This window comes from Pogoniulus pusillus, chromosome 33 (assembly GCF_015220805.1).
Source record: "Pogoniulus pusillus isolate bPogPus1 chromosome 33, bPogPus1.pri, whole genome shotgun sequence".
Classification (NCBI taxonomy): domain Eukaryota; kingdom Metazoa; phylum Chordata; class Aves; order Piciformes; family Lybiidae; genus Pogoniulus; species Pogoniulus pusillus.
Genome location: NC_087296.1, coordinates 3730495 through 3789605, shown reverse-complemented (window position 1 = coordinate 3789605; position 59111 = coordinate 3730495). Strand labels below are relative to the sequence as shown.

The 59111-nt window shown below is 50.4% G+C and overlaps 1 protein-coding gene across 3 annotated transcripts; it reads left to right on the top strand.

Annotated features, from left to right (window-relative positions):
• Window positions 1–277: 277 nt before the first annotated feature.
• Window positions 278–57640, top strand: SCML4 (Scm polycomb group protein like 4). 3 transcript variants are annotated; one of them, XM_064170170.1, is made up of 8 exons: window positions 278–362; window positions 970–1122; window positions 23195–23324; window positions 26994–27194; window positions 28717–28908; window positions 39414–39683; window positions 51095–51240; window positions 56829–57640. In XM_064170170.1, the coding sequence occupies exons 2-8, from the start codon at window positions 1015–1017 to the stop codon at window positions 56952–56954; spliced, it is 1173 nt and encodes a 390-aa protein (XP_064026240.1). In that variant the 5' UTR covers window positions 278–362; window positions 970–1014; the 3' UTR covers window positions 56955–57640. The 3 variants fall into 3 exon arrangements, with proteins under 3 accessions (XP_064026240.1, XP_064026237.1, XP_064026239.1); XM_064170167.1 differs by lacking the exon at window positions 278–362 and adding an exon at window positions 19113–19327 and having other exon boundaries at window positions 1037–1122; XM_064170169.1 differs by lacking the exon at window positions 278–362 and adding an exon at window positions 19116–19327 and having other exon boundaries at window positions 1064–1122.
• The last annotated feature ends 1471 nt before the right edge of the window (window positions 57641–59111 follow it).

The window sequence follows — 59111 nt, the reverse complement described above, 5'->3', positions numbered from 1 at the left end:
CTGTGAAGAGCAGGGGAACCCAACGGGCAGGCCTGGCTTGCTGCATGTGAAGTGTGTGTGTGCTTTAAAAGGCAGTGGTTGGCTGCTGCTCCGGACATGATGTGGTTGAAGCTGTCATCGTAATGGAAATTCATTGCTGTAGCTATGGTAAATCGAGTTTTCTGCCTGTGCTGAATGCATTAGTCTAATGAGATGTTTGCAGCTGGAGAGCTGAGCTGCTGGAGACTTGCACTGTGCTGAGAGACAGGGAGAAGATGGCTTTGGCTGGAGTCTGTGTGGCTGCGCTGAAAGTCCTCTGCCCTTCGGGTCCCAGTGCCCGGGTCCTCTAAAGACACTGCTCAGTGCCTTAAGCTAAGCAATAGGTAAGGGCAAAGCATGCTGCTTCTTCTCTGCCTGCTGTTTGTTGTTGAGCCTCGGTGGAGCAGTTCTCCTTCTGCTGTTCTGTACGGTAACTTCTCACTTGGAGCCTCTCTTCGCCAAAGCTCACCTTGAGCTGTCCCCGGGAGCAGCGTGTGTGGGGAGAGCTGGTGCTGCTGGAGCGTCTGTCCGTCTGTCTGTGCACCTAGCAGTGTGTCTGCACTAGTTGCTGAAGACTTCTGCCTACGGAGCACTTTGCATGCAGAGCAGCTTTGGGCTTTTCCAGAGCCGAACCTGAGCAGGGTGTGTTTTGCTGCCAGGTAGATAAACGCCTCTTCCATTTTAAAAGCAGCTTCTTTAGCACTGTACCTAGCAGGCAGTATTTACAGCACACATTTTGGGGTTTAGTGTACTTCACAGAGCAACGATCTTCATTAAACCCTCCTGGTATCTCCAAGCCAGGTGCTGAGTTGGATTTTCATCCTTAAGTGGCAGCCGGAGGGAGCGGTGCTGCTCGTGTGCTGCGTTGTGCCTTTGAGACTCACAGGCGCCCAGCGCTGGGCGATGCTCAGGAGCAGCCTTCAGCAGAGTTGCTTCTGTTTGTCTTTTCAGGTGATTCCAAGGTAACTTTGACAGAGGACAGAGCAGGGGGATGGAATGTGCGCTCGTACCCTGCTAGCCCTGCCAGTCCCTCCTGAGCTCTCCGAGCGGCCCCAGCCTGCCGCCCACCGCCTGCTGCCCGAGGGTGAAGCCCGGCGTGGTCGAGTGAGTAAAAGCCTTTGAGGTCTGGGCACTGCTTCTCCTTCTTTTTCCATGGCTGGAAATGGCTGTGGGCTGCTTTCTGGGCAGAGAGCAGCTGCTCTCGGGTTTGGTGCTTGCCAGGCTTGTGGCAGGTGTGTAAAGTTCATCAGGTGAGCTGCAGAAGGAAAGTTGTTGGAATTCCCAGCTTGGGGGTGGTGATGGTGGTGAATTTCTCTTTAACCCTGGGTCTGCTTTAAGGAAAGTTGTTGCAATTCTCATCTTGGAGGGGATTTCTCTTTAACCCTGGGTCTGCTTTAAGGAAAGTTGTTGCAATTCTCATCTTGGAGGGGATTTCTCTTTAACCCTGGGTCTGCTTTAAGGAAAGCTGTTGGAATTCGCAGCTTGGGGGAGGGGATTTCTGTTTAACCCTGGATCTGCTTTAAAGGGCTTCTGCAGATGCTTTGCTCAGGGGCAGACCAAAGGCTTTTCAAGCTGAGTAAAGGCATGGTGGGCAATGTACAGCAGGTAAAGGGGGGGTTAAGTGACACATACATGGAAAGTGTGGAGATGTTGTTAGTTGTGTGAGCAGGGCTGGAGTCTCAAAAGTGTCTTTGTGCTACAGGAATACTTACAGCATCCTCCACCACACTGTGCTGCCAGTCCTAGTTCCAGCTAAGCTCTATCAGCTTGTGGTGTAAATCAGCACAGCTTGCTTGACTCCAGCCAGGACATGGCTTGGAGATTTGCATGCTGAGGTTTTGTGATCTTATTTAGGTGAAGTTGTCTCCCAGGCCTCTCCAGCTGCAGATGATGCTTTGTTTTAATTCAGGTATCACTGTGAGGAGAGGCTGAGGAAGCTGGGGGTGTGCAGCCTGCAGAACAGGAGGCTCAGGGCAGAGCTCATTGCTCTCTACAACTACTTGAAGGGAGGCTGTAGCCAGGTGGGGTTGGGCTCTGCTGCCAGGCAAGCAGCAACAGAAGAAGGGGACACAGCCTCAAGTTGTGCCAGGGGAGGTCTAGGCTGGATGTTAGGAGGAAGTTGTTGTCAGAGAGAGTGATTGGCATTGGAATGGGCTGCCCAGGGAGGTGGTGGAGTCTCTGTGCCTGGAGGTGTTGAAGCCAAGCCTGGCTGGGGCACTTAGTGCCATGGTCTGGTTGACTGGACAGGGCTGGGTGCTAGGTTGGACTGGATGATCTTGGAGGCCTCTTCCAACCTGCTTGATTCTATGATTCTCTCTGTCCCATCATGAAAGTGATCTGGCTGATACACATCTTCTTCAGGTTGGAAAGGCTGGCAGGGCACAGACTTTTTAATGATAGAGCATGGAAGAAGCACAGGGAGGGGAAAAAAGGAGAAAGAAATCAATCAACAGAAAAAAAGTACCTGTGCTGAATTAGCTCAGCAATCTGCACACACCTTGGTACAAATACTTGGCTGATGTAGCTCAGTACCTCTGATATTTATGTTGGGGTTTGGCTTTGTGTTTTGTGTTTGGTTTTTGGGTTTTGGTGGTTTTTTTTTCTTTAATTGGAGATGTTTAATGAGTAATTTCCTGTGTTTTGTCAAAAAGAGTGGGTAGAGAGAGGCAATTTTCTTTCCTGCCCAATCAAAGCTTTGCCCTAGAGGTTTCTCACCTGCTGGGAACACAAGGCTGTACAGGTGCCTGATGGTGTCTGTGGTATCTAGAAAGAGGAAATGGCAGTAGGATGCTGTTTCCCCTCAGCTATTCCCTTAGCTCTGTGCTTGACACAAAATGTTGTGGTTGGTTGCTTTGGGTTTTGTTTTGTTTTGTTTCTGAGGCATATTAAAAGCAAAAAAAAGAGGAGTTTAGAAGAAAACACTGCAGTGCAACCCATCCTGGTGTGTGAGTGACACCTTGAGCTTCAGGAGGCTGAGATGTGACCTTATGCAGATGTCCCCCCAGCACCTGCTCTCTCTTGACTTGAAGGCAACATTAACAAAGAAAAAGGAAATGAAAACAACCAAAAAAGGAGGGAGGAGATAAGCTGTAGGATGAAGAAGAGGGATGTGGGACAGTTGACTGTTCACCACTGGAGAACAGGAGACAGACAAGCCCTGCCTGCAGGGCTCCTGCCTGCTGGGCTCCTGCCTGCTCTCTCATCCAGTCCCTTTGGATGAGGCAGGTAAGCAAGGGATCAGTGGGAAGAGGTGATGCCTGCACCTGCCTCACTGGTGCACTTGGGGTGGTGTAGGTCTGGTGGCATGCCTCATGCTGCTCCTCAGAGCCCAGCATTGCTGTTTCCACAATCACAGGGCAGAACTTACTGGCCCCCAGGTGCCAGGCAGCAGGGCAGGTCTGTCTCCCACACTGCATGCAACAACACCCCCCCGAACTAGAGGCACACTCCACTGGCAGTAGGCAGGGTCTGCTGGTGAGTGTATCAGGGAAGAGCAGCTGCTGGCAAAGGCACCAGGATCTTCATGACCCCAGAGAGGAGAGCTGCATGTCCTGTGCCTTTACTCACTATTTACCAAGCAGCTGTTGGGATGTCTTTAAATTACTGTGCCAGCCAATTCCCTGTGCCAGGGTGGGCACTGGAAATGTAAATGCCAACCTGTCCAGCCCTAACCCTTGTCCTGTGGGCACTTGTCCAGTGACTCACCTTGACTACCCATGTGTTACTATTAACCAGGCCAGATCACACCTCCTTAGCCTTGTGTCATGGCAGCCTCCCAGCTGCTGGGACATGGGCTGCCCTGGGTGAGGATGTGGCCATCCTCCTTCTCTCAGGCCATGCCAGGACTTGGCAGCACCCTCACAGGCTCCCCCAGCACCCAGCTCTAGTGGGAGCTGACCCAAGCCCTGCAGCAGAAGTGGGGATGCTTTAGTTGACTGGCCAACATAGCCACTTCTCACTGGGCTCTCAGAGGTATCCAGGGGCTCCTTCACTACTGCAGACTGAACTCACACCATTAATCCTAACCAATATTCTTATCATTAGTTTGGGAACACCTGGTGTGCTTTAAACTACAGACCCAAACACAGGCTCCATCTGCAAGCAGCAGAGAACCCACAGGAGCCTGGCAGGTAAACCCAAGCCACAAAAGCAGAGTTTGGGTAAGAAAGACTTGCAGGAAACAGTTGGTGAGCAATGACTTCTGTTAAAACCTGAACAGAGCAAAGTGCTGAGATTTGATAATGCTGCAGTCAGCAAAGCTCTCTTCTCTCCAGGGGATTTTAGTTCACTTGCATGAAATATTCTCAATGGCATCATGGTGGTTTTGAAAAGGAAATCATAACAATGATTTAAAAATTACCCCAAGCCCATAAAATTCTGCCTTACTTCTCTGCCTGCAGCTTTAGAGGGGTGCAAAGAAGGAGTCAGCTTTATTTACACCTGCTTATTTGTATTGCATTGGTGACACTTTTCTCTCTGCCATTTCTGCTTGCTTTCCACCATCACCTTCATAGAATTGTATACAAAATCCTTCTTCAACTTATCCTGTCCCAAATGCATCCCAGAGGGATTCCTTGTGGCAAGAGGGCACACAGGATCCAGAAAAATGAGAAGTGGGAGGACAGGTGGGCAGGAGAGCCAATAGCATCCTGGGCTGGCTCAGGAGCAGTGTGGCCAGCAGCACAAGGGAGGTTATTCTGCTCCTGTGCTCAGCACTGCTCAGGCCACACCTTGAGTGCTGTGTCCAGTTCTGGGCTCCTCCATTCAAGAGAGATGTTGCAGTACTGAAGGTGTCCACAGGAGGGCGACAAAGCTGTGAGGGGCTGGAGCACAGCCCTGTGAGGAGAGGCTGAGGGAGCTGGGGGTGTGCAGCCTGCAGAACAGGAGGCTCAGGGCAGAGCTCATTGCTGTCTGCAGCTACCTGCAGGGAGGCTGTAGCCAGGTGGGGTTGGGCTCTGCTGCCAGGCAAGCAGCAACAGAACAAGGGGACACAGTCTCAAGCTGTGCCAGAGGAGGTCTAGGCTGGATGTTAGGAGGAAGTTGTTGTCAGAGAGAGTGATTGGCATTGGAATGGGCTGCCCAGGGAGGTGGTGGAGTCACTGTCCCTGGAGGTGTTGCATCCAAGCCTGGCTGGGGCACTTAGTGCCATGGTCTGGTTGATTGTTTACGGCTGGGTGCTAGGTTGGACTGGCTGAGCTTGGAGGTCTCTTCCAACCTGCTTGATTCTATGATTCTATGAATGCTCCCAGCTGTCCGTGAAGAGCACTGAGCAGCTGGGAGTCTCCACTGGTGACCAGTGACCAATAATGGGTGTAGTTCTGTAAAGAAAAATATTCCAGGCTTACCTCAAAGGGAAAATAAAAATGATGTGCCTGAACTCTGCTCTAACAAGTTGCATTGTTCTCCTGTGCAAAGGAAGCAAAATTTTCTCTTTAGTTTGCTGGGCATTTAAAAATATTTAAAGGATCTCATTCAAAAGTCACTCAAAATCCTGTGCCAGGGGATTAAAAGCTCCTCTGCCAGATAGAACCATGAGCCATGGGTGCAGGAAAGCTGCTGGCTGAATTTACTGTGGGCTAATAAAACTGGAAATACCTTCTAAGCTGAGCAAACTTCTTTGTACCAAAATTTTCTGCAGCTGAGGATGAAGGAATTGATGAAAGAGAGGCTGATGTGCACTGGAGGTGAGGGGCTCAAACTGACTAATGAAACAGCTAAACTTCTCATGTGCTTTATTATTATTACTAATAATGAAGCCTTATGAAGAAGGTGAGACTGGAAGTAGTTCATTTAGATGGACTCCCTTTAGGAGCTAGTGTAAAGAATATGAAGCATATAAGGAATTGCCCAGAGGAGTCTGGATGTGTAATTATGCTCTGCTGAAGGATGATTAATTCCTCTTGAACTCAACAGTTTGCCAGTGCCCTGTCGTTGGTCCTGATCCCATCTTCAAAGGTGGTTCCCATTGTGCAGCAGAAACGGTGCTATAAATGCCAACCTTTTGCTCCCTGCCTGTTTGAGGTCAGTTTGAGTGTGGGATGCCAAGGATGGGATTTCCTTTCCATTCCTAGTCCTGGTCAGCAGCAGGGCCAGGAGTGTGGCTGTGGATTCCTCCTCCTCTTACCTGGCACAGTGTCAGACTAACCAAAGCTTTCTCAGGGGGCAGCTGTTGCTCTGTCACGTTGGGTGCTCCTGGGCATTGCTGTGATGTGCGACAAGTGTGGCTGAAACAGAGCGCTCCAGGTGCTTCGGCTCCTGCCTGCACCACAGCACACAGACCCGCGGTGCCTACACAGCTCTGCTGGGGACAGGAGGGCAAGAGGCTGCACTTGGCACAGCGCAGGGGAAAGCCCAAGGTCTCACTCTTCCATGAACCCTGCTCTGGTATGTGTGTAGTTGTGTAGTGGCCACCTTTCTACCAGCCCCCTGCAAGCCCAAGTCCCATCCTGGGAGATGGGCAGCTGGCTGAGGCCACCTGCAGCCCGACCCCAAGTGCATGCCAGTAAAGACAGGCTTCCTTCTGCATCTGGACTGGCACTGCAGCCCTCCCCCGAGTGCATGCCAGTAAAGACAGGCTTCCCTCTGCATCTGGAACTGGCACTGCAGCCCTCCCCCAAGTGCATGCCAGTAAAGACAGGCTTCCTTCTGCATCTGGAACTGGCACTGCAGCCCTCCCCCAAGTGCATGCCAGTAAAGACAGGCTTCCTTCTGCATCTGGACTGGCACTGCAGCCCTCCCCCAAGTGCATGCCAGTAAAGACAGGCTTCCTTCTGCATCTGGACTGGCACTGCAGCCCTCCCCCAAGTGCATGCCAGTAAAGACAGGCTTCCCTCTGCATCTGGACTGGTACTGCAGCCCTTCCCCAAGTGCATGCCAGTAAAGACAGGCTTCCTTCTGCATCTGGACTGGCACTGCAGCCCTTCCCCAAGTGCATGCCAGTAAAGACAGGCTTCCTTCTGCATCTGGACTGGCACTGCAGCCCTCCCCCAAGTGCATGCCAGTAAAGACAGGCTTCCTTCTGCATCTGGACTGGCACTGCAGCCCTTCCCCAAGTGCATGCCAGTAAAGACAGGCTTCCTTCTGCATCTGGACTGGCACTGCAGCCCTCCCCCAAGTGCATGCCAGTAAAGACAGGCTTCCTTCTGCATCTGGACTGGCACTGCAGCCCTTCCCCAAGTGCATGCCAGTAAAGACAGGCTTCCTTCTGCATCTGGACTGGCACTGCAGCCCTCCCCCAAGTGCATGCCAGTAAAGACAGGCTTCCTTCTGCATCTGGACTGGTACTGCAGCCCTCCCCCGAGTGCATGCCAGTAAAGACAGGCTTCCTTCTGCATCTGGACTGGTACTGCAGCCCTCCCCCGAGTGCATGCCAGTAAAGACAGGCTTCCTTCTGCATCTGGAATTGGCTCTGCACCCAGACTGATGCCCGCCTCAGCACAGGGGGCACAGGGCTTTCCCCTGTTGCCTGGAGGAAACATTGATAACATTTATCTCCTGATTTCATCTGGCAGCCTCCACCTCTTTCCCTGTGCAGGCTGAGTGAGAGATGTGCCGAGTAACTGCCTCTTATGGCTCAGTAAATACTTGCATTGGTTTGCATATTAAGGCAGCCACGTTTACATTGTGCTGCCTAAATGCAGCAGCACGGAATAGTGCTCCGAGGGGGCTGGAGGGCCATTAGTGTGCTGAGGATTTATGTGAACGACTGCCTTTAACATTAATGGAAGTTATCTACACAAATCTCCTTGCAAAGGGGGGGACCAGACCGTAATGTATGCAGAGACACCTCGCTCCCTGCCCTGCAGCGGCTCAGAAGGCTGCGGAGCCACCCAGAGCCCGGCTCTGCCGCTGCCGCTCCGGCAGTTGCGCTCCGCACGGGGGCAGGAGGCTGCTGCCCGCGGAGGGTGCGGGACCCATCCCTGCGCGCTCAGAGGCGGCTGCAGTCCCTGGGCCGGAGAAAAGTTGTGCAGAGCTGACTCCTTGATGAAGCACTTGGGGGAAGGGGCAGCTGTGCTGGGTGGGATGCAAAGGCTGGGAGCAGACAGGTTCCTCTGTCCCTTGGAAGCTGCTGTGCAGCTGGAGGAAACCAGCTCCCTCTTTCCCACCCCAAGGCCTGCTGCAAGCCCCTGTGCTGCCAGGAAGGGCTTTCAGGAGAGCTTGCAGTGACCTTTCTGGCTTCATCAGGCTTGGCTCTCCTGCCACTTACCCTCTCAAGTGGGCAGGTCAGTGATAAGCATGGCATGGGTTCTACCCATGCATCAAATCGTGTGTCCCTTCCCCCCACATGGCCATCTCCACTGCAGCACTGGGAGCTTCACTGCTGGCTGCCTGCAGCCCTCAGGGGCTGCTTGCCTGGCCGTGCCAGTCCTCTGGGATAGGCTGGCTTTGAGCTGTGTGGTACTGGAGGAGACTCCTGGCAAAAAGCTTCAACTTCAGAAACATTTTTAATATTAGAATTGGTAAAATCCCTGCAGTCTGAGGTGTTTCACCACTTGCACTGAAATCACCTGCCAGCTGCTGATTCCTAATGAAAAGAGGTTATTAAACTGGGAGGCAATGCTGCAAAACATAGCTGACCCTTCATCCTTACCCATTCCCCCACAGTTAGCAGTGTCAGTCTCTGTGGACAGCAGGGATGGACACTGAGCTGGCAGAGGAACTCAGTTACTTGTCATTGCTGGAAAGAAAGATCTGCTCAGGTGAGCTCCCATCAACCTCGTGGCAGGGCTTAGAGTGTGAGCAGCAAGAATGTCTGTCCAGGGAAGGGCTGATGCAGGTGTTTGTCTACCTGGGCAGGCAAGAGACTGTGGTCGTGATGAGGAGGATGATAGTGAGGTTGTGGAGCATGTTCAGAGAAGGACAATGAAGCTGGTGAAAGGTCTGGTGGAAGCTGCAGCACAGGAGGTTCCAGCTCAACACAAGGGGGAACTTCTTGACTGGAAGGGTCCCAGAGCACTGGCACAGGCTCCTCAGAGAAGTTGTGGAGTCTCCTTCTCTAGAGGCTTCCAAGGCCTGTCTGGCTGTGTTCCTGTGTGACCTGAGCTAGCTTGTATGGCCCTGCTGTGGCAGGGGGGTTGGACTGGGTGATCTCCTTGGGTCCCTTCTAACCCCTGACATCCTGTGAGCCTGGGATATATAACAAGCCTGAAACCTTTGTGTTAGTTGCCCTCCAAGCTGGTTTGAAAGCCTGCCTCCTCCTGAGAGGCACAAAGGGACTGAGAGTGCATTCAATGGGACCTTTCACCTGGGGTGTGTGTGTTTTTTTTTAGGGAGCAGCAAAAGCTGACATTCAGTCAGGATCATTTTGCAGAGCCTCTAGCCCGAGGTGTGCAGGTGGTGACACACAAACCAGCTGCTGCGGTTTGGTTCTGCATACTGAGTTTTCAGGTGGTGAAAATAGGGTTGTTGCCAAAGACAGTGTTAAAATCATCTAGGAAACAGGAAATTAGGAGGTGTCAGAGAGGGAAATGGATCAAAACAGCTCTGAAGAAGTGGAAGTTGTATGTTTAGTTAGAAAATTAATTGCAGATGCAATCCAACAGGGGCAAACTTTGCTCCTGGGGGCTGTGTGCTTCTGAAACCAGCTCTGGCTAGCAGAGCTCTGCTCCACGGTCACAATGAGTCTCACCTCACTAACTCACCATGTGATGCTCCTACTGCTCAGTCTTAGCTCTGGGATATAGAAACAGAATCAACCAGGTTGGAAGAGACCTCCAAGATCATCCAGTCCAACCTAGCACCCAGCCCCAGACAATCAACCAGACCATGGCACTAAGTGCCCCAGCCAGGCTTGGCTTCAACACCTCCAGGGACAGCAACTCCACCACCTCTCTGGGCAGCCCATTCCAATGCCAATCACTCTCTCTGACAACAACTTCCTTCTAACATCCAGCCTAGACCTCCCCTGGCACAACTTGAGACTGTGTCCCCTTGTTCTGTTCCTGGCTACCTGGGAGAAGAGCCCAACCCCACCTGGCTACAGCCTCCCTGCAGGTAGTGTAATCTAAAAGTGCAGCAGCTCGCTGAGGATCAAGGATAAGTTGATGTGAGCACTGTATGAAATTCCTGCCCTCTAAGAAAAGTTATTTCCCTGCTGACTTCTGCAATATTGCTTCTTTGGATTTAAGGGGTTAATTTATGTCCTGAGACAAAAAAAAAAAAGGGAAAAATAATCTGTAGATGGAGTCTCTGCTGGTATGCACTGTCCAGTTAAGTGTGGTGGTGGAGGGAAATGATCCCAGAGGCAATGGCTGGCTGTTACTGGTGAGAGAAAGGGAGGCAGAGAGTGGGGGGATGGGGGAGCAAAGGGAGCTTGCCCCTCGAGGGTCCCCAGCATGCCATGCCATTTGTCTGGGGGAGGAGGAATAGTGGAGTGCTGCTTTGGTGCTCAGACTACCTGGAGAGGACATTTTAATGAAAAAGGGATGTGTCCCAAATGGGCACATCAGGCCTGAGGGTTTCATAGCATCCTCCTTGGACTCCTCCCCCTGTGGAGGTCTCAACCACCTCCCTGGGCAACCCATTCCAGGCTCTCACCACTCTCATGCTGAACAACTTCCTCCTCATGTCCAGTTTGAATGTTGCCAGGGATGGAGCGTCCTTTAAAGTGAGTTAGCAGCTCTGTGAGGCTGATCCCATTTATGGCATACACTGAATGAACATGTCCCATAAACATAAAAGCTATAAAAAACTGGGATGAAGGGAGGGGAAAAAGCAAGCCATTATAAAATAAGAGGCCAGATTATTGTCAGACAAGTGAGAGGGGGAAAAAATGAGTATTAGCCAATTAGAGACTCAGCTGGAGAAGTGAAATGGCTACAACATAAACGCTGCTCATTGCACATTCATTTGTTCCAAATCTTTGCCCCTGACAATTTAACAGGGAGCAGAAAGGATTCGTGGCTTGTGGCTGATGAAAGCCTCTGGCTTCTGTGCCAGCAGAAGAAAGTAGCTGCATTCAAAAGAGGAGTCAGTGCTGTCTTTGCTGGCCTGAAGGCTGTCGATAAATAGGGTACTGCTTTGTGTGCCCAGAGTTCAAGGAGGGTGAGCTTGTTAACTGTGCAAGTTCTCTGCTAACAAAGTTAATGGCAGGAGGGGAGTCCTGGAAAGCAACCTGCAAATTCCATTGGCCAAGTGTGTGATCAGGAGCCAGGGTGTTAGCAGCCAGCACCTCCTCGGCTGCCTGCATGAACCAGAACCTGCTAGCATAGAAAGCCCAGTTTAAACTGAACTGCTGCTTCAGAAGCACAGCCTCATTTGACAGGCTGCAGCCCTGTCAGGGCCACAGGCATTCCTGTACTGGCAGAAATATTTGCTTTAGTGCCTTCTAATTATTTAACAGCAGGCACCCTGGGGATCCTCACACCCCCAGAGTTTGGGGGTTGAGGAGTTGGAGGATCTTGGTGTTGGAAGTCGTGTCTGGTAATTCAGAGGGAAAGGAGTGGGTGTGCTTTGCATTGCACTTCTCCCACTCACTGGAAAAGTCATTTGGTCCCAAGACTGCAGATGGCCAGAGGCAGAGCAGCTGGAGGGCCTGTGGGATGTGGCTGCAGCCAAGTGCAGCTGGGAAGCTGGCAGCCCTCTGTCGCTCCTCCCTGCATCCAGGGGGCTGCTGCTGCAGCATGCAGCATCTCACCAGCCTCCTGAGCAGGAGGTAACAGGCTGCAGGGGCAATGGGGGGAGGGCTGGCACCCTCTGGAAAATCTGCAGCCTGGCAGTGCTGAGGGGAGGACTCTCAGGTGAGGTGAGGTGAGGTGATGAGGCTGGAGGCAGGCTGATAGGGAGGCTCGGCGAGCAGGGATTGCAAGGCTGTAGGCATAACTACTTGTACAGTGAATACCAAACTTAGCATGCTCAGCTCTACATCTTGCTTTCCCAAGCTTGCAGAAGGTTTGCACTGGTCAGGTCCTGGACTGCTCCACCAGCAGTTCACTACATTTTCCCACTTTTGGGCTCCCCGGTTTAAAAGGGAAGAAGATCAATGGGATCCTGGGGTGCATTAGGAGGAGAGTGGCCAGCAGATCAAGGGGAGTTCTCCTTCCCCTCTACTCTGCCCTGCTGAGACCTCATCTTGACTACTGCCTTCAGTTTTGGGCTCCCCAGTTGAAGAGGGACAGAGATCTGCTGCAGAAGGTCCACTGGAGAGCTATGAGGATGATGAGGGGACTGAAGCACTGCCTGATGAGGAGAGGCTGAGGGACCTGGGGCTGCTTAGTCTGGAGAAGAGAAGAGGAGAGAGGATTTAATCAATGTTTATAAACATCTGAGGGCTGGGGGTCAGGAGAGGGGGAGGGGACAGGCTCTGCTCACTGCTCCTTGGGGTAGGACAAGCAGCAATGGATGGAAGCTGCAGCACAGGAGGTTCCAGCTCAACACAAGGAGGAACTTCTTTACGGTAAGGATTCCAGAGCCCTGGCACAGGCTGCCCAGAGAGGCTGTGGAGTCTCTTTATCTGGAGCCTTTCAAGGCCTGTGTGGATGTGTTCCTGTGTGACCTGAGCTAGCTCATGTCATCCTGCTGTGGCAGGGGGATTGGACTGGATGATCTCCTGGGGTCTCTTCCCCTAATATCCTGTGAGAAGAAAAGAAACCCCCCAGCAGTGCTCTCTGTCATCCATTCTTCTGCTGAGAAACACAAGTGCTCAGAACACAGACCAGGCACTCTCACGCACTGCTCAGCTCTCGCTTCTGTCCCTCTCTCTGGCGCTCTGCTCTCTGCCGTTGCCTCTGCCTTAACTCTTTAATCCAACCCAACCTTTTCCCCCTCTAACCTCCTCGTTGTCTTTTTGGCTTCTCACCTCAGATCTCTCCAGGTTTACCACGTGAGACATACGTGGGTTGGTCTGGTTACCTCTGAAGGGAGGGAAAGAGGGAGGTGGCGGTGGGGGGTGGTTGGGTCGGGAGCCCTCCTGGCAAGCTGATTGTTTTGGGAGGGATTTTATGTTTCTGTGTTCCCTTTAACTTGTATCTAACTGTATATGTTTGAGTACCTGCTTGTAAATCGTGCTAAGCTGTAAATAGAGCTTCACCCTTAACTCCCAGCTGGCTAAGGCTAGTCTGGGTGATTTCAGAAGTGTGGGGAGGGCAGGGAATGCCCAAACCATCACACCCAGTCTGAGGCAAAGACCTGCAGGAGGAACTCCATCCTCTCCTGCAGCTCGTTGAGGCTGGAGCCTGACTACAGCCACTTTTTACCCTTCTTTCTCTGCAATGCAGTGATGCACATAACAGAGGGAAGAAGCAGGAATTGCCTTTGCTTTCTCCCTTTTTGTGCACACTTGGCTTGCCCACCCCAGCAGAGTGACCCCTGCCACTGCCGTGGCCTCCTTGCATCCATCTCTCACATCTCTCCCTTTGGTGCTCTGCCTGTGCCTGCTCCCCGTGGAGTTTCATTGCCTCGATCCCCCGCCACAGGCTGCTCATCCACCACAAAAACATCAGGCCAAATGAAGAAAGGTAAGACCAGGGGGCAAGGCTGGCCTCAGCTGCTCCTGGGGGCCCCATTCTCGCCAGGGTTTTCGAGTTCTTCTGGCTCATTAAGCAAACCTGAGTGCGAGAAGGCAGGCAGCTACTGCTCTACCTGCTGTCACCAGGGTGCTATCCTTCAAAGCAACACCTCCTCAAGGACAGCACTGCCACTGCTGCTGAATTTAACTTAAAGCAAGGGGGGAAAAAAATCAGGCTGCTAGAGGGAACTATTTTTGCTTTCTTTTGCTCATAGTAATGAGGGGAAGAACAGACACCACCGATATTTTTTTGCTCTGGATTTTGGAGCTCCCTGCCCCTTCATTAAGGCATCCAGGTGGTGAGAGGGAGAAGAGGGCAGGCTAGAGCAGTGGACACTGCTTGTGTAAGGGCCAGTCCTTTCCCACTACAATGCAGTGACTGAAAATGTCAGCCCCAGCTCTGCAGGGCTTGCCCTCAGAAGCTGAAGCCCCCTTCTGAAGAAGATCATAGATCATAGAATCAATCAGGTTGGAAGAGACCTCCAGGCTCATCCTGTCCAACCTAGCACCCAGCCCTGTCCAATCAACCAGACCATGGCACTAAGTGCCTCAGGCAGGCTTTTATTGAACATCTCCAGGGGTGGTGACTCCACCACCTCCCTGGGCAGCCCATTCCAGTGGATCTGCCACTTGTGAGCCTGGAGGGGCCAGCAGAACACTCCTGGCAGAACTCATTGTTGCTTTCCTGCTCACTGGAACATGGTTTTCTCAGTGCTTTCCAGGGCTCATGAAGAAGCCTTCAACTGTCCTCTACCCTTTTTTTTTTCCCCCTCCACAGATATTGCCTTGTGGTGGTGATTGGGATACATTTCATGTAGAAATTCTCTTCCTGAGGTAAAAAATGGTGGTCAGCAAATGGGTTTTATGTAGAAATTCTCTTCCTGGGGTCAAAAGTGGTGGCTGAGATATGAGGGTTTGGTAGACATTTTCTTCCTGGGGTCAAATGTTCTGGTTGGGTCAAGTGTTTTATGTAGAAATTCTCTTTCTGGGGTCAAAAGTGCTGGTTGGGATATGGAGTTTTGGTAGAAATTTTCTTCCTGGAGTCAAAAGTGGTGGTTGGGATAGAGGTATTTGGGTAGAAGTTCTCTTCCTGGGGTAAAAAGTGGTGGTTGGGATGGGTTTTTTTTTGGTAGAAATCCTCTTGCTGGGGTCAAAATGGGCAAGAAAATCCCTCCAACATTTAAATCCCCAATGAAATAAGCAAGAAAAGAGAAAAATCATTGCAATTCTCTGTGGAAGAACTTCACAGCAGGGCCAAAAGTTGTCCTGACCTTTCTTTGAGCAATGGTGAAATGAGTGCTCTCTGTGCAACACCATCAGGCAGTCACATCCAGGCATGCAGAGGATACTGAGTTATTGCTTTTATAAGCAGGAATTCCCACTGCCTGCTCCACCAAACACTCACCTTTCATCTACTGTGTGGTGCTTCCTTGGTACCTGTGATGGTGTGTAATGCCTGAGTATCACCCGAGAGGAGCAGGCAGGTGTAAAGCTTTGCTTCCAGATCAAGCAGTGCTGCTCATTTTGATCACCTACTCCACATGCCATCATCTGCAAGTGGTCACAGTCGAAATGCTGCCCTGCTGTGCACAGAGAAGGAAAAACAGTCCTGTTACTGGCTGAAAAATATCCTCTCCCTCCCATCTAATAACCTGCTAATCCCCTACAGAGTGCCCTTTGCTGAGCAACAGCTGAAGGAAAGACAGAGAATCATAGAATCAGTCAGGGTTGGAAGGGTCCACAAGGATTATCTACTTCCAACCCCCCTGCAATGGGCAGGGACACCTCATGCTAGATCAGGCTGGCCACAACCTCATCCAATCCTGCCCTTAAACACCTCCAGGGATGAGGCTTCTACCACCTCCCTGGCCAATCCCTTCCAGGCTCTCACCACCCTCATGCTGAACAACTTCTTCTAACATCCAGTCTGAATCTACCCATTTCTGGCTTTTTTCTATTCCTCCCAGTCCTATCACTCCCTGACTGCCTAAAAAGTCCCTCCCAGCTTTCTTGTAGCTTCCTTCAGATACTGCAAGGCCACAATAAGGTCACCTGGGAGCCTTCTCTCCTGGCTGAACAGCCTCAACACCCTCAGTCTCTCCTCACAGGAGAGGCTTCCATCTTTCCCACCCCTGGCTGTTGGGTTTGTAGATCTGAGACACATGAAGCTCTGCAGCAGCAAGCGTTGGAGGCAAGGCTGTAAGTGCTGGCAGGGGTGCCTGGTTCAGAGTCCTTCTGCAGCTGGGCTGGGAGCATTCCCCTTCAGGTGCTGTGAGATAGGCACATTGCTCAGCTGGAGGAGAGGAAATGGCCTCAAGCCAGGGGAGATTTAGGCTGGATGTTAGGAAGAACTTCTTCAGTGAAAGAGCAGTCAGGCATTGGAGCAGGCTGCCCAGGGAGGCGCTGGAGTCACCATCCCTGGAGGTGTAGATGTAGCATTTCAGGACATGGTTTAGTGGGCATGGTGGTGTTGGGTTGGTCACAGAATCACAGAAATATTCAGGTTGGAAAAGTCCCTCAGGATCACCAGGTCCAACCAAAATCCCTACTCTACAAGGTTCACCCTAAACCATATCCCCAAGCACCGCATCCGAACGGCTTTTGAACACATCCAGAGTTGGTGACTCCAGCACCTCCCTGGGCAGCTCACTCCAGTCCCTGACCACTCTTGCTGGGAAAAACTGTTTCCTAATATCCAGTCTAAACCTACCCAGTGGCAGCTTGAGGCCATTCCTTCTTGTTCTATCACTAATTACCTGTGAGAAGAGATCAGCACCAACCTCTCCATGGCATCCTTGGCTGGACTTGATGACCTTAGAGGCCTCCCTCAGCCTTAATGATTCCATGATTGCATTTTTGCAGCTCCCTTTGGCTTAAGGCACAAAGAGCTTGTTCCTTCCCTAAGCATCATGCCTGTGCCAGTCCAGCCATGGCTTTGCATGAGCTCTGGTGTAAACCAAGCTGAAATGATTATCCTCTGCAATTGCTGGTATAAAACTTGATGTGACATTTTTACCTCCAGCCCTTGCAGTTGCTGGAGCACAGGTTAAAAGCTGCATTTATTGCAGGTGTTTATTTTTTGATTAAGAACAGGTCTTTGCAGTCCATCAAAAATACTCAGTTTGGGAGGACATGCACTGCAGCTCTGCTGGCAGCTGTAGCTGGCAGCACCTTGGGCTGTGCTGCTAATCGTACACCAACACATGATGCAGGGCAAGCACAGGCTGTTAGAAACATCCTACAGGTCACCAGTGTTGGTCTTGGACATATTCTTCCATCTACCCCTTTCTGCCCTTCCATGGGAGCAGGCTACTGTGCACAGGGTGGGCCTGAGCATCCTCTGGGGTGATGGCAGAACCTCTGCTGCCTGCAGGGAACAAGGCTTCACCTTTCCTGCAGCACTTGCCCAAGCATCAGGGTGGGCAGAGGCATTTCTCTGCTGCCTCCTCTCTCAGATCTGGTGGGGCAGGCCTGGAAATCAAGTTTCCAGCTGCTAATCTCTGAGGGACAAGTAAGGAAAGGTTACCCAGGGTCTAGCCCTGCATTAAGTGATGAGAAGCCATAAACCTAAAGCAGTTTCCTGCTGTTATTTTTAAACTAAGGACAGGAAAGTGATAGACCCAGGTCAGACTGAAGCCATCCAAAACTAGTGCCTTAGGAGAAGCACAAGGACAGGGAAAATGTGCACTGACTTCCCTCCCAAAATACTCTCCCAAGCTGTTTGTCCTCCAGTGATCTCCTGAACTGAGGCAGTGCCTTTGGTGCTAGACTGTAATTTCCTTCCTTGAACTTGCCTTTAAATTGCATCGAGTTCTCTTACCCTGCCCTGGGGCCAGCAAGCTTCCCAGCTGCTGAGCTCTGGGTCAAGCCCAGGCTGTGGCAGCAGCTGAAGCTGCCCCAGGAAAGTCTTCTGAGGGAACTCTGCCTTTGTCAGGCAGCAGTCAAACGAGCCCTTGTGTCCTGCTCTCTCCAGCCACATCACGACTGGGCTGTGTGTGTTTTCCCAGCCTGCCCAGGAGCTTCCCCTGGGCTGTCAAAGGAGGTCATGCTCCCACCTTGCACTGCCAGAGGCAATTGTTGCCTGCCTGCTGTCTGCCTCCACTGTTGAGGACCACGCTTGCCTTCCAGGTTCTGCAGCAGCATCACACAGTAAGTGCCACCAAAGGCACTCTCCAATTCCTTTAGCAGGTAAGAAAGGAGAATCAAGTTGTGTGTAATTAAGTGCAGTACCAGTAGCTTATCCACTGCAGTTGACTTCTTCTTTTTGCTGTATCAATTCACTGAGATCATTCTGGGCACAGTTCAGTAGGGTACTGTGTCTCCTTTGAGGAGAGACTTGAGGGAGTTGAGGCTGTTCAGTTTGGAGAGGAGAAGGCTCTGAGGTGACCTTATTGTGACCTCCTAGTATCTTAAGGGGACCTATAAGAAAGCTGGGGAGGGACTTGTTAGGCTTTCAGGGGGGACTGGAACAAAGCTAGAAATGGGGAGATTCAGACTGGATGTTAGGAAGAAGTTGTTCAGCATGAGGGTGGTGAGAGCCTGGAAGGGGTTGGCCAGGGAGATGGTAGAAGCCTCATCCCTGGAGGTGTTTAAGGGCAGGACTGGATGAGGCTGCGGCCAGCCTGATCTAGCATGAGGTGTCCCTGCCCAGGGCCACGACCACACATTTTCTGAGCACCTCCAGCAGCCTGTTCCAGTGCTATGGAAGCAGAGAATCTCCCCCCACCCCAAGCTACAGATCCCTGTCAAAAGAGGCCTCTGTGAGGTGGTGCCCTTCTCACTCTGGCAGTGAGCAACCCCAATGTCATTCCCAGCAATGCCAGCTCTGCTCAGTCCAACCACATTGGCTTCTGAAGCTGAGGTTTTAAGAGTAGTGAGAAATGAGTAGATGTAATAGTTTGCAGATCTGGGATAGATTTGTCATTGTTTGTAGTAACAAAACTTTGTAGCTGTTTGCAGTAACAAAGCTTTATGTGCTATATATATGTATATAGGTCTGTTGAGCTTAGAGGATGCTCTTGGAGCACATCTTTAGGCTTCCTCTGGAGCTGAGAGGGCTATGAGTGTGCTCTGTGCGGAAGGAGAGCAGAGTCTTCTGTTATCACTGGCCTGAGGGAACATGAAATTGATATAATCAGCCACTGCAAAGCTTATCATCTAGGCATGAGAATTGCTGAGACCCTGATGGCTAACACTGTGTGCAGGCAGGACTGGGGCTGGTTCTCTGCCCAGGTGCAGGAAAGCAGATGCCTGCACAGACCAAAGTCTGCAAATGTATTTCTGCAGTCTGAGGGATTTTACTGACCTTTGCTAGAACCTGAGCCTTGCCAGAAGCTGTGAAGGGTCCTGTATATTCCCTTGGTGTTCTGTCTGGGGTTGTGTAATTGTGGCTGCTCCCTCCCTGGAGGTGTTCAAGGCCAGGTTGGATGGGGTCTTGGTTGACCTGTTCTAGCGGCAGGGGGTTGGAACTGGAAGAGCTTTGAGTTGCCTCCCAACCTAAACCATTCTATGATTCATTCTCTGATTCTGTGATGAATAAATAAACCCCTCTCTTTTCTTTTTCTTTCCCCTCTCCCTTCTGGTTGATCAGCAGCCCCAGGGCAGATGAGTCACCTGCCGTGCCTGTCCCCCAGCCTGGAGCCTGGGGAGATGCCATCCCCCAGAACGGTGGGGAGGAAGCGCGGGCGGCCCCCGCTGCAGCCGGCGCCCATCAAGGTGGCCGTTCACAACCTCTACTCAGCTCCAGCAGGTGCTCTGCCAGTCGTGAAGATCCCAAAAAAGAGAGGGAGGAAACCCGGGCACAAGGTAGATGTGTGATTTCCATCCTCCTTCTCCACCTCCTGCTGAGTTCAATGCATTTCCTCCTAGACAGGACTGGAATGGAGGCAAAGCTGGGCAGGTGTGGGGCAGAGCGACGGAGCAGTGCTCCAGGTGAGGTCTCCAGAGCAGGCAGAGAGGCAGAACCACTTCTCTGCTTCTGCTGGCCACCCTTTTCCCTTGGAGCTGAGATGATGTTCTTTCTTGTTGAGTGATGACAAGGAGCAAGACATCCTTGTACAACTTGAGCTTCTGGAGCTGACACTTGTCAGCTGTAGCATCCGTGGCATCTGGCCTGGCACTGCAGATCTGCCCCATGGGGTTTGTACACAAAGTGACATTTGCTGTGAGGCACTACTACACGCTGAGGTGACCCCTTCTCCATCAAAACCACTCCCCCAGAGCGAGTCAAAGGTTTCATTTGGGGAGCTCTAGCTTGCTTTTAATTAGCTGGTTAATTGTACAGCTTCCAGACAGCGTGGGACCTAAAGGCAGCTTCAGAAACGACTCCCTGCCCAAATGGCAGGCAACCAGATTCTTTACAGCAAGCAGATAGCTGAATTATTACAGAACAGATGGAAAAATACTTCTGCATTTTTAGCAAACAAGGAATTTACAGCTCAGATTGAAGTTTATTTTGACCAAGATGTGAACAACAGACATCCCTGATCACACGCTCTTGGTAGCCAGATGACCTATTGCCTGTTTCCATCAATATTAAAGAGGATATCCAGGCCATTCTGAAATGGCATTTCAGCAGGCTTCACCACCAAGCAAGGACCTTTTTTCTCTCCTGTTTAGGTTTTTTTTTTGCAGCTTTGATTAAAAAATGTCATCAACTGTTTTCCCCAAACCTGTTTTGCACTCGATGCAGAGCTGCTTGCCATAAGATGATCCATTTTCCCTCAGTGCAATATTCCTTCTGACTCTCTAAATCTCTAGGAAGAAGTCTATTCTGGCAGCCAGGAGGGAGGTTAGGAGATGGATTGGTTGTATTTCTCAGGCTGTAAGTGAGGGGCAGCCCTGAAGAGCTGTCTGGGAAGTTAAAGAGAAGGCTTCATGAGCATCCTGGGACACACACACACACTCTGTGTCAGAGGACATTGGAGTGACATGCACAGGGCAGTGCTGCACCAAAGGGCACCACATCCTGCCAAGAGGGCAATGAAGTGATGGCCTCATATGAACAGCCCAAGGGCAGTTTGTGCCCCATGCTACTGCACCAGGTTCTGCCTCTGGAGGTGGCACCAGCCCAGGGTAAGTGGTCAGCCAGGACCTTGCAAGCTGCTGTCAGACAGGGTGGGTAAGTGAGAGCTGCCCTGTGCAGGACAACACATGGAGTGACAATTTCCATTACAGGGCACAGGTTCCCCTGCAGCCTTAGAAGTCTGGGGAGGTGGTTACATCCCTATCCCTGATGGTATTTAGAAGACACAGAGATGTGACACTGAGGTTTGGCACCAGGCTTGGCAGAGTCAGATTGGGATTGGACTCAGTAACCTTAAATGTCTTTTCCAACTGAAATGGTTCTGTGGTTCTAAGTCACTCTTAACAATGACAAATAAGCAGGATTTGAACACACTGGGATGAAGTTTGCACAGACAGCCTGGCAGTGCCCTGGTTACTCACCCATCCTGTGACCCAGCCTTGGATTTCAAGGTTGCATTCATTCTGATAAGGTTACCTGCCTCATTTGCTGCAAGGAGGAGGCTTCCTGCAGACTCCCCTGTGTCATTTGCTGTGTGAAAGGAAGGTATTGCATGACACAGGAAAAGGTGACAAAGATCTTGGGCTTCATTTTGCCTTTGCCAGCACAGTGCTGAACACCTCTCTGCTGTGGTGACTGATCTGAGCCTTGGCTTGCCTCATTCTGAACCAAATGCAGAGAGAGCACAGGGCATAGCCAAGAGCCCCAAAATACGTACTTGGGAGCTGTGTGCTTCCTTAGTATGGAATTAATGGCAACTTCTGTCCAGTCATCAGGAGTCCACACTGCAGGATTACACTCACCTGGGCACTCATCTTGGTGCACATCTGCAGGAGCTGAAGGTGTTTTACCCTCAACAGCAAAAGCTCCCATGGCCAAGAGGTGCCTCTGTGCTCCTGGCTGGAATGGCACAAGCCTCACTGGAGGGGATGAACTGTAGCCTTTACTGCTATGTGTTTTGTTAGGAGGAGGAACAACCAGTACAGGAGAACTAGGAGGAGCCTTGAAGATGAGGACCAAGTGGTTTAAGAAAAGGACAGGGAGATTTTGCATCATGGTTCATCTTCTTCCCTGTGTATTATGTTGCACAAGCTGGCAGAGAACTTGTTCAGAAGGGGGGAAAAAAAAGCTGTCTGTGAAATGTTCTTCCTTGTCTTTCATGTGCTTTGGTGTGGGATGACAGAAATACCAGCTAGATGAATCTAGATACTCTGAAGGGCTGTATGGATTGTAAAGAGGGGCTCTAGGACTCAACAGGGTCCTTCTTGTCCTTGGCATAATCAGACTGGCATCAATGGCACCAAAGTTCTTGCTCCCTCTGCATCTAATGCACTGAGACTCTGGTGAAGTAGGCACATTTGTCCCTGATTAGCCTTCTCTGATCTCTTTTCCATGGTAGAAGGCCTGCAAGAGTGGGAGGGTTAGTTGTGCATCTTGTTTTTATGCAGCCATTGCCTCTTATACCTCGTGCTGTGCATATTAAAACTTATGGCATCCAATCTCAAGAGCTGATCTGAGCTCCTTACCACAAGGATTCCCCAAAGTCTTCTGACAGATTTTGTCTGTCTCCTTTTCTCTTTTCTCTTCACTGCTTCTTTTCACTTCCATGTGTAAGTGGTCTCTACTGCCAAGCTTTCAGCCAGTCAGCTGGTTGCTTGGGTAGGCTTTTGAACAAAGAGTCTTTGAATGAAATACTTTGAGATTTGCACTTAGAGATACCCAGACTTTACTCAGGATTTCAGTGGCCAGGATGTGCTCAAGCCGTGTTTGTTGGTGTGTTGTCTTTGTAACCAGGCATGCTTTTATTTTAATCCAATGAAGGCAACAATTCTGTGATTCTGTGACTCTAAATATATCACCCAGGCAGCTGTGTGCTTGCCTCTGCTTCCCTCACCACTTCCTTTCATAGTGGAGCGAAAAGCACGAGTGATACCTTCAGGTCACATCCATCACATCGGCCCTTTATAATATGAAGACCTGATGATCTGACTGGTGGGACACTCCCAGGTACCAGCAACATAAAGACATGGTGATATTGCATCCTAAATTCCCATTGTGTTTCACTTCTCCAAGCTGGGCTGCAGATCCCAACGACTGCTGAGTGCAACAGTGCAGCAGTTTGTATTTACTACCCAATAACAGCACATTGCAGACCACGGGCTGAGCTTATTTACATGGGTGTCAGCCCAAAGTAGGCTCTTGGTGCTGCTGGCTTTACACAAGATCTACATGCCTGTAAGCAGGAGCAGAATTTGGCCCTAAATTATGATGTAGTTAAAGGCCTCATGTTTTCTGAGTTGCAGAGAATTGTTTACACCCACATGAAATGGGTCGTAAAATGCCATTGCGCTGATTTGAGTAGAGTGTTAGAACCAATTTGCTCAGGTGTAAATAACTACCCGGTGGGTGGCATAATATTTGCATCCTGGAGCTTAAAGCATTGCTGTCTGCTGCAAATCAGTCAGGCTTCAGGCTCCAGTATTCTCCCGGGAGCAGAAGGGATGCTCCCGGCCAAGCAGAAAGTGATGCAATAGCAGATTGCTAATGAAGAGGAGTTCATGGGGTGTGACATACATGGAACAAAGCTGGCCTCTCCTGTGTATATTTTCATTGCCCAACTGGTTCTTTTGATTTCATATTTTTTGCAGCTGAAGTCTCGTGTCCTGATGCCTCCCTTGGCAATCTCTCCACCCAGAAGCACACCAGAGCCAGATGTTAGCTCAATCCCTCAGGATGCGGCTACGGTACCCACCTCGACCACCCCACAGGCTCTCACAGGTACCCATCTTCAAGTGCTCCTTGGCCAAGGTGGGATGAGGAACCATGTGCTTTCCAGAACAGGCAGAGCTGATGGGAGGAGGTGTGTGTGTGCAGATTAGACTGGCAAGTAGTGAGAAAGAACAGTCATGGGTCAGATTTAGGGGCCATGGCAGATCCATTGCTCTGGAAATGCAGACATCAACGTCCAGTGCTCACCCCATCGGTTGTGTTACAGTGACCAAGCTGAACCCCAGGGTGGACATGAAGCATCTGTTACAGCTGTGGGCAGAAGAAGGCTGGAGACACCAGAGGCTGACTGTGGACAGGGTTACCAACACATGGACCCCAGTGCCCTGTCACAGCAGCAGAGCTGTCTGTTTCTGACTGTAGTCGGGGAAAATGCAGCCTCCTCCTCCTTTATTTTCTCCTTTGCTTATATTACCAGGAGTAACACAGGTCGATGCTTTCAAACTGATGTAAATGAGAAGAAAATCAACAAGACAGCTGATTTACCCTGAGATTTCAGCAGAGAAATGGATTAGATAACATTAGAATCTAAACACAAGACATAAAACCCATTATTCCTTAGCTGGGATGCACAGAGGAGAAGTTTTCCATCTGCTCTGGTAGCAGACTGATACTAAACGTAGTGACAATGACAGTAATAATATATTTTATTCCCATTTATGCCTTCACATGTGAAGGCTGCAAAATGTTTGGCAAACACCAGCTGAGTGGCGTTGCACAGCATTGCCCTCAGAGGTGTGCCCTGTGCTGCTTTCAAAGGGAGGCAGGGTGGCACAGTCCACAGCCTCACCAGGTCTCTAGGATGGCTGCAGAGGCTCCTTGGGTCATTTGGGGTTCTGTGGTTGCAGTGCCACTCACCTCCGTCTGCCTGTCTCTGTCCCCCCAGCACCTTTTCTTCCAGCACCTTCCCGACGGTGCATGCAGGCTGCCACCAGAAGAGGGTTTGCAGGGGGTGGGGGCCAGCTGAAGCCAACCTAGCTAGAATCATTGAATCATAGAATTAACCAGGTTGGAAGAGACCTCCAAGCTCATCCAGTCCAACCTAGCACCCAGCCCTGGCCACTCAACCAGACCATGGCACTAAGTGCCTCATCCAGTCTTTTCTTGAAGACCTCCAGGGACAGTGACTCCACCACCTCCCTGGGCAGCCCATTCCAATGCCAATCACTCTCTCTGCCAACAACTTCCTCCTAACATCCAGCCTAGACCTGCCCTGGCACAACGTGGGACTGTGTCCCCTTGCTCTGTTGCTGGTTGCCTGGGAGAAGAGGTCACCCCCCACCTGGCTACAATGTCCTTTCAGGTAGTTGTAGACAACAATAAGGTCTGCCCTGAGCCTCCTCTTCTCTAGGCTAAACAACCCCAGCTCCCTCAGCCTCTCCTAGGACCATAAGGGCCCCCACTCCCCAGTCAGAGACCTGGGACACTGCCTGCAAGGTGCAGAGTCTCACCCCAGACCAAACCGGTGCAGATTCAGTGAGGTTTGGCATGGTGGTGAGGCAGCAAAGGTTGGACCCTGCCAGCCCCCTGCAAGGCATGCATGCTGCTGCTGTCTCCCAGAGCCTTATCCCTTCCTTTGTGTGCACCTGGGAGGTGTAAAGTGCTGCGTAAGGATGAGTGTGATCGCTGTCCTCCTCCTGCTCACCCAGCAGGTTCCGCTGCAGCCCTTCCTGCTGCCGGGTGAGGGATGGAGGAGCAGAGGGCAGGGTGACAGTGGCACTAGATTTTCATTAGGGTGATGCAAACTGTAAATTATTTCCAACTTTGCACAGCTGTCATTATGTCCTCCACTTTGCTTGATGGTTTTTTTGTCACATATCTGATTTCTGTCAGAGGGCAATGTTATATTGGCTGAAAGATGACAGCTCGAGCACACTCAGCCAGCTATTATAATACGTCTCACTTTAGCCTGACTTTAGGCTGTGTCTTAGTTGCCCTTAGTTACCACGGTGCTATCTCTGCTTCCTCCAAGATGCAATTAGTCTTAGCCAAGCTTAAAATCAGTGCACACTAGCAAGAGATCACTGGGTTTTATTTGTTTATTTAGCTGTTGCTGGCAGGCCTGATGCCGTGGAGGAAAACTGCCTTTGGAGGCAATGCTTTGGCACCACGCTTGGTAGTTAAAGAATGGTTGGACTTAGGATCATAGAATCAACCAGGTGGGAAGAAATCTCCAAGCTCATCCAGTCCAACCTAGCACCCAGCCCTGGCCAAGCAACCAGACCATGGCACTAAGTGTCCCAGCCAGGCTTTGCTTCAACACCTCCAGCCACAGCTACTCCACCACCTCCCTGGGCAGCCCATTCCAATGCCAATCACTCTCTCTGACAACAACTTCCTCCTAACATCCACCCCGGCACAACTTGTGTCCCCTTCTTCTGTTGCTGCTTGCCTGGCAGCAGAGCCCAACCCCACCTGGCTACAGCCTCCCTTCAGGTAGCTGCAGAGAGCAATGAGCTCTGCCCTGAGCCTCCTCTGCTGCAGGCTGCACATGCCCAGCTCCCTCAGCCTCTCCTCACAGGGCTGTGCTCCAGGCCCCTCCCCAGCTTTTTCATCCTCCTGTGGACGCATTCCAGTGCCTCAACATCTCTCTTGAATTGATCTTAAAGGTCTTTTCCAACCAAAACTACTCTATGGTCCTGTGATTCTATATGCATTGGGGTCTCCACAGTCTCCTCCACAGCAGCATCCCTCCTGTGCAGCACAGTCAGGTGTCTGTGGTCCCACATGGGGATTTGGCACCCTGTGTACAGTTTCCCTTTGAGGTGATGCAGTTTGCAGAGTGCTGGGCTGGACACGGATGGTCAGGAAGGTCCCAAAGATCAGAGTCTTTGCCATCACACAGTGCAACATAACCCTCCAGAAATCACAGCTGCATTAAAGCTGATGGCAGCAAGGAGCCAAAAACTCCCAACTCTCAGAGCAGTACTTCTCAGAGGACATCTCAAAGAATCAATCTAAGAACAGACAGAGAAAAAAACCAAACTGAAACACACCTCAGGCTGGAATTTACTCACTGCTGTAAGGTCAGCTCAGACACTCACCATGCTGCACATTTTTTTCTGGTCACCAGCTGCATGGACAAGGCAGTTTGCAAAAGAGCAGACCCCAGGCACATGCAGGAGCTTCTTTAGTTGCTGCATCTTATCCTCACCTGTAACACTCGGCAAGGTCTAACCTCAGCTGGCCTCACTTGGACAGTTAATAATCAGGGCAGAGAAGCTTAGTTGTGCCATGGCAGAAGTTTGGTGGTGAATGGAAGAGTTTGTGAAATGAGGCTGAGGGGAGACTGAAAGGAGGTTGCAGTGTGGTGGGTTGGTCTCTTCTTTCAGTGATAGGATGAGAGGAAACGACCTCAAGTTGCACCAGGGATGGTTCAGGTTGAATATTAGGAAAAATGCCTTTACAGAAGGAGTGGTCAGGGACTGGAACAGGCTGCCCAGAGGTGGTGGAGTCACCATGCCTGCAGGTGTTAGAAAAATGTGTAGACATGGCATTTTGGGACATGGTTTAGTGGACTTGATGGTGTTGGGTTGGATGATCTCAGAGGCCTCTTCCAACCCTAATGATTCCATGATTCTCTCCTGTCTAAACCCAACATTCGCTAGGATGCTCTCAGGGACAGTTTGTGATAACCTCGTTGGCATTTTGTGTCTACAGTCTGCATTTACATCAACAAGCAAGCCAACCTGGGGCCATACCTTGACAGAAAGAAGGTGCAGCAGCTCCCAGAGCACTTTGGCCCTGAGAGACCATCAGCAGCCCTGCAGCAGGCTGTCCAAGCCTGCATCAACTGCGCGCTGCAGCAGAAGGCTGTCTTCTCGCTCATCAAGCAGGGCTATGGAGGAGAGATGGTGTCAGGTAAAGCCTTTTTGTGAGGAGCTGCTGGTCAGTTGGGAATTGCTGGAAAGCTTAACCTGATTCTTAATCCTGACTGTCTTAGCTGTCTTGTTCACATCAGCAGGCTGGCAACCAGCTTGGAATGCCCATAGCCTGCTTGCAGACCTCTGCAAACATGAGTTCACCCTTGCCAAGCCTGGATGAGCAGGATGGTGGCAATCAGCCCAGCTGAGGTTTCACCTGGCCTTTGTCTGTAATGTTCTGTCACACTCACAGGGAAAAAATTCCTCCTCGTGTTTAAATGAAACTTCCTCTGCCTCTGCTTCCCCCCAGTGCCCCTTGTGTTGTCACTGGGCATCACCCAGCAGAGCCTGGCTCCAGCCTCCTGGCACTCACCTTTACATATTGGTAACCATTGATGAGGTCACCTCTCAGCCTCCTCCCAGCAGCACAGCCGCAGCTCCCTTGGTCTCTCTACATAAGAGAGATGTTCAATTCCCTTCAGCATCTTTGTGGCTCTGTGCTGGACTCCCTCAAGCAGTTCTATGTCCCTCTTGACCTGGGGAGCCCAGAACTGGACACAGTACTCCAGATGTGGCCTCACCAGGGCAGAGTAGAGGGGTAGGAGAACCTCTCTTGACCTTCTAACTACAGCTTTTCTAATCCACCCCAGAATGGCATTGGCCCTGCTGGCCACCAGAGCACATTGCTGGCTCGTGGTTCCCCTCCCATCCACCAGGACCCGCAGATCCTTTTCCCTTTCACTGCCTTCCAACACGTCAGTCCCCAACCTATACCAGTCCCTGGGCTTGTTCTTTCCCAGGTGCCAGACTCTATGCTTGCCCTTGTTGATTTTCATTCCATTTCTCCCTGCCCAGCCCTCAGCCTGTCCCAGTCTGGCTGAATGGCAGCACAGCCTTCTGCTGTGGCAGCCACTCCACCCAGTTTGGTGTCATCAGCAAACTTGCAGACTGTCACTCTGTGCCCTCATCCAGGGCATTGATGGATAAATTGAACAGAACTGGTCCCAGTACTGACCCTTCATACTTTACTGAACTCTGGATAGAATTCCACTGGCACAGGGGTCTATAAATGCAATTAAACCAATAAACAAAGCCCCAGGATGAAACTGGTGGCCCTGCCTCTGTGTGTGCCTTTCACTCATATCACAGCCACCACTTTGATTTTTGTCCCTCTGTCATCTTGTAAAACCTTGGCTGGTGCTGGAGGCAGCATAAAGCTCACCACTGCACATCACTTTCTTTCCCCTCCCTCAGCCCAGGGTGTCAGAATTGCCTCCTTGCAGTCACCCAGTGCAGTTTTCAGGTGGATTGATGCATCACAACTCCTCACAGTGCTGGCCATGCCACCTCCAAGGAGAAGGTGATCTGGGCCACTCAGCTCCTTAACCTCCTCCATTCTGTTTTGTGCTTCAGGTGGGAAATTGTGTAAAAACAAACACTCCTGTGCAATCTTGTCCCCTGCTGCAATCTTCCTCTGCCCTGCACCCCCACGTATTGAATTTCTCCTGCTTGTTTTCCAGTGTCAGCTTCTTTTGAGGGGAAGCAGCACCTCCTGAGCCTGCTGGCAGTGAACAGCATCGGCTACGTCCTGCGCTTCCTGAAGAAGCTCTGCCGCAGCCTCCTGTGTGACAACCTCTTCAGCAACCAACCCTTCCAGCAGCACAGCACCGGGCTGCAGAGCCCACAGCTCTATGAGGACAGGATGGAGGCAGGTAGGCTGCTTGCTCAGCTTGGGCTGAAGCAATTCCTGTGGCTTTGGTGGTCCTGTATGATAGAGAACTTCAGGACTTGAGTGCTGTGTCCACTTCTGGGCTCCGCAGTTCAAGAGAGATGTTGAGGTGCTGGAAGGTGTTTGGAGAAGGGCAGCAAGGCTGGGGAGGGGCCTGGAGCACAGCCCTGTGAGGAGAGGCTGAGGGAGCTGGGGGTGTGCAGCCTGCAGCAGAGGTGGCTCAGGGCAGAGCTCATTGCTGCCTGCAGCTGCCTGAAGGGAGGCTGTAGCCAGGTGGGGTTGGGCTCTGCTGCCAGGCAAGCAGCAACAGAACAAGGGGACACAGTCTCAAGTTGTGCCAGGGGAGGTCTAGGCTGGATGTAAGGAGGAAGTTCCTGGCAGAGAGAGTGATTGGCATTGGAATGGGCTGCCCAGGGAGGTGGTGGAGTCACTGTGCCTGGAGGTGTTGCATCCAAGCCTGGCTGGGGCACTTAGTGCCATGGTCTGGTTGACTGGCCAGGGCTTGAGCCACTTGTGTCTGCTTATCATGATGCATTGCCAGCATCTCCTGTCATCTCCTGGGGAGCCAGCACTGCTCTGCAGTAAGGTCAGCACAGGAGGGATGGAACAGAGATGAGGTTTGCCTGTGGTGGCAATGTCAAGGAGGACAGTAAGAGCCCTTCCTGCAGGCAGGTCTGCAAGGGCCCTTGCTGGGGTAGAGCTGGCACAGAAGGAGCAGGGCCATGATAAAGCACCACAGGAAGCTGTGTAGAGCAGCCACATCTTTCATTGTTTCTGTTCTCCAGCTTGTAATTGAGATGTTGTTGCTTTTAAAAGCCTGTGCTTGCAGCCCCTGTGTACCAATGAATCTAACACTTGTATTGACTTTGGTGCAGTTACTCTTGATTTACGCTGGCAGAAGCAGGAGGAGAAGCCAGCATCGTGTCCACTCATATTAATCCACTTACACCATCCAGGAGTCACCCTTTGACCTTGCCCCTGAGCTCATGCCCCACAGCCATCACTCAGCCCTGCTCACAGCAAGCTGCCAGATGCTAATGGCTGTGCACAGGCCAGGTGGGATCTGTTGGTAATTGCTTACAATGATGTTCTACAGAGCCCAGAAGTACTCAGTCACTGGGCTGTACTCAGCACTAGTCCTTGCAATGGGCTTTGTTGGCTGTGTGTTACTCTGCCTGCCCCTGAGACCCCCAACCTGCTCTGCCTGCTGTGCAGTGTGCAGGCAGGGTGAGGGACCCTCTCCATCCCTCTCCCAACACCAGTGGCTACCCTGCCTTTTCTTGGCACATCTGGGAACATTCCTCATGGCTCTTTCTCAGCTGTGAGGGGAATTTCTGGCTCATGAGAAGGGGAGCAGGAGCAAGATAGTTGCTGTGCTCCCCACAGAGCATAGCTGCATGTAGCTGCAGCAAATCTCCAGGGCTGGGGGCTAGGTTGGACTGGGTGATCTTGGAGATCTCTTCCAACCTGGTTGATTCTATGATTCTGCAAGGACACATGTGGCCATCCTGCTTCCCTGTCCTCACCAGTTGGGAAGACAAGAAGGTATGTGAATAAGGTCCTCAGCCTTGCTCCTCTCTCCATGGCCAAGCCAAATTTGCGTGGGTAGATACCACAGAGTGTCCCCTACCACTGTCCACGGGAGAAGAGTAGCTCTGCTTGTGACAGTGGCTGAAGGTAGGGCCCCATATGGAGCAGAAGCACAGCAGGACGTGGAGGTACATCAGTGCCTCCCTATGCAGGCAGGTGGGCACTCATGGGTGCCAGTCTTTTCCTGTGGGTGTCTGCTCTCTTCTCTCTAATTATGGGAGATAAAATGAGAGGAAGTGGCTTCAGGTTGCACCAGGGAAGGTTTAGGTTGGATAGTAGAAAAAAATCTCACCCGAGAGGACTCTGAAAGGATTCTCAAATGCTGCAACAGGCTCCTGGGGGAGGGGTTGAATGCCCATCCCTGGAGGTGCTTCAAAGCAGCAGAGATGTGGTGCTGAGGGACAGGGGTTAGATAATGGTTGGTCTCAGTGATCTTAATGGCCTTTGTCCAGCTGAAACCACTCCTGCCTGCAAGTATTTGAGAAGCTGGTGGGAGAAGTGCTGTAGCAATGACTCTGAGAGTGTGGTGAGCAGGCAAGACACTAGGCTGGGGCTGGACTTTTGTCACAGACTTGGCTATTGATTGTGTGGGCAAGTTCCCCTATTGACTGTGTGGGCAAGTTCCTCTTCCCTGCTGTGCCTTTATTTGAGTGTCTGTCCAAGAAGGGCAATAATTTCTGACACCAGGCACAAAAAAAGCTAGGAAGGAAGAAAAAAGAATAGCATGATAGAAACCTACACATTGTTGCAATCAATATGTTCAGTTCCAGGCACTAAATAAACAGCAGCTTAGAAATTTCCAGCCCTGAGAGGGCAAGAAAAATGATGTTTTTCCCCTTTCTAGTACTGTGGCTTGTTTAATCTTGTCTTGTTGCATGCTCCTGGCTTCCCAGTGCACTCAGAATAAATGGCTTTTACAGCTATCAATAGCTGCAGCTCTCTTCAGCATTTAATTACCTGTAAAGGCCATGTATTGCCTCATATATTCCTCTATCATGAGCATTATCCTTTAAACAATAGATACAATATTAAGGTCACTCTTAAAGAGGGAGCAGAGGAACTGCACGAACCATCCAGCCACAGCAAAGTCTGATAGAAAAAGTTTGTCTGCTCTTTTGGGTATTTGAATTGATGGCAGAGCCTGTAGTAGAGCAGAGACAGGGCAGGATGGATGCAGGCTCCTTTCCCTTTCTCTCTCCCTCTTCCCTCTTCCCCCTTCCCTCTCCCCCCTCCTCTCCCCTCTCTCTTCTTCCCTCTCTCCCCTCTCCTTCCCTCCTCTCTCCCATCCTTTTCTTCCCTCACCCCTCTCCCCTCTCCTTTCCCCTTTCCCCCCCCCTTCCCCTCTCCTTTCCCCTTTTCCCCCTTTCCCTTCCCCTCTCCTTTCCCCTTTTGCCTTTCCCCTTTCCCTTCCCCTCTCCTTTCCCCTTTCCCTCCCCCTTCCCCTCTCCTTTCCCCTTTTCCCCCTTTCCCTTCCCCTCTCCTTTCCCCTTTTGCCTTTCCCCTTTCCCTTCCCCTCTCCTTTCCCCTTTCCCTCCCCCGTCCCCTCTCCTTTCCCCTTTTCCCCCTTTCCCTTCCCCTCTCCTTTCCCCTTTTGCCTTTCCCCTTTCCCTTCCCCTCTCCTTTCCCCTTTCCCTCCCCCTTCCCCTCTCCTTTCCCCTTTTCCCCCTTTCCCTTCCCCTCTCCTTTCCCCTTTTGCCTTTCCCCTTTCCCTTCCCCTCTCCTTTCCCCTTTTGCCTTTCCCCTTTCCCTTCCCCTTCCCCTTCCCCCACTCTTCCTCTTTGGTGTCATCTCCTATTCCTCACTCCTCTCATGCAGTGCTGGGCTTTGCCCTCTGACCCCTCCTGTACCTTTTTAAGTGCTGCCATATATTTTCTGTAATGGGTTGCCCAGATGTGAACTCCATATTTTCAGCAGCATGATATCATACCTTCCTCAGAGCTCTCCTCTCCCCCAGCCAGGGCCAGTCTTTTCTCATCTCCCAGTCACTTTGAGAGGAGCCAGCCACAGCATCCAAATCCTGCTGAGAGTCTCCTTGTATGGATTTATCTTTGCCTGCATTCTGTAGCTCCTGAGCTTGGCTCCAGCTCTCCACACAAGGATGTATTTACCTGGGAGGTAGTGAGGGGGAGTGGGAGGGGACAGTTTAAAGCAGGCAGGGAAGTTACAAAATCTGCTTCTCAGCCTTCATGGAAGTTCAGATAAAAAAGCCAGGGAAACATAAAAAGAAAAAGCAGGAATGAAGAAGGAAATACTTCAGGTGAGATTAAGGATCAGCTCAATTTAGTATAAGCAGCAGAGGGAAAGAACAGAAAGATCTAAGCAGTGTTGCAGAGTGTGAAAGACAAGCCTTGGTTCTGCTTTACATCAGTTCTTAGAGGATTAAACAAAGAACTCTGTGTCTGCCAAGCAGCCCCACACATTTCTGTCATGTCAGAAACAAACCATGGACCTTATCTTCCTTACAGCTTGGGCCTGCATACATCTATCTCAAGATAAGAGCTTTCTGTGATGGATGAAGACTTTCCAGCTCTGCCTGCTGTGATTTACTCTGGGATTACTGCACTGGGCCATTCCTTTCAGTTCCATCACCCATCCAGGCAGGCAGCACAATGGAAACATGATCTCACTCCTTAGCAGGTGTTCCTACACCATGCCAACACCACTCCCTGCTGCACGCAGCTGCACCCTGCATGGCTGGGCAAGGGCTGCACCTCTTCTGTGGCTGCCATGGTTTGGATGGGCAAGGAAAGCATTACAGGGAGGGACACAGAATCACAGAATGGTTTAGGTTGGAAGGGACCTCAGAGATCACCCAGCTCCAACCCCCTGCCATAGGCAAGGACACCTCCTGCTAGAACAGGTCACTCAAGGCCATGTCCAACCTGGCCTTGAACACTTCCAGGGAGGTTGTGGATGACAGAATCACATTGGGTGATTCTGGCATCCACAGCCTCCCTGGGCAACCTGTGCCAGTGTCTCACCACCCTCACTGCAAACAACTTATTCCTAACATCTACTCTGAATCTCCCCTCTGCCACTTTAAACCCATTCCTCCTCATCCTGGCATTACAAGATCTTGCCAGTAGTCCCTCCTCAGCCTTCCTGTAGCCCCCTTCAGACACTGGAAGGTCACTCCAAGGTCTCCTCAAAGCCTCCTCTTCTCCAGGTTGCAGAGCCCAAACTCTTTCAGTTTGTCCTCAGAGCAGAACTGCTGCAGCTCTCTGAGCATCTTTGTAGCATCCTCTGGAGTGGCTCCAACAGTTCCATGTCCTGCTTGTGCTGGGGGCTCCAGAACTGCACCCAGGACTGCAGGTGAGGTCTGAGGAGAGCAGAGCCAAGGGGCAGAATCCCCTCCCTTGCCCTGTGCCCACACTGCTTTTGCTGCAGCCCAGCACAGGGTTGTGTCTGGGCTGCACTCACACTGCAGGCTCACGTTGAGCTTTTCACCACCCCAGACCCCCAGGTCCTTTTCCTCAGGGACATGTGGTTTGTGGCAGTAGAGCTGAATTGCTTCCTGCTTGCCAAGGCAGAGTGGCACAGAGCTGCATCCCTGAGGATCCACAGCATCCCTGAGGCTGCTGCAGCAAAGTGAGCAGGCAGCCCAGGGCATCTGGCAGCAGCAGCTCAGCACTGTCACGCCTGTGACTGTCAGGCTGTGGGATAACACTTGCGTGGGCGATAGGAACACACAACTGCATCCCCAGGGGACAAAAAGCAGGGCACTAGGCAGGCAGAGCAGCACTTCTGAATGTAGGCATTAGGAATGCTGAAACCATGGCCACGCTGTGGAGATAAAACCTGCAGGGAATTCTCCAGGGTTTAACTCTGAGGCTTTACTGCACCACATTTCATCTGGCTCCGTCCTTAGCTGCTCACAAATGGATTGTGGCAACTGCAGTGCTGAATCCCCCTAGGAGAAGCTGCCAGTCACTTAACATCCAGAATCTAAATTTGATGTGGTTTGGTTTGGGGTTTTTTTGTTTTTTTTTTTAAGAGAATTTTCCAAAATCCAATGCAGGGACTTCAGCAGAGGCAATTTTATTTCATTCCTTAACTTGCCTGGAGAGTTTGCAGCCCAGACAACAGCCACCTCGTGTTTAACACAGTAGAAGCAGGGAATGAAAGAGGCTGGGAATGGTTTTATTGTCCAAGCTGAGTTAAAAATACAAAGGTACTGAGTCAATCCATGAGCTAGCTGCTGACAAACAGATGAGGTTCAATAATGAAAGGTGCTGCTGTGGGTAAATAACCCCTGGAGGATTTGTACATTTGGGGAACGTGCTGGGGGATGATTGAAGTCTTGTGTGGCACTGGGAGAGGTTTGAGTCCAATCTCACAGCGCAGGCAAATTGTCTGGGTACTGCCTGCTCACCAGTGGTGGCAAAAAAAGATTTCACTGGCATAGGGACACAGCCTCTGGGAAAAGTCTTCCTTTGGCCTCTTTCTCCTGATTCCAGATCCTCTCTCCTCCCCTCCCCCTCTCTTTCTCCCTCTCTTTCTCCCTCTCTTTCTCCCTCTCTTTCTCCCTCTCTTTCTCCCTCTCTTTCTCCCTCTCTGTCCCCCTCTCTGTCCCCCTCTTTCCCCCTCTTTCCCTCTCTCTTTCCCCCTCTTTCCCCCCTTCCTCCCCGACTTCTTCCCCCTCTCTTCCCCCTATCTTCTTCCCCCTCTCTTCCCCCTATCTTCTTCCCCTTTCTTCCCCCCATCTTCCTCCTTTCTTCCCCCCATCTTCCTCCTTTCTTCCCCCCATCTTCCTCCTTTCTTCCCCCCATCTTCCTCCTTTCTTCCCCCCATCTTCCTCCTTTCTTCCCCCCATCTTCCTCCTTTCTTCCCCCATTCTTCTCCCCCTTCTTCCCCCTTCTTCCCACCTTCTTCCCCCTCCTTTCCCCCCCTTTCCCCCCTCTGTCCCTCCCTCTGTCCCTCCCTCTCTCCCCTTCCGTTCCCCCCCGCCCCTCTCTCCCACTCCCTCTATGTCTCACCAACCCACCCAGCACCAAAGGCAGGTTTCTCTGGGCAGTAGTTTGGTATCTTAGCACAGCAGCAGTCCTGGCACTGACAGAGCAAGGTGGGGAGAGGCTGCAGTTGAGCTGCTGTGTCTGCAGCTTCCAGCAGTATCTAGAGGGGCTTTTCTATCCCCTCCAGTTTATAATGGCCTCTGTATGCTCACAAATCAGCATTGGTAGGAGTCACTAAGCCCTGTATAAAGCACAGAGCAGAAGAAAATGAGTGTTATTTGGGAATTCCAGGCTGTTACATACTGGGATTCTCTGCAGCTGAAATATTTAGTGCATTTCTGCTCTGCAGCCACCATGATGAATCTCCCTGCTTGGTACTGCCTTAAAATATTTAACAGCAATTTTTTTTGGGTTGGAAAAAGAAATAATGTGAGACAGCAGAAGTGAGATGTCTGGAGCAAAGTGCAGTAACTGCAAAATAAACCGTGTTTGCTCATTAATAACTAATCACCTGATCAGCCTGCTGATGAATGGGAGGAAAGGGGGAAGGGAAAAAGGAGAGTGAGAAAGAGAAGGAAGAAGGAGAGGGACAAGGGAGAAGGAAAAGGGAGAAGGAAAAGGGAGAAGGAAAAGGGAAGGGGAAAGGGAAAAGGGAAGGGGAAAGGGAAAAGGGAAAGGAGAAGGAAAAGGGAAAAGGCAAGGGAGAATGAGAAGGAGAAGAAGGGAGAATGAGAAGGGAAAGGAGAAGGAGAGGGAGAGAAAAGGGAAGGGAAAAGGGAAAGGAGAAGGAAAAGGGAAGAGGCAAAGGAGAATGAGAAGGAGAAGAAGGGAGAATGAGAAGGAGAAGAAGGGAGAATGAGAAGAGAAAGGAGAAGGAGAGGGAGAGAAAAGGGAAGAGAAAAGGGAAAGGAGAAGGAAAAGATAAAGGAGACGGAGAAGGAAAAGTGAAGGGAAAAGGGAAAGGAGAAGGAAAAGAGAAAGGAGAAGGAGAGGGAGAGAAAAGGGAAGAGAAAAGGGAAAGGAGAAGGAAAAGATAAAGGAGACGGAGAAGGAAAAGTGAAGGGAAAAGGGAAAGGAGAAGGAAAAGAGAAAGGAGAAGGAGAAGGAAAAGGGAAGGGAAAAGGGAAAGGAGAAGGAAAAGAGAAAGGAGAAGGAGAAGGAAAAGGGAAGGGAAAAGGGAAAGGAGAAGGAAAAGAGAAAGGGGAGGGAGATGGAAAAGGGAAAAGGGAAAGGAGAGGGAAAAGAGAAAGGGGAGGGAGAAGGAAAGAGAGAAGGAAAAGAGAAAGGGAAAGTGGGAAAGAGAAGGAAAAGGGAAAGGAGAAGGAATAGAGGGGAAAGGAAAGGGAGAAGGAAAAGGAGCTTGACTTGAAATTGATTTTCCTTTTCTTTCTTAATGCACAATGCAAGGCATGGAATGAGTCATGAAATGGAAATGTCTTCTCCTCCCCTTAAGTGTCACCAGGGACTGTCACCCCTCGGGGGCACGATGGATCATCCTGTGCCCTGAAAGTGCCCCAGACCTGCCTGCCTCTCCCCTCTCACACGTGGGTGTCTCCTGGAGGTGGGCAGAGTGTTTCTTGGGCTCACAGAGACGTGGTTGCTCGAGGTCCATCTCCTGCTGAAGCTCTACAAAGCAGCCTTCGCTCCTCAGGGGGCACAGAAGCTGACCAGCAGCTCTTCAAACTATATGACTTAAGCCTGTAACCACCCATTCCTGCATGCACTACCTGCTCTTTGCTAGCCTAACTGTGGCCTGCAATTCCTCACCAGCTTCTTTTGGGAGGTGGTTCTGATGAGTTGCTCTTGTAATCTATTAACTGCTCATGTCAACTCGAAGAGCAGGAGCTCCTTGAAACCTGGCTGCTTGAGATGATCCCTGCTCCCCCCTTGTCCAATAAAGACATGAATAGGACTTTTCAAATTCCCAGAGCACCTTCCACTGGGGCAGGTTTCAAGCTAAGGAATTGAGGGTCCTGCTTGGTCCATGTCAATAGGCATCATTACTCCCATTTTGAACCCAAAGCAGAGAACACATGGAATAAATTGATCTAGATGAAGAAAAGAGTCCCAGGCAGGGTCAGGAACAGAACTGATGGTATCAAGCTTCTCATCCTAGACTCATGCACTAGCCACAAGTGCCCTTCCATGAGGAGATTCCACCCACACAAGTCTTGCTTCACAGCATACCGAGAGCATCAGTCAGGAAAATCCCTGGTGCCTGCACACAAATTTTGGAGTCATTTATACCACAACAGCAGAGTGCCATTTATGAAGCAGGTCTCTCTTAATGCACTGTTTGTTGTTCTGATAGTCTGTGTCTCCTTCACATTGTAATCATGTTAAAAGAGCATGCTTTTCCTGGAATGAAGAGGTAATGATTCACAAGAGGCATAATTATTCCATGCGGTGCAGGCAGGATGCTGCAGGAGCTATCTTCTTTATGTGGAAGAGGCTTTTATTGCAAGTGTTCTACACAGTAATTAAGTTCTTTTGAATAAGGGGGCTTGATTGGATTTTCTTTGGTTTATTGGGAGGGGTCTGAAAAGCAAGGTATTTAGCTCAATTGCTGCACAGTTTTGGCATCTGTTGGAGGTTAGGGAGAAAGGTTCAGTGTCTGATTCCCATTTCTCTCCTGCAAAATAAATCTGTGTGTTGCAAACCGGGGGTTAGACCTCACTCATGTCTGTCCATTAGACCTGCAGGCAAAGAGGGCAGTCTATAGCTCCCTGAAATAGGTCTAAAAGTGCCACATCTGACTTACTGGGAGGAGTCTGAGAAGCTCCTACACAGTGTGCAGTGGGCAATGGTTTGCACTCATCCGTGATACCAGCACACACATCTGAACCTGAGCTGCCTCCAAGTGACTCACACATCTCTGCCTGTGGGAAGCCTTGGGTGTGCTCCTCAGCCATCAAGCCTCTTCTCCTTGAGGTGCTAGAAGGTGTCCAGAGAAAGGCAGCAAGGCTGGGGAGGGGCCTGGAGCACAGCCCTGTGAGGAGAGGCTGAGAGAGCTGGGGGTGTGCAGCCTGCAGAAGAGGAGGCTCAGGGCAGACCTCATTGCTGTCTACAACTACCTGAAGGGAGGATGTAGCCAGGTGAGGTTGGGCTCTTCTTGCAGGCACCCAGGGACAGAACAAGAGGACACAGCCTCAAACTGCACGAGGGCAGGTTCAGGCTGGACCTTAGGAGGAAGTTGTTGGCAGAGAGAGTGATTGGCATTGGAATGGGCTGCCCAGGGAGGTGGTGGAGTTGCCATTCCTGTTTAAAAGGAGGTTGGATGAAGCACTTAGTGCCATGGTTTAGTTAACTAGAAGGTGTTAGGTTTAGTTAACTAGAAGGTGTTAGGTGATGGGTTGGACTCGATGATCTTGAAGATCTTTTCCAACCTGACCAATTCTGACTCTGCTATTTGCTGATCCATTTTGCTAGTTGCATCCAGAATGCTTTGGTTCATTGCCTTCAGTCCCTCCTCCTGACTGTCAGGTGTTGTGCACCCAGCAGTCTGCCTGCCCTGTTCTCTGCCTTCTTCCTTTCAGCTTTCATGTTTTAAAATGAAAGCCAGAGCAAGCAATAGCTGCACAACTCTCCAGCCTGATGGTGTTTGGGGAGCACCATGAGGCGAATGGGACCTGGCAGTCAGTGGCCCAGGACTTGGCAGAGAACATTGCCCTAAGCTGACACAGATGAGTCACACCAAGCCAGAGTTTCCCTGTTGTGACTCGACTGACTTCTGAGCAGTTGTGCTTCCCTTCATCATTAATTCTCAGCAAGAATCCCTTCTGGAGCCAGCTGTCTGTACAGAGAGGTGGAAATGAAGTTAAACAATTTGCCAGGAAAAAAAAAAAAGAAAAAAGAGGAGTTTTGGCCTTTTAATTTTTTTTCCCTAGGGCTGAATTAAATTTGGTTCTGTTTTACTGATCTTTCTTCTGTGTCTTGGCTGCCTCAGCAGAAACAGTCATCCCTGAGGACTACCTGGCTGAGCCAGCACACGTGAAGCGGTTCAGCGTGGATCCTGCCGACTCTGCCTTTGGGTGCATGAGCTCCATGTATGCAATGCGCCAGAGCCCCGCAGATGGACGTCCTGCTGCAGCCTCCTCTTCCTCCTGTGGCCATCGTCCTACCCAGATGTCTTCAGTGGGCTCCTCATCTACAGGCCTGCAGCATCAGACCTCCAGCCCAAGCAGGAACGGGACCTACACCGAGGGAAACAGAAGTGGTAATCTAACCTCTTCCATTCAGCTGTGCTGGTGCCACGCTGGAGTCTTAGCTCACTCCCAAATGCCTGGGAAAAGTTGGGAGGCAGGTCTGGATTGATATCCAGATGGATGGATTGACAACCATCCAGACCTTTAGGAGGAGAAATAATAACCTATATAAACACAAACTCAACCTAGAATCATAGGATGGTTTAGGTTGGAAGGGGCTTCAAAGATCATCCAGGTGCAAGCCCCAGCCATAGGCAGGGACAGCATTAAGTGACTGTTTAGCCATGCTGTTATTAATTATAGAAACATAAACATTATGGATAGCTGTGGGGCAACCCCAGCTCTTATTATCTATTTACAGCTATAAATATCAATAGAGGCATAGGAAGTTTCATTTAAACATGAGGAGGAATTTTTTTTCCCTGGGAGGGTGAGAGAACCCTGGAACAGGCTGCCCAGGGGAGTTGTGGAGTCTCCCTCTCTGGAGATACTCAAGACCTGCCTGGATGTGTTCCTGTGTGATCTGCTCTGGGTGATCCTGCTCTGGCAAGGGGCTTAGGCTGGATGAGCTTTGGAGGTCCCTTCCAACCCCTGACATTCTATGATTCTATGCTATATATTGATATATTGGGGAGATCTTCTCTATCTGTCTGTCTATCTACCTATGTCTGCCTGTCTATGTATCTATCTACCTGTCTGTCTCTCTATCTGTCTGTCTGTCTCTCTCTCCCTGTCTCTCTCTCTCTCTCCCCAGGATTGACACTGCCTACAGCCAGGTGCCTTTATTTGTGTGTGGCACCAGCCCTATGCAAGACACAAAACAGAGCAAACCCAAATGTTTGTGCCTACTGCAGAGGTTTTGCTTCCATCCTATCCCTAAAGACATGGACCAAAAGCACTGCCCAGCTAAACGTGTTTATGGCAAACATGCAGCTCCCTGCTCAAGGCTCTTTCATCCTTCAGGAAGCAAAGTCACAAGAGGTTTATCAGCAAATTCCAGGGTGCCATGGGAACCACTGCATTCAATAACCCTTCTTCCCTCTCTTATTTTTCCCCAGTTGCCCTGCTAGGATTTTACATTTGCTGGGTCAGATGCTCTGCCCATTAGCTATGCTCCTTATTTAGCTTCCTTCACTCTCTAGAAATGACCTGGGGTCATCAAAAGGGTGAGCTAATTCCCTGAACTTCTCTTAACTTTGTCTTTGTTTGCATTCCCCAAGCTCTCCATTCACAGGTCTTTATCAGCAGTGATTCTAACAGTGTCTTCACCCCTTACTAATTATTCTAACTTCATTGATGCATTTTTCATCTTGAAGATAGATCTAACAAAGGAGCTGAGTGGCTCAGCCATTTTTAAGTAATTAATTTCTCTCCCCTCCTCATTTATTAATGGAACCTGCTGTCACTTCAGTGTGATCCTTTTGGGGTATTAAATCTTGATATCTTTGCCTTGCTGGTTCCCCTAGCCCCTTTGTCTACCATCAGCTCATTGCACTGGTTGTCTGCCCTTGCATTTCCCCTGGAAATTGCAAGTGATTCTGCAAATTCCTGCTTGGTAGCCACTGCAGAGCCTCTTCCAGTAGCCACAAACCTCTGCATAATTCCCTCAATGTCCCTCACTCCCCACCAGTGCCAGTCTGACTTCTTGTTCCTCAACTGCCACTATTTAATTACCCTTCTACAATATGTATTACCAACATTTATCACAGGCTCACAGGATGTCAGGGGTTAGAAGGGACCCAAGGAGATCATCCAGTCCAATCCCCCTGCCACAGCAGGATCACACAATCCAGCTCAGGTCACACAGGAACACATCCAGACAGGCCTTGAAAGGCTCTAGAGAAGGAGACTCCACAACTTCTCTGGGCAGCCTGTGCCAGTGCTCTGGTACCCTTACAGTCAAGAATTTCCCCCTTGTGTTGAGCTGGAACCTCCTGTGCTGCAGCTCCCATCCATTGCTCCTTGTCCTATCCCAGGGAGCAAGTGGCATTGGAATGGGCTGCCCAGGGAAGTGGTGGAGTCACTGTCCCTGGAAGTGTTCAAGCCTGGATGGGGCACTTAGTGCCATGGTCTGGTTGATTGGCTAGAGCTGGGTGCTAGGTTGGACTGGATGAGCTTGGAGGTCTCTTCCAACCTGGCTGATTCTATGAAGTGAGCAGAGCCTGTCCCCCCTTCCCCCAACCCCCAGCCCTCTGATAGTTATAAACATTTATTAAATCCCCTCCTTGCATTTCTCTGTTTGCCTTCTTAAATGTTCAGTATCTCCCCCAAACCACCCCTCTGCTGTTGTTTTTGCACCCTTCTCTCCCTGCTTTGCCCCAGCACACAGACCACAGGTGAGTGTTTTGCTCTCAGCCTTTGCTCACAGTCAACTTCACTCAAAGCAGAGCGACTAGCAGAGGGGATGTGCCAGTGCAAACGACTTGTAGAAGGTTGTCACCAAGGACCAGAGGCCTCAGTTACAACAAAGAAGGAAATTAAAAGCCCCTTCTCACAGATCTTGTTCCATGCCTCCTGGGTTGGTGTAATCAGGTGCCGGGAGGACAAGAGGCTCACTGTGCGCAGCAGTCATTTGTCTTCTCCCATTGCTTCCCTAGCAGAACTGGGACCCTTTTGTTAAGATTCCTCAGCTGGCAGCTGCAAGGAGCCAAGACTTGACACCGTTGGTGTTTGCTTTGAAAAACCCTCCTCGTCCAGCTTGGGAGCAGTCATTATCTCAGCCGTTAGGAAGGGTCACAGCAGCACTGAGCAAGTCTGTCTCGCCACACACATCCTGTCTCCAGCAGGAGACAGCAGCACACCCCCAGGAAACAGATCAGTGTGTGTGGGGGTGATGCCTCCCCACCCCCCCCCCGCTTCACCTTTAGTAATTCATGGCTCAAGGACTTCCTGACCCAGAGGTGGTGAATCCATGTTTAAGTAACCCTTCCTAGGGTCTCCTTCCCTGCATCCCTCGGTGGCTTCTGGAACACTTTGTGCATTTCCAGCAGCCATGTAATTCCCATGCTTAAAAACGTGTTGTGAGGAGAAAAGCTTTGGGATTGGAAACTATCTTCAAGGGACTGAAGCTTAAAACCAGAGCTCTTTAAGCTGCATTACTCTCTTTTCTTGGTTTTGACTCTGAATGCCACAGTTTCCCAGACTCAGCCAATGTCTTCTGACTGCCTTGCCTGGGTGAAGAGCCCAACCCCACCTGGCTACAGCCTCCCTGCAGGCAGCTGCAGACAGCAATGAGCTCTGCCCTGAGCCTCCTCTGCTGCAGGCTGCACCCCCCCAGCTCCCTCAGCCTCTCCTCACAGGGCTGTGCTCCAGCCCCTCACAGCTTTGTCGCCCTCCTGTGGACACCTTCAGTATTGCAACATCTCTCTTCAATTCAGGAGCTCAGAACTGGACACAACACTCAAGGCATGGCCTGAGCAGTGCTGAGTACAGAGGATAAGACAAACAATCCCTCTTAGCTCTGTGGGCAGAAGGGCAGGCAGAAGGGCAGGGCATACTCAGCCTATGCACCAGCCAGCAGAGCTCCTGAGAGGCGTAGCTAGCAGAGGTGGGCAGCTGCCATCTCGGAAGGTAGGCATCCCCCCCGGGAACCACACCACCATGGTGGCAGACTGGTGCCACTCCAACTCCCCCACCTATGCTCTCTGTTCAGATGTTCTCAGAATCCTGTGAGGTGTGGCCAGTGTGTTCCAGAAGGCTGAACCAAGCAGAGCTAAGCTGCTGCCTCACTTCACAGTTTGTCACACAGTGACTTTCCCTGCTGCCCATGAGCATCGCTGGCTTCGGTGGTGGTGCGACCCCCTAGCGAGGGAGCCTTCATCATTCTTTAGCTCCCTCTGCAGCTGGTTGCCTCTGTGGAGCCTTTCAAGGTCATTGCTGGCTCCACATACTCTTTACCCAACACAGCATCCCAGCCGCTGATTATGGTGATGGTACCTGGAGACTGTTTATCACTTGAGAGCTCAAAGACCCTGTAGTTCTCAGGTCTTATCTTCTGGTAACCTGGCAACTATTTGACCTGTTGTCTACTTCTGATCAGACACATCCCAACTCTTTCCTCTCACAGAGGGCTTTTCCTACCAAAGCAATTCTATGTTTCTGCATTTTCACCCTTGCTAGGGATAATTTCTGTGCTGCCAATTCATAAGTGAGCAAAGATGAGTCAGGAGGCAGTGCATGCCACTCTTTGTTCTTACCCTCCTCAGTTTGCATGCTTGCAAGGCAGAGCTCATAGAATCACAGGATCAGTCAGGGTTGGAAGGGTCCACAAGGGTTACCTAGTTCCACGCTCCCTGCCATGGGCAGGGACACCCTACCCTAGATCAGGCTGGGCAGGGCTCATTAAAAAGCAGACAGATTTCTCTCTGGCACCTGAAACCAATCCTCTTTATTTATGGAGAGCTTTGCAAAAGAGCTTGCCTTATTTATCACAGTGAGAAAAGATCATGGCGAGGGGGGGAAAGAAACCAACAACACAAAAACCCAACCCATAACCATAAACCACATCCCAGTGCATAGCAGAACACATCTCTCCAGCCGAATGGATGGGATTAAAGCTCAAAGCTCTCATTAATGTGATGGGAAGCTTGATGCCTAATTCTCCATGATTATGCAAAGAAAAATTCCAACCAAGAACAGCAAAAAAAAAAAAAATCCCATTTCAGAAAGCCAGTTGGGGCTGCTAACAGATAAACATACACTTCCCTGTCATCATTTGCCAAATTGAAGCTCTTAAATCAGGGGAAGGAATAGTCAAGGACATCATAAACCTTTCCAAGCCTGCTGACAATAACAAACAAAGCCTTTATCCCAAGTATGAGGAATTGCATGTTCAACCAGAGTGTAATAACCTTAACCTTGCCCTGTAGCTTGTTATTTTTATGTAGATTTTATTATCCAATATTAGCAGTTAATTATTATCACCCCAGGGCCTTTGCTAGGGAGGCAATGCTGCTTGCTAATGCATTTGTTTCCTGAAAGCATGGGGGGGTGCAGGGATTGATTGTTCTTTTCATTTCCCACCCTCCCTGCCAAAACAATGCTAAGGGCTGGATCTTCATCTCTGAAGAGATGGAGATGCAGAGATGTGGTGCTGAGGGTATGCTTTAGCCCCAGCATTGGTATGCTTTAGCTCCAGCCTTGGTAGAGTTAGGGAATGGATGGGCCTGATGATCTTAAAGGTCTTTTCCCACTCAAACAAGTCTATGATCATAGAATCATAGGATGTCAGGGGCTGGAAGGGGCCTCCAAAGATCAAGTGGTCCAGCCCCCCTGCCAGAGCAGGATCACCCAGAGCAGATCACACTGGAATGCATCCAGACAGTTCTTGAGTATCTCCAGAGGGGAGACTCCACAACCTCCCTGGGCAGCCTGTTCCAGTGCTGTCACCCTCACAGGGAAGAAATTCCTCTTCAGGTTCACAAGGAACCTCCTATGCCTTAGCTTCCACCCACTGCCCCTTGTCCTGTCACTGGGCATCACTGAGCAGATGCTGGCTCCAGCCTCCTGGCACTCACACATTAATAAACACTCTGTGATTCTCTGATCCAGCACCTCCTAAGGCAGTGGCAAAGGAGCTGCTGATGGCACTGGGGGCTCAGTGCTGGGTGCTTCTTCTCCAGCACTTCTTCAATCTGACTGTATTTACAGCCTGAGTGTTTTGATGCTTTCAGGGAGCTGCCTTTTCTTTTCACTTTCTTTCTCCCCTGCCAAAGAGAGGCAAAGGAAGAAAAGCCCAATTAAGTATTTCACACCAGCCCACAGCCACATGCCAGGCAGATGGATGCTGGGCTGCTTGTGCAGCGGGCAGAAGAGCAGCCAGGATGGTTCATGCCATGCTGGGAGCAGGAGCAGCCACTGCACTGCTGGGCTGGGGACTCTGCCCAGGCACGCTGCAGGGCTGAGGCCACCAGCCAGGTGGTGCAAGGCATCTCCTGCAAGCTTCTGCCAGTGGAAATCGATGTGCTAAACAATCTTCTTTCCAGGGCAATCTACTGATTGCGACTCATCAAACCCCACTGTGCCCATCAATATCCTGTAATCCTGTTCCCCCCCACACCTGCTTTCCCTATGCCTCTCTCCCTCTCCTAGTTGGTGTGCCCTAGACTTTTAGAACTAAAACTCTTCTCCAAAGCCTTCCTCATGTCCTTGTTTATAGTTGGATGTGATTTGGTTTTCAGAATAACTCCCATTTCCCTGTGCCTTTGAGGGTCTGTTCTTTCTGCTTAGTTTCAGTAGATCTGCTGCTCCTTATTATCTGCTCCACTGCAATCAGAGGGAACCTTTTAAAATTTCATTCCCACCCCCTTCCCCTGAGGTAATGAAATCATTTAGGCCTGCAGCAATATTAAAGTTCATCTGTCACTCCCTTTCCACTCTTATCTATCAATGACTGTACTCCCTCTGGGCTCTGTTTGTTTGCCAAGAACATATTTAGGGAGTCTGTTATTTATCTTTCCTTCTCTCACAGGTTTAACCCCATTTTAGCAGCAGATTTCCTTGTTCTGCCTCCACAGCCATTTGGCTGTTGGTTTTCTCCTTCTCCACCCCTCCCTCCCTGGATGCTCCCTCCCTGGAGGTGTTCAAGGCCAGGTTGGATGAATCCTTGAGCGACTTGTTCTAGTGGGAGATGTCTCTGCCTATGGCAGGGGTTGGAACTGGATGAGCTTTGAAGTCCCTTCCAACCTAAACCATTCTGTGATTCTATCCTCCCTCTTAGGAAGGTCCTGAGGGCACAGGTGTGGGAAAGAGAAAAGCCTGCATGGGGCAAGAGCTCAGATCAAGCCAAGCCATGTCTTTCCATGGGGTTTGCCAGGCTTTGGCCACTAAACTGGCATCTCCTGCCACTTCTGCATGGGCAGTGGTCTTGGTAGGGCCATGAAGATGCTCAGAGGGCTGCAGCAGCTCTGCTCTGAGGACAGGCTACAAGAGTTGGGGCTCTGCAGCCTGCAGAAGAGAAGGCTTCGAGGAGACCTTGGAGTGGCCTTCCAGTATCTGAAGGGGGCTACAGGAAGGCTGGGGAGGGACTACTGACAAGGTCTTGTAATGACAGGATGAGGAGGAATGGGTTTAAACTGGCAGAGGGGAGATTGAAACTCGATGTTAGGAATAAGTTGTTTGCAGTGAGGGTGGTGAGACACTGGCACAGGTTGCCCAGGAAGGTTGTGGAGCACAGAAGCACAGAATGGGATCAAAGATAACATTCTGAGCTCCACAACCTCCCTGGAGGTGTTCAAGGCTAGGTTGGATGAGGCCTTAGCAACCTGTTCTAGTGGGAGATGTCCCTGCCTATGGCAGGGGGTTGGAGCTGGATGGTCTTTGAGGTCCCTTCCAACCTAAACCGTTCTATGATTCTATGCTCCAAGAACTTCCTCAGCAGAGAAACCTCTTTGGTGTCCTTCCTCAGCACTGCCCCAGGCAGGAGGGGGAAGTGCTTCCCTCTGATTACCTAAATTTCCATATCCCATTCCATTAATTTGACACATCTTTTTTTTTTCTTTTGCCACCTGTCAAAACCAGGAAATTGGATTTGACCTAGATTATGATCTTTAAAAATAATTATTGGTGGTGAGCACTCCCATCTCTTTGTAATCTGAGTATTCATTATCATCTTGATTAATTCTGATGAGAGGATGGCATAGGGTACCCGGGAGACATGAGGCTTCCTCATTTATCTCATTCTTGGGTTAAGTGTGAACACCTTCAGCGAAGGAAAAAAATGTATGGTCCTTGCCCTGCTGCCATCAAACACTTCTGAGCTTAATATCAGCTTTCAGCGAGGTGATGCTGCTGAAACAGACCCCAAGCTTTGGTGTAGACACAAAATGAGCTCTTTGCTTTTGTAAGCAGAGAGATGTCACTGAAATGGATAAACTACGCTGGTAAAAAAAGCCAATGGCATCCTGGGCTGGCTCAGGAGCAGTGTGGGCAGCAGCACAAGGGAGGTTCTTCTGCCCCTCTGCTCCAAACTGGTCAAACCTTGAGTGCTGTGTCCAGTTCTGGGCTCCTCAATTCCAGAGAGATGTTGAGGTACTGAACGTGTCCAGAGGAGGGTGACATTGCTGGTGAGGGGCCTGGAGCACAGCCCTGTGAGGAGAGGCTGAGGGAGCTGGGGGTGTGCAGCCTGCAGAACAGGAGGCTCAGGGCAGAGCTCATTGCTGTCTGCAGCTGCCTGAAGGGAGGCTGTAGCCAGGTGGGGTTGGGCTCTGCTGCCAGGCAACCAGCAACAGAAGAAGGGGACACAGTCTCAAGCTGTGCCAGGGGAGGTCTAGACTGGATGTTAGGAGGAAGTTGTTGTCAGAGAGAGTGATTGGCATTGGAATGGGCTGCCCAGGGAGGTGGTAGAGTGGCTGTGCCTGGAGGTGTTGAAGCCAAGCCTGGCTGGGGCACTTAGTGCCATGGTCTGGTTGATTGTCTAGGGCTGGGTGTTAGGTTGGACTGGGTGAGCTTGGAGGTCTCTTCCAACCTGGTTGCTTCTATGATTCTATACTTATAAATATGGGAAATCAGACTCATCAGCTGCACATTGTGTGCCAGAGCTTTGTCTGCAAGCTGCTGGGATCCAAGTTTTGCTAACAGCATTTAAAAGGCAGCCCCTAAAACACAATGAAAACAACACATCTTAACTCATGGAGAAGCAGGATGGTCTGGCCTTGAGCTCTGTGGTAAAGGGTTGGACTTGATGATCTGTGAGGTCTCTTCCAACCCTGATGATACTCTGATACTGTGATTCTAGGTGGGTAGATGGACTTGGCTCTAGGTACATAAAGATGAAGCAGTGTTTGAGAAGTCAGTAGCTACAGATAATGATTGGGTTTGGGGTGTTTTTTAATCATATCATTATATTATACCTCAGGTAGGGATCTGAAAGGGTTATCTTCACTTGCCAAGGCCTGAAGAGTTCTGGCCATGTGGTCTCTTCAGAAAGGTCATTTATATATTTGTCTTTAAAAAGTCAGATTTCTGCTATTGATTGCTAGGTTGTGAAGGAGTGAACAGAAATCCCCTGTCATCTCAACCTTTTCTGCTCATCCCCCCTTCCTCTTTCATTGCAGATGTTTTCAATACCTCTGAAGGCTCCCAACTGCTCTCAGAGCTCTTTCTTCCCCTTTGCCCTTTCCTGGCATTTCTGGAAGCAGCAGGTTGTGGGCAGGAGTCACCAGGCTGGAGGCTGCACTCTGTGTGCCTGGTGTGAATCTCAGTCTAAGTCCCCTGGGATTTCCTTACATTCATACCAGTTTAGGGGGGGAAAATGTGATCCTCAGAAGGGGCAAAACATCCTCCTGGCCACATTACAGCAACAGCACAGAAAGCTCTGCAGTCCTTTGGGTAAAGAGAAGCCTTTCTCTCCTCTTCCTGTATTTTGGCTGGTTTGCAAAAGCCTAGCTTTCTGCATGACCTTTGGCTTCAGGTGCTGAGGTGCCCAATATCTCCACACATCAGCTGCCACCCAGACAACCTGCAGAGCAGGCAAAGGGGAAATACTCACCCTTCTGCCTCCAAGAGAAATCTCAGCTCTGCCACTTGCTCCTGACAAAGTTCTCAATGTTACTGATGGTCCAGGGGCTGGCCAAGATTGCCCAGCTCGTTTTGCACTCTTTGTCTGCACTGCTGCCTGCCAAGGGCTCCAGATGGTGCCTGTACCACTGTGGATTGCATTTATTCTGTGAGCAGAGCCCAGGGTCACCTGAGCCCACACAAACACCAATCCTCGCTGCCTCATTAAGAGGACCCGAGGCTATTCCTTGTCCTTTATATCCAGAGCAGTGACTTAGCAAATGACATTGTCATTATCATGATATTTACATCACATCCCATTATGAAGCCCATCGACCAGATCTGCACACTCACAGCACTGCTGCTTTCTGGGGTACATCCTTTATAACTGCAAAATTCCATTACACATTGCCTGATCCTGTAAGATGAGCCTGGTGGTGGGAAGGAAAGGACCAAGATACACACAGCTGTTAGTGGGCATAGGTGGGCAGAGCCACAGCTAACATAAATCAGCATAGCTCCACAGAAGGCAAGGCAAGGACAACACACAGAAGCCATAAAGCCAGCCCACTTCACTTGCTCGCATGCATTAGCAGTGTGGTTAGAGTCCTGCATGGGAATCCTCACACGTTTTGTCTGCCTCTGTAAGCTCAGTATTTGCCATTGGAATGGGCTGCCCAGGCAGGTGGTGGAGTCACCATCCCTGGAGGTGGTCAAGGAAAGCCTGCATGAGGCACTTAGTGCCATGGTCTGGTTGATTGCACAGGGCTGGGTGCTAGGTTGGACTGGATGAGCTTGGAGGCCTCTTCCAACCTGGTTGATTCTATGACTTCTCTAGAAAGCTCAGCTCTTGCCTCCTCAGCACCTCTGATTGTGTTCTTGGCTACTTGGGGCTTCTCCAGACTCCAGTTCATCTATCTGTGGTCTCCCTCCTCTTTGCACTCTTCTGTTTCCCTTTTTGTCTTCCACAGCATCTGCTCTCTTACCATTTGTGCCTCTCATTAAAACCAAGCCTTAACAGGAAGAGATGAACAGGTCCAGGCAGGCAACATCTTACACATCTCTGTCCTGCTGCCTGCTAATGCAAAGTTTGCTTGGTGTGGATGCAAACAAATTTAAACCTCCTCCCTGTAACCCAGCTTAACAGAGCTCTTCTGTGAGGGGGGGTGCAGGTTATGCTCACTTGGAGGCTGAGATTTATGATTCTGCAGAGACCAGGAATAAAAACATAAATGCACTTCCATTCCAATGTGCCTTTATTCACATGATTTAAAGCTACAGCAAGCCAAAGTGACCTTAAATCAGCAGGGCTTATACCATTAAAAAGTCACAGGTGCAGTGTTCATCTTTGCATGTGTTAGTAGCTTTCCAAATAGGCTTCACCGGGAACCATCAGCTTTGTGAGAGGCTAAGATTAGTAGGATATGGACTTAGAGACCTTCTTTTAGGCTCTAAGATAAGTCTGAATATCCAAATGAGAAGAAGAAAACCTACTTGCTACCCCTTGGTTTTATCCCCTAGCCTTTGCAGTCAGTGGCAACCTCCTCTGTGCAGTGCTGGAGCACTTTCTCCCCAGGTGGGAGGGTGGTGTCTTCTTCAGCCAAGCTCCCTGCTGCTCACAGATCAGCCAGCAAAGGCAGCTCACTTTAAGAGCCTGGCAGCTGGCATATTTTTTTCCTTCCCCAGCAGGAACCTGAGGGTTTCATGTTTTTTAACACATTCACCAGCTGGGATTGTGCCTCCTGATAAGCAGTCAGATTGGAAACAGCTCCAAACCGCTCCCCATCATCTCAGGCCGATATTTGCCCGCACAGACCCAATGCCCAAGGTTGCAGGGAGGCTGCCATGCCCCTGCCACCCCTCACCAAGCAAGGAAACCACTGCATGCCATTGTAATGTGCTCTTGTGGGCTTTTTTGTACCAACAGCCTCAAGTCCTTCACCAGAACGACAAGAGCCAGCTCGGCCATCAAGCAAGAACCCTTTGACCTGGACGGTGGACGATGTGGTTTGGTTTGTGAAGGATGCAGACCCTCACACGTTAGGTCCTCACGTGGAGCTCTTCAGAAAACACGTATGTAGAAGGCTGCCTATGCTGCTCCTGGGCAATTTAAACCAAGTGCAAGGGTAGCTCCAAGAGACAGCCAGCACACCCCAGCCCTGCCCCCCTAAATTCACCTTTGACCACTATTATACAGTGTTTGTGCTCAGCTAGGTTGAACACAGGGTCCTGCCAGGAGCTCAGCACCTCTGGGAGGCTTGGACTGAAGGGTTGCTCACTTTTCACTCAAGAAGTGATCTAGTGTGAGCTGTCCCTGCCCACAGCAGGGGGGTTGGAGCTAGATGATCCTTCAGGTCCATTCCAGCCCTCGCAATTCTATGATTCTATGATTCTAATTTGGCCAAACACTGGATCAGGCTTCCTTAGAGAGGCATTTGGACAATGCCTTTAACAACATGCTCTAACCTTTGCTCAGCCTTGAAGGGGGCAGGCAACTGGCTTAGAAAACCATTGCAGAACCCTTCCAGATGAAAATTTTCATTCCATTCCATTCTGTTCTGTTCCCTTCCACTCCACTCCACACCACCCTACCCTACACCCTATTCTATCCTATTGTATTCTACTCTGTTCTGTTCCATTCTCACTCCACTCTACCCCAAGTTACCCTACCCTACTCTATTCTATTCTACTCTGTTCTGTTCCCTTCTATTCCACTCCACCCCACCCTACCCTACTCCTATTCTATTCCATCCCATTCCATCTCATCTCATTCCATTCCATTCCAATTCTACCCTACCCTGTTTTAGAAGGTGTTAGGTGATAAGTTGGACTTGATGATCTCAAAGCTCTTTTTCAACCTGGTTAATTCTGTGATCCTGTGTGTTTCTGTCCTGTCCCTTTCCATTCTACTTATCCTTCAATGGGGAGACCCTATCCATGCCTTTAGAAAAGGTCCACTACTTGTTTCCAGCTACAGCAGTGCAAATTGTTTCTATGCCAAGCCTAAGAGAAAGAAGTGACAATCTGGAGCTCATTTTTCAGTGTCAGATGAGTGTAAACCAGCCTCGTTTCAATGCCTTTTTCCCCCCCTCAGGATACCTATGATTCTTCTCTGAAGAGCATGTTTTATGTGTCTCTAGATACATAGCAGGAGAAGCTCCAAAGTGCCAAGCTTTTCATCTTCCCCCCCCCCCCCAGTACTGTGTAACTATCTAACCAAAGCTTCCAGACCTGCTGACTCACTGGAGACTTTGATAGCTGCTTTTGCTAGGCAGTCTCTGGTGGTGGAAATGATATTACCCTTAATTAGCAAAGGGGAAGACTGTAAACACACATCAGACCCAGTGCTTCTTGTTCTGCTGCTGCATGTGGAGCTGGCATCAATGCATCTGACAGCATCTTCAGCCTCCTCTGTCTATGAGTTCAGTTTGGCTAGGGAAATGGATTTTACCCTAAAAGTGACTAATTTGTGTTCAGCTGGAGGTCATAGCTTGGGATGCAAGTACCCAGACCTAGGTCTAAATGAGAAGAGATCCACAGCCCTCACTCCTGAGCAGCAACTCAGGTTGTAAAGCAAGCAGAAGGTCTTCCTCCTTGTCCATGTGGCAGGAAGGACAAGTGGGAATGTGTGGCTGCAGACAAGAGCTGAGGGAAACAACTGAAGGGCTTGCAGCTACACCCTTCCAGACGCCCAGGAGAGGAGGTGTCTGAGGAGCAGATGAAAAAGAAGGCCTTGGTGTCTGCTCACCCTAGGTAAATAATGAGGCCATCTGCCATTCTGCAGGCAGGCTGGTGAGATGAGCACAACAGAGCAGGTACAGTGGTGCCAGGACCAAATCTGCAATTACAGGTCAGGTGCCAGCCTACTCTCCCTGCCTCCTGCAGAGGAGTCAGATCTGCCTTAAATGCTGACAATGAAAACAGCCTATGTGTGCCATGGGGGCAACCAGGCAGATAAGTCACCTTCAGGTTTAAAGGAACTTGCTTTAGCATGAGTTTTTGAGGCTACCAGAAGGGACTGTGCATGAAAAGAAAGCTCTCCCTGCAAGGGAAAAAGAACTGCCATGGTCTAAGGCATGCAGGAGTATCCCAAATAAAAGATTTAAGATGAACAGTTGAAGTTTACAGAAGCCCTGTGAGGAGAGGCTGAGGGAGCTGGGGGTGTGCAGCCTGCAGCAGAGGAGGCTCAGGGCAGAGCTCATTGCTGTCTATAGCTACCTGAAGGGAGGCTGTAGCCAGGTGGGGTTGGTCTCTGCTGCCAGGCAAGCAGCAAACAGAAGAAAAAGACACAGACTCAAGTTGTGGCAGGGGAGGTCTAGGCTGGATGTTAGGAGGAAGTTGTTGGCAGAGAGAGTGATTGGCATTGGAATGGGCTGCCCAAGGAGGTGGTGGAGTCGCCATCCCTGGAGGTGTTGAAGCAAAGCCTGGCTGGGGCACTTAGTGCCATGGTCTGGTTGATTGGCTAGGGCTGGGTGCTAGGTTGGACTGGGTGAGCTTGGAGGTCTCTTCCAACCTGGTTGATTCTATGGTTCTATGATTCTCAGTTCATCTTGTAGAGTGGGCAGTGCAAAAGCACCATTTTCCCCCAGTTTCCACTTGTAGCAAGGGAAAGCACAACAGCTTTTTTTTCTAGCATCAAGGCACTGACAGGCTCCAGGCAGTCATGGGCCAGCTGCACTGGGGCATTCCACAATCCTAGAGCTGTTCTGTGACCGAGGAGATGAAGCTAAATTGCCCCTAAATTCTGTCCCTGTCATCCTTTGTTGAACACCCAGCACCCATGGGCTCTCCTTGTCACTGATTTCCTTGGAAAATATGCCATGGGTGTGAGAACCTAGGTAAGATTGCCACACAACTCAATTCAATTACTCCTTTGAGTTATATATGTCCCTGCAATTTTTCAGCCTTCAGATCTCATCTGGATTAGCAGAGAGACCCCAAGGGTGAGAGACAAGTGATTAGTCCATTAACCTTAGCCATATCTGCCTGTATGCTCAATCTCTCTATGAAGCAGGTGCATAATTCACGTGGCAGCACTTAACTGTCATGCACAGAGCCCCAGCTACCACCCGAAATCACTGCACTGGCAGGCAGCTCAGCCCAGCTCTGATGCTGAGAGTGAGAGGGTGCTGGGACCAGCAGCAAGGAAAGGCTGGGAGGAGGTATCCTGCAGTTGCTCTCCCACTGCTGTCTTCATAGAGTGACAGAATGGTTTGGGTTGGAAAGGACTTTAAAGATCATCTCCTTTCAAAGCCCCTGCCGTGGCAGAAACACCTTCCACCAGACCAGCTTGCTCATATTAAGCCACCCTGGTCCCAGCAGCCACTCCCCCAGCATGCAGTAAGGGGGTGCAGCCCACATCCTTCGCAGGCATCTCAGGATGACCTGGCTTTGACTCGCTTCTTCCCACCAGGAGCAGCAGCTTTTCTTCTCACCAAGACACCTAAGGAGCTGTGGCACAGGCGGCTCCTGAGAGCGTCCACCAAAGCCTGTGCAACAGCCTGCTCCCCACCTCTGCTGCTCCCTGCTGCCTTGGCAGGGCTGTGTGCCAAGGACAGCCCAGCCTGTAGCTGATAGATCTTTAGGTCCCATCCAGAGGAGCTGCTGGCCTGACAGGCATCTCGCAGTGGCACTGCATGGAGCCCTGAGCAGTGCTGTCTCAGCAAGACAGCCTCGATAGACTGGGGGAAGGGAGATGGAGGAGGGGAAAGACTTGCATGGGGAAACAGCAGGTAGAAACCTGAACTTGGCAGGGATAGAAACGATGTTATGGTCTGGCAGTTTAATTACAGCCAGTGACTTGCAAATGCATGTGTGAAGGAGACAAAAACCTGTGAGTTTAGCAGGGTTATTGTGACTGTTTGGGTGTTACCTCCCCTCCACTCTTATGAAATCACCCAGACTAGACTCAGTCGACTGGAAATTAAGGAATGAAGCTCTATTTACAGCTTAGCACAATATACAGGAACACACACACATATATACAGTTATATACAAATTAAAAGGAACATACAAACACAATACCCCTCCCAGAAATAATCAGAGTCCCCAGGGGGGCTCCCGACCCAAGTCCCCTTCCCCCTCTCTCTTTCCTTCCCTTCAGAAATAACCAGGTCAACCCACATATATCTCACATGATAAAGCTGGAGAGATCTGAGGCAACATGTCAAAATAGAGATGGCAAGGAGGGTAGAGGAAAAAGGGCTTAGGTGGAATAGAGAGTTAAAGGCAGAGTCAGCCAGAGACCAGACTGCCAGAAAGAAGGCACAGCCAGAAGTGAGAGCTGAGCAGTGCATGTCTTAGCCATATCCTGCTTCATTTTTCAGCAGAAGAATCATAGAATCAACCAGGCTGGAAGAGACCTCCAAGCTCAGCCAGTCCAACCTAGCACCCAGCCCCAGCAATCAACCAGATCATGGCACTAAGTGCCCCAGCCAGGATTTGCTTCAACACCTCCAGGGATGGGGACTCCACCACCTCCTTGGGCAGTCCATTCCAACAGCAAATCCTAGAAGAGAGAAGGGGAATAGAGTTTCTATTATGGATAAAGTGGGGGGCTGCAAAATAAAGAGCATTAATTTGTTGAGTTAATCAGAAAGTGACCTTAAGTGCTCATCAACTGAATCACCTGCTGAACAGAATAATAATGATCAGGGCAAATTAGGATCCATAGCATTGTTTAATTAATAGATAATGGATCACAGAGGAACAGAGGCTGCAGCACCACAGCATTTGTGTGTGTCTTGTATGCACACACTCATGGTAGCTCTGTTTTAGCTCTAATGGTCCAAGCACATTGGTGTGTTGGAGACTGAGGTGAGTGTTAATATTTGTTTAGCAGCTCCAATAATACAGTCCAATAATACTTGCTTAGGATGCAAGAAAGGACAGTGAAAAGCTTCTGTGTTTTACAATCCATGCCAAAAGAGAGTCTGTTTCTCTGTGCACCCAAGCTACTCCCTGCTCCAAACTGCACTTGATCATTTCAAAAGGCTTTCCAGCCAGCAGGGCTGGGATAAAGGTGGCAATTTCCTCCACTTACACAAGGGTTACAGTTGAACAGATTTTAGTAACTAACAAACTCGATGAGGCACTTAGTGCCATGGTCTGGGTGATTGGCTAGGGCTGGGTGCTAGGTTGGGCTGGATGAGCTTGGAGGTCTCTTCCAACCTGGTTGATAAAAAGAAAAAGAAAGATGAAATCAGTTATTACCACCTGCAGTTTAAGACAAAGAAACAGACCTGTATCTGCAGCATTGGAAGTTAAGTGTGCTGGAGGTGTGCAGCCAGCCAGGGACAAAGCTGGAACTGAGGTTCAGAGGTGCCCTATGAGCAGTTCTGGAGGCCACATCCCTCACTCATTCCATCTCTTCCTTCTCTCAGGCTAACTCAGGCTTTTCTCAGGGCTGAGTTTAGAAAACCCCTGATTTTTTAAAAAATAACCCTCATGTCTTAACTGCAAAATAATTGAAAGCCCAGACCAGCCTTGAAGAGTAAAATGTACCATTTGATTGCTCCCTCCTTTAGAGATTTCAAACTGCACAGCATTTCTGCTAGCTCTGCTCCAAAAGGCAGCCTCTTGCTGATCCTCCTTGTTTAAGGAGGATGCAGCACTGGAAGCAAGGAGGGGCTGAACACATTTCGCTTCTCTTTCTCAAGCAGGAGATCGATGGCAATGCGTTGCTGCTGCTGAAAAGTGACATGATCATGAAATACCTGGGGCTGAAGCTGGGACCTGCGCTCAAACTCTGTTACCACATCGACAAGCTCAAGCAAGCCAAGTTCTAACAGCTCCTTGAACAACCACAGGACCTGCCCTAAATCTAGGAGGCAAGCTGAAGGTAACATGTTGCCTTATGGAAGTGCATTCATCTGCAGGTTGTTTTCCCTTCTTTTTCTAACACAGACTTTGTCTTTTTTAACATTTGGTGCATCTTCACCTTTTTTTTAATCCCGTGGGGTCTTTGGGGCTGCTTTTGTGTTAATGATTTGCCAAGAAGTATATAATTACAATAATTATTTTGTATCATTAATATTATTATGATTATACTGAGTCCTATTTTTGTAATCAGAAGTGGGAAATCAAAACCAAATGCAGTTGTGGTGTAGGCTGAAGACTGCTGAGGGACTTGCCTGCCCTGGGTCTGTCTTGGTGCTGACCTGTATCAGCCGGGCTCCAGTGCCAGCAGCAATGGTCTAGGGCTGGAAAAGCCCTGGGTCTGGTCACTTGTGGTCTGAGGGGAACTGCCCCATGACTTGCACTATCTGGGAAACTTGAACTCTTCCGTTTTAAAGGGAAAAAAAATGGAAAGAAAAGATGGAGGAAAGAAAAATGAGAAAGAGAGAAACAGAAAGAGAATGGGAGAGAGAAGGAAAGAAAGAAAGAGAGGAAGGAAGGAAGGAAGGAAGGAAGGAAGGAAGGAAGGAAGGAAGGAAGGAAGGAAGGAAGGAAGGAAGGAAGGAAGGAAGGAAGGAAGGAAGGAAGGAAGGAAGGAAGGAAGGAAGGAAGGAAGGAAGGAAGGAAGGAAGGAAGGAAGGAAGGAAGGAAGGAAGGAAGGAAGGAAGGAAGGAAGGAAGGAAGGAAGGAAGGTTGGTTGTTTTTCGGCAGCTACAGTACCACTTCTTTCCACTGGAGGGCGCCACCCCAGCAGCCCAGTGCCCGCAGGCCATGGTGCTCTCTGCCCGGTGTGCGCTGCCCATCAAGACTTCGCTACGGAGCGCAGCCGTAAGCAGCGCCAAGGACTCGCAGGCTCCCAAGAGGACGAGCCTGTCACTACTGGCAGATGAGGAATTCAGGCAAAGCCCCACTGCAGGGTGTTTCTGACAGGCCGTTTCCCGTCAGGCTGCAGAGGGGGAGGTTGGCTCCCACGGCGTCTGGCGCTCAGCCCTCGGCTCCCTTCCCTCCGCCGCTCCTGCCGGGCGCTGCCTCTGTGGCACTCCAGGAAAAGGCTGGGCTGCTCCTTTGGCTGTGTTGGCATTTTCAGGGAGCGAGGGAGCCGGGCGGCAGCAGTCCCCGCGTGGAGGAGGCGCTGCGGGGCACACCTCTGCACTTTGCAGGGACGGTCGAGTCCCGGGGGGATGCTGCAGGCTCGGTCCCTGAGCACGCTGCGGCTTGCGGCACAGACGCAGAGGTGCTGAGCTCCCCAGCTCCAGTGGATTACAAACGGTGCTCTTCTGCCTCTTACACTAACCCAAGTGGTGCTCCTTGAGATTTCACACAAGCAGGGAGGAGAGGACAAGTCCCATGCTGTGGCGTGGCTATGCCCTTCGGTTCATTCTTCACAAGGGAAGATGAGGAAGGCACAAGTCCATACGGTGTAAACCTTTAGTGTGTGACAAGGAGAGGCAGCAAGTGTTCACCACTCATACAGGTTATCCTAGAGCCAGCCTCAGATGAGTTATGGGGCTGTCAGCAACCTGGTCTAGTAGGAAGTGTCCTTGCCCACGGCAGGAGGGTTGGAAGTAGCAGAGCTTTAAGGTTCCTTCCAGCTCAACCCATTCTATGATGAACTGAGAAGTGGGGTCCTGATAACATGCCAGGCATCACAATGTCTGACCTTGTTTACACACAACAGAGTACTACCAAGAATACCTCATGGAATAAAATCCATCTTCGTGCATGCTGCTAGACTAGAACCCCTACAGAGAGACACCAGGTCCAGACCTAATCCTGGAAATCCTTCACAATGTGGGAAAACAAATCCCCACAAGACCTCTGCTAAACTCCGGGGGATCAGTCCCTCAAATGAAACTTGTTGCCTGCATACATTTGCAGGACTGGGTCTTTCCAGGACCGAGCAGCTTGCAGCAAGCCCTCTCTGCGTGCTGGCTCACCTTTAATAGGAATAGCTGAGCAAAGATGTGCAATGAAAAGCTGTCACTACCCAGTGATGCAACCCACTGAACCCTAAACATGCTGATGCTTGGGAGGCAACACCCATCTGC

Bases quoted from the DNA above. Each gene is read 5' to 3' on its own strand.
- SCML4 (XM_064170167.1), top strand. From the start codon at position 19,127: ATGAGTCACCTGCCGTGCCTGTCCCCCAGCCTGGAGCCTGGGGAGATG. The intron at 27,195-28,716 runs GTAAAGCCTTTT...CTTGTTTTCCAG, and splicing joins TGGAGGAGAGATGGTGTCAG to TGTCAGCTTCTTTTGAGGGG. The intron at 28,909-39,413 runs GTAGGCTGCTTG...TGGCTGCCTCAG, and splicing joins TGAGGACAGGATGGAGGCAG to CAGAAACAGTCATCCCTGAG.